The 72,089-nt window shown below is 34.0% G+C and overlaps 3 protein-coding genes across 4 annotated transcripts; 1 reads left to right on the top strand and 2 right to left on the bottom strand.

Annotated features, from left to right (window-relative positions):
• The first annotated feature begins 14,964 nt into the window (after positions 1-14,964).
• LOC126701412 (guanine nucleotide-binding protein subunit beta-like protein) lies at positions 14,965-17,083 on the top strand. Its single transcript, XM_050399499.1, has 2 exons — positions 14,965-15,944; positions 16,759-17,083. Exons 1-2 carry the CDS (start codon positions 15,063-15,065, stop codon positions 16,861-16,863), a joined length of 987 nt encoding a protein of 328 aa, XP_050255456.1. The 5' UTR covers positions 14,965-15,062; the 3' UTR covers positions 16,864-17,083.
• A 2,167-nt stretch (positions 17,084-19,250) lies between these two features.
• Positions 19,251-28,963, bottom strand: LOC126703696 (uncharacterized). Of its 2 annotated transcripts, XM_050402750.1 has the most exons (11): positions 28,467-28,538; positions 27,335-27,390; positions 26,873-27,249; positions 25,616-25,815; positions 23,857-24,027; positions 23,122-23,436; positions 22,217-22,375; positions 21,990-22,139; positions 21,650-21,856; positions 21,525-21,566; positions 19,251-21,332 (listed from the first exon to the last, which is right to left on the bottom strand). In XM_050402750.1, the coding sequence occupies exons 3-11, from the start codon at positions 27,146-27,148 to the stop codon at positions 20,105-20,107; spliced, it is 2,748 nt and encodes a 915-aa protein (XP_050258707.1). In that variant the 5' UTR covers positions 27,149-27,249; positions 27,335-27,390; positions 28,467-28,538; the 3' UTR covers positions 19,251-20,104. The 2 variants fall into 2 exon arrangements, with proteins under 2 accessions (XP_050258707.1, XP_050258706.1); XM_050402749.1 differs by having other exon boundaries at positions 26,873-27,390; positions 28,467-28,963.
• A 17,998-nt stretch (positions 28,964-46,961) lies between these two features.
• Positions 46,962-51,377, bottom strand: LOC126702445 (probable LRR receptor-like serine/threonine-protein kinase At3g47570). Its single transcript, XM_050401148.1, has 3 exons — positions 48,513-51,377; positions 47,835-48,248; positions 46,962-47,244 (listed from the first exon to the last, which is right to left on the bottom strand). Exons 1-3 carry the CDS (start codon positions 51,217-51,219, stop codon positions 47,228-47,230), a joined length of 3,138 nt encoding a protein of 1,045 aa, XP_050257105.1. The 5' UTR covers positions 51,220-51,377; the 3' UTR covers positions 46,962-47,227.
• Between the last annotated feature and the right edge of the window lie 20,712 nt (positions 51,378-72,089).

The following is a 72,089-nucleotide window of genomic DNA, read 5'->3' as shown; positions in this document are numbered from 1 at the left end:
GCTTAGAGTAGTGTTACCAGTTTATTACACGTGCTTTACTCTTGTTTCACACTTAGATAAGTTAGAGTAAAAGCTATTAAGCCGTAATTTAAAATTGGGGATCTAAACAAGCATTAATGTTTTCACACTAATTGAGCTTTCAATTGGTATCAAAGCAGGTACACTTTTTGGATTTCGTTTTTCTTGTGTGATCCTAGACCCCATTTGAGATGGATAGATCTCAATCCCTCAACGCACCTTTTTTCTTTTAATGGGAGTAACTAAGCGTTTTGGAAAGTACATATGCGTGCTTTTCTATGTGCTATTGATAAGACCGTTTGGGATTCGGTTGAGAATGGTTGGGTGAGACCAACAACACCCAAGGCCAAGTAGGACAAGACTACACTTGCTTTGGCAAATGCCTATAGCAAAGCTATTAATGCAATTTTTTTGTGGTGTTTCTGCTGAAGAATTTCATAGGATCTCTCATGTGAAGACCGCTAAAGAGGCGTGGACTATCCTCGAGACTACCTACAAGGGAACCAAGAAGGTTAAGGACACCAAATTGCAAATGCTCACTACCCGATTTGAGGAAGTGAAGATGAGTCATTTGACTCATTCTATGGGAGACTCAATGAGATTGTCATTGCCAAGCTCAATCTAGGAGAAAAGATTGAGGATGCCAAAGTTGTAAGGAAAGTCTTGAGATCCTTGCTCGAAAGCTTCCGAGCCAAAGTCACCGCCATTGAGAAGAGTAAAAATTTGGATGAGATCGAGATCTAAGGGCTTGTTGGGTCTCTTCAAACTTATGAGCTTGAATTATCGTCTCACAAGTCTAGCAAATCACTTACTCTCAAAATCATAAATAAGAGAACTGGTGATTCCTTGAATGAGGATGATGTTGAAAAAGATGTGGCATATCTTGCAAAGAACTTCTGAAAGTTCCTAAAGATGAAGAACGATGGGAAGTCGTTTGGCAAAGGAAAATTCTCATCCTCCAAGAATGACAAAATAGACTTCAAGAAGAAGGACGTAAAAGACCCATCACCATCCAAAGGGATTGTTTGCTATGAATGCAATGGTCATGGGCATTTGAAGAAGGAGTGTCCAAACCATTTGAGAGGAAAGGGTAAAGTGCTAATAGCTACCCTTAGTGACTCAGAGAGCTCAAATTCTAATTCGGAAGAAGAATGCGATGGTGATGATAATTATTTAGCATTTATGGCAATTACCTTGGTTGATTCCAAAGATGAATTGAGTGATTTGGTTGAAGAACTTGGTGTTCACTTTGAGGTTGAAGAAGATGAAGTTTCGGATAATGAGGATGTGTACCTCAATAAAGGTGATAAGAATCTTCAAGATGTGTATGACGCATTACTTGAGGATTGTGGCAAATATGCTAAAGTTGCTAAGAGTGCAGTCAAGAAAATAAAGAAAATTAAAGAAGAACACAAATCCACTCTTGCACAACTTAAAGATATTAAGTGTAAAGTTGAAGAGTTGAAAGAGGAGCTGCTGAATGCTTACTCAAAGATCAAGTTTCTCAAACTTGAAGTGATTCAAGCCAATGTTAAATTGGAGCGCATCACTACCAAGAAGCTTGATAGTGTACTTTCATCTCAAAAGCCTTCCACAGACAAAACCGTATTGAGCTACACCAGTGAAGGAAGTTCGAGTGGCGAACCAAGAAGGGAGATGAAGTTTGTATTGGCAAAGGATGTAGAGAAGCTCAAGATTGAGATCCCTATCGTTGAGAAGGACATTGGACCAAAATCAAAGGCAAAAGGGAAGTCATTGCCTAAGAATCAAAGGGGACCTCAAGTGAAGCATTTTTGTCACCATTATGGCATTCGAGGACACACAAGACCAAATTGCTTCAAGCTTTATGCTCTTAAAAGGGCTGATTCTTTGCATGCTCAAGAAAATACAAGAAGAATGCCAAAAGGAAAGTAAGCTAAGAGGGAAAATAATGGTCAACTCATTAGAGATGTCATGTAAATGCTTAAGAACATCTCATCTTGCCTAGCTAGCTTCACACTGAGGTTTGGGAGTTATGTCAGGCGTACTCATTCGTCTAAGGACCTCACCCAAAGCACCCGTGCGATGTGGGTGAAGAAGGGTACTCATGCATGATTATTCACTACGTCCATGCATTAATACTTCCAATGTATTAGGGTCATAGTTTCATGCATCATGTCATTTGTATTCTTCTTGCTTCAATGCTTCTTTCCTAGCATGTTTCTTTTATTGCCTTTTTCTTTATTTGCTTTGTTTGTTGATCTTACTTTATTACTTTGTTTTGTGTGAGTAAAAAATCCAAAAACTCATAAAAAGTATAAAATTTCAAAAAGTTTGATCACTTGTGTTATGTCATATTACATGTTGAGTTTGGCCTAGTACCTATGTACTAATGATGTAGTGCATTTACGAGCTTAGTTTGTTATGTATACATATCTTTAAGTGTGAGCAAAATCTAGAAATCTATGTTTGATTGTTGTAAATAGATCTTCAAGCTTATCATGAATGTCTAACTAATAGTCTTGTTTGATCTTAATACATGCGTAGACTTGATCCTATATATCTCTTCACATTTATTTTTATGTAAAAAAGCTCTTCAAATGTCAATCTCTAAAAAGAGAAAAAGCTTAAAAAAGTCTTGTTTTGAAAACTAGTTTGACTAGGAAAAGGTGGAGCAAAAATGTATTCAAAATGTATGAAGCCAAATCCAAAAGCTTATTCCTCAAATAAATATAAAAAATTTCATGGCATCGTTGTTCAAAAATTAAATTGTATTGATCAAAAAGTATGAAAAATGGAAGCCAAATGAAAAGTTTTCAATCAATGTAAACACTTTGGTGAGGGGTCATAAATGTTCATTTCTACTAGTGAGATAGATCACTTAACTTCATGCTATTTGTGTATGACTTGATTGAATTAATCATTGAAACTTCATACTAGACCATGGACTAGGTCATACAACACTCAAGTCTAAATGTTCACACACACAACACACAAGTCTAATGTTCAATGAATGCCTATTTCATTTATGTGATTGTACGTATTCAAATGTGATTTATGTATGCTCAATTGCTTGATGATCAAACCCAAAAAGATGTTTAAGTGTTTCATGTGTTTTTGGAAGTGATTTTTGTCACATTGGTTCATAAATTTTTTTCTCAAAATGTCAATTTTTTAGTGTTGAAAAACTTTGTTTTTGGCATTTTCGCGAGTGGCCCCCAGTCGTGAAATTCTTAAGAAATTTCAATTTCTTAAAAATTTCAGACAAAGAGTTTCGAGAGTGCTTCGCAACTCAGACTTGACTTATGAAAATCTACTCTGTGCATTTGCATATTTCACGAGTAGGCTCGTGAGTCACTGACCAAAAAGACAGTTTTTAAAGGGCTCGAAATGCCAGTTTTCAAAATCTTTATCTTTTTCCACTCTACGACTCCGCGACTCCCACACACAAAAACTCACACTTTCCTTCAAAACTCAACCAAACTTCATTGGATTTCATCTCTAAGACTTCATTAAGGTAATTTCTAACCTTTCTCATCTTTCAAATCCATTGATTTTGTCTTTGATTTCATAAAACCTAGGGTTGGGTTTATTTGTGTGTTTGGGTTGGGAAAACTTAATTTTTGCAAAGTTTTTCTAATTTGTTGATTGGGCTTAGTCCCATTTTGTTTGTTGTTGATTGTGTTGGCCCCATGTGGCATTTTAACAAGTATTTAGGCATGATTTTTCACATATTCATGCATTGTTCATCACATATGTGTAGGTGCATGTTAGGTGTGTGATAAAATGCCTTTATGGTATTTTTTTTCACTCTTTTGGACTTCGATGAGAACCAATTTTTGGGGTTTACCATATTTATACATGTTTAACATGTTTTGATCTTTGGTTGTGTGTTTTACACACTGCCTCCTGAGTGATTGTTCATGCATTGCACATGCACATTTGATGCACCCTTGATGCACACCCTATCACTTGACATGTTTTGCATACATTCATGCTAGTTAAGTCTTTTTAGACCTTTTGGCACATATAACATATTCATGTGTCTTTGTTATGATCATCTGATCCTATTTTAGGGATTTTTTTTTTCTATTTTTGCTTGTTTTTGGACTAACTTGTATCTAATCAAGTTTATTACCATTTTTGTGTATGGTTTGTGTGTTTGCTCATTTTTCTAGATGTCTCCTTGCAAGAAAACCACTGCCAAGAAACCTCTTAAGCATCAAAGATTTGAAGAGGATCGCTTCCGAAATAGAGATGCATTTGAGGCATTCTTGGAATTCTACAAGGACGATGTTGTTATTGTGGAGAGGTGGATCTTCCATCTCTTAAGAGCACCTTCATCGCCGATGTGTTTAGAGATCGCACATGGGCTCCACTTCTTTCAGGCTCAGTGGATGTGCACCATGTTTTAGTCAGGAGTTTTTCTTGAATGCGGTTGTGGAGGGAGATCACCTAAACTACTGGGTTAGAGGGAAGAAGTTCACAGTGTCTACTTTGTCAATTCAGAACTTCCTTCAAATCAGGTCGGTGATCCTAAAGTCTTCTCTTCCATATGATAAGAGGAAATTGCCAACTATTTCAGTTATAGCACCAGTTCTTAGGAGAGAATAATTAAAGAAGTGCTTCCTCACCACCAACTTCTCTCATGATATGAGAACATTGGAATAAATCATGATTTTCAACCTCTTCCAAGTGAGGAATCTGTTGTACCTCTCCCTTCCTTGAGCTTTGTTCCTTCATGATTTGTTCCTGAAGAAGGACATAGACATTTGTGCTCACATCTACCATTTGCTTGCAAAGTGTGTAAGCAAGAGGACGTCCCAAATGACTCTACCTTTCTCGAGATTGATCATGTCCATCATGCGACATGAAAGGGTCTAGATTCCCCACGGTTTTCCAGTGATGAAGAGGGAAGACCAAATCTCTGGTCAAACAATGACGAGGAGCAAAGCTTATCTTCGTGGTTCTAGAGAAGAAGAAGAGAAAGCAGAAGGTGAGGACACTGCTCCTGAGGGTAGTAACACCGATGAAGATATTAATAACTTCACCCTCGATCTTGAAGACATGGAAGCCTCACCTACTCAGCCTCAGCAACAGCCACAGGCTTAGCCTCAGGGACAGCCATATGCACCTCCTTATGCTCCCGATCATATTGACATGCTTGTTGACAGATTCGACAATTTCTAGTGTTCACAGGAGGCTATGCAATGGATGTTGGACAATCATTGTGCGTACACCACCACATAGATGACGTATTTTCAAGAGAAAATTACTGCTCTCTCCACTCAGATTAGAGACTTAGCGAGCATGGACTAGCACCTTTGGCCATTTCGGTCAAAAAAGGGGAGTAATAGTTCATTGAGGGGGAGTACAGCTGGAGGGGGAGCAGAATTTTGAGACTATGTGTACTGCTCTTATAGTTTATTTAGTTGCTTTATGCTTTATTTATAGTGCTTTATTTCAAAGCTTTCAGTACTCTAGTTTACTTTAGTTTAAAACTCAATTTTCTTTAGTACTATGTGTACCTTGGTTTTTATAGTTGTTTCCTGATGCATTTAGTTATCTATTGCTTCTTGCCTTAGTTTCTTTAATGCATCATGTGCTTGTTGGACATGCAATTAATTTTTGCACTACTCGTAATTGTTTGCGTGTCTGGATGACCATTTACTAGTTTAATGTTCATGGTGGTCATTTCTTAATGACTGTTCATGTTTGATCAAGTTATGCTATATGCTCTTATATCTTTTGTTTATCTTGATCGAATTTTACTTGTTCTTTATACGTGTCTTGTGTTCTACTTGTCTCGTGTTTAATGAAGTTATTTGTTATGTGCAAGTATTTCAGGATATAGGTGCATATGGTTCAAGTGCTTCACAAATTTTAGATTTAGGTGTGAGTGAGTTTTGCCTCTGTTCCCATGCTCACGTTTTAAGTCTAGAATCTGTTTAAGGGTTTTGTCACGGAATAGCCAAAATCGGAGATTGTAAAGTTGTAATTTACAACTATGTATTTTGTTGGCTTTAATTCCGTGTCAAATTTGATTGTAATTTTGTTCAATTATTTCCCTATATTTTTATGAGATTTAATATAAGGGTTGTGTGTAAGAGTTTGGTGAAGAATCTGTGATGAAGTGGTTTTCGTGGCTTGACTCGCGATTGCTAACCCATGAAATAAGCCACGTGAGAAGCACATGTTGGAATTTGAAGAGTCATCGACAGGTTAGTTTTCACAAGTAACTCGCGACTCAGGCCAAGTCGCGAGTGACTTGCGAAATCCACTGCCCGTTGCTTTTTGGAGTGTGACTTTTCCTATGCTTTACCAACACTATATAGACCCTCATTACCCACAAAATGTAAGAAGAAGGAGTATTTTCTGAAGAAACTTTTGAGAGAGAAACCTTAGCCAAACACTTGAGAGTTAGAGATTGTTTTACCCACAATCATTTACATCATTTCTCTAAAGTTTCCATATACTTCCACCTCTCCATCTACACATACTTAAGAGGTTCTTAGTCCAAACACTTACCTCACCCATTCTAAGTGTTGAGAGAAGTTTTGGTGCCTTTGGGAAGCATTGGAAGAAGCCATTGAGCGGCGGATGCAATCGGGCAGAATTGCGAGATCTAGATAACTAGTTAAGACAAGACTTCGAGAAATTCGTTGGTAGCAAGAGCTTGGAGGACTCAAGTACATTGGGTAGATTAGGCTTGGAGGGTCTTTTTGATATTCGTGTACTTCAATTTATTCACTAGTAGATCGATTTCGGTTTGGAGGGCCGCAGAGAGGTTTTTCACTGAGTACTTCAGTTTCCACTTCGATAACACGTCTCAATGTTATCTTGTGTTTGCATTTCTCTTCCCTACTCTTTAAGCTTTATATTTATTGCATATTGTACTTGCTTATGACTTAGAGTAGTGTTACCGGTTTATTACGAGTGCTTTACTCTTTTTCCGCACTTAGATAAGTTAAAGTAAAAGCTATTAAGCCGTAATTTAAAATTGGGGGTCTAAACAAGTACTAGTGTTTTCACACTAATTGAGCTTTCAATATCAAAGACAAAAGTTCAAGTTATATAAAATACAATTCTTCAATTGGCTCAAGAAATTTGTTGGTTTCGAAAGGGTGCACTAGTTGGTTCACACAAGGGGAGTTGCCATTTATACAATACATTTGGTACAAGTTTAGAAAGCTCTCTGCGTGTGCATGGTTGGTTTAGTCAAGTCTTTTGTGCACTAACAGTTAATAACTTCTTTATCTATTCATAATTTCAGAGAATAAGTTGCAACAAAAAAGCCAAATCAATCTGCAGAACAAGAAGAAGAAATCTCATCATAAGAAAATCTATGGTTTCCAAGTAATCTGGTGGCTCTACCATCTTTAAAATTTTTAAATTTTAACTGTTTTATATTTTATGTATTATATTTAACTACAACAAAAGTGGGCTATAGTGATGGAACTTTTCATCACAATATGTCCTTATTTTGTCACCGAAGACATATGGTGACGAAACCACATTTGTCACCTAAGCCCCGTCACCAAATGTTCTTGTGACGAAACTTTTTGGGCATTTTTGTCTTTTTTTAGGTTTAAGGGATATTTTGGTAAATTTAAAGGATTTTAGGAGTACTTTGGTCATTTTTAAGTTTTAAGGGACATTTTGATAATTTTAATTATTGGGTAATTGGGTGGGTTGGGGTTTACCCATAAAAATTGGGTTGGGTATGGGTTAGAAGTAATTAGTTAAATGGGCAATAAATGGGTAAATGAGTTTTAAAAAAAAAAAAACTAAGCACTTTGGTGCCCAAAATACATAACGCGCGCCCTAATTTTTTTACTAGCAGTGACGAAACCTTATTTTGTCACTAATGAAACCTAATTTTTTTTATCAATAGTGACGAAAACTTATTTCGTCACCAATGAAATCTAAATCTTATATATTGAGTGACAAAATTAGTATGTCGTTACCTTTTATCTGTATTTGGTGACGCAAACCTTTAGTCACCATAGATATCACTTTTGGTGATGAAATTGTTCGTCATCATACATAACAATACAACCCGTGCCAAAAAACAACCTAATGATGCCTTTTAATTTCGTGAGCTATAGTGACGAAAAACCTATTTTGTCACCAATATGAATATCTTTAGTGACGAAATACTGATTTCGTCACCATAGTACAATATTTTATCAAAATCGGTGACAAATTTTTGTTTTCCTCACCGAATTTTATTATTTAGTGACGAATTTTGTTTTCCTCACTAGATTTTGTCACCATAACCCACTTTTGTTATAGTGTTATTGGAAGTAATTTTACAGTTTTCACATAATATGCTCAAATTGCTTCTTTATCAACAGTGTTTACTTTTTGTAGGAGAACCGGTCGGAACGTTTGCGATGCAAGTTGGCATCAAATCTAGTGCTTTCAAAAGAAAATGAATAATGTTCCAAAATTATAGAAAATGCTAGAAAAATTCCACTACATGATTATTTTCGGTCACTCAAATGACATTGATTTGTATAAATTGATGATTGAATTTTCTGGAAAATGCTGCAATTTAGTGAATTTTCTTTTTTGTGAGAGGAAGATTGAATTTTTATCATTCATTATCACAAATGTATGTGTTGTGTGCACACATGCAATGTAGTTGATAATTAGATTTGTGAAGAATTGGAAAATTAAATTTGTTGTGGTGCTTTATGTGACACCATTCAAAGTAGTGGCATTTCAACCTTGCTATCTCTTGTGACCCCAGGGGATGACACTTATCATTATTGTCGAAATGATAAACAATGAAGGACAATTATTTTGATAAAAAAATTTTAAACTAATCAAAGTTTGACCAAGGCCACCATTTCTCATGGCTATCACACTTTCATATATAAGAATTCTTAGAGTTTATAAAACAACTTCATCAAGAAATACAAGAGATAGATTATGTCTGGAATGCTTCTTCTCAAGTGATCATTCACCGCATCATATTATTTATGATACTAATACATATGTCAATAATATGGTCATATGTGATATTTGTATTGCCCAATGTGACAATGGAACTGTCAAATGTGAGAAAAAAAAATAGGGTACCACCGAATGTGACAAAAATACGGTTAGAGGTGATGTTGGTACCACCCAATGTAATAATGGAACTGTCAAATGTGAGGAAAAAAATAGAGTACCACTGAATGTGACAAAAGTATAGTCAGATGTAATGTTAGTATTGCCTAATGTGACAATGAAACCATCAAATGTGAGAAAAAAATAAAGGAACCACTAAATGTGACAAAAGTAAAGTCACATGTGATATTGGTACTGCACAATGTGAGGATGAAACCATCAAATGTGAGGAAAAAAAAAAAAGGAACCACTAAATGTGACAAAAGTCCTGTCAAATGTGAATTTGGTACTACCGAATGTGACAATGGAACCATCAAATGTGAGGAAAAAAAAAGGAATCACCAAATGTGACAAAAGAATAGTCACATGTGATGTTGGAACTGCACAGTATGAAGATGGAACCGTCAAATGTTAAAAAAAAAAAAAAACCACCAAATGTGACAAAAGTACTATCAAATGTGATGTTGAAATTGCATAATGTGAGGATAGAAAGGTAAGAAAAGTAAGGGAACCACCGAATGTGACAAAAGAACTGTCACATATGATGTTGAAACTGCACAATGTAAGAATGGAACCGTTAAATGTGAGAAAAAAAAAAAAGAACTATCGAATATGACAAAAGAACTGACACATGTAATGTTGAAATTGTACAATGTAAGGATGAAACCGTTAAATGTGAGAAAAAAATAAGAGAACCATCGAATTTGACAAAAGAACTATCACATGTGATGTTGGAATTGCACAATGTGAGGATGAAACCGTCAAATGTGGTGATGATTTAGTATCCTAGTATAACAGGTTGCTTACTAGTGGGTACCATACCAAAAAAAAGGGTATGGTAGAATTACCTCTACACACACACACACACACACACACACACATAACTGTTAAATGTGAGGAAAAAAAAAAAGAACCATCAAATTTGACAAACGAACTATCACATGTGATGTTGGAACTGCACAATGTGAGGATGAAACTATTAAATGTGATGATTTAGTATCCTGGTATAGTAGGTTGCTTACTAGTGGGTACCATACCCAAAAAAAAAAAAAAAAAGGTACGATAGAATTACCTCTACACACACACACACACATGTGTGTGTGTGTGTGTATGTGCGTGTGCATGTATCTTTTGTTAGTCGCAAAATCTTAATCTTACGATCTTATTCAATGAATGAAGTTTTATAAATTCAAAAAATCACATATGTGTGTGTGTGTGCACGCGCACATATGTCTTTTGTCAGTCGCAAAATCTTAATCTTACAATCTTATTCAATGAATGAAGTTTTATAAATTCAAAAAATCACTTTTATGAATGGAAGAAGTCATCATATAATAGGAGGAGCCTAATTAGAGAGTTACCATGCACATTTTATGCTATAGGAACCATCCACCTATCCAAACCCACAAAATTATTATACTAGATCACCCTCGCTTTACTATCCATAAAAACAATCATTCACTATCAAGTCACTCTTGCATCTTCCCTTAAAAAAAAAAAAAAAAAAAAAAAAAAAAAAAAAAAAAAAAAAAAAAAAAAAAAAAAAAAAAAAAAAAGTCACTCTTGCATAAGCCACCATAAGTTCCTACCACTTAGTTTAAGATTTTCTAATAGATCATCATCAATACATCCAACACTACTAATGTTACAATTACTCCATCATAACCATAATGAAATTTTGTGAATCCAAATATGAGAGGAGGAATGCAGTGATCAAAGCTATGCTCGTGAGATCCTACGAATTGAAGTCTAAACCATCAATTAGCCTTGTGCCTTAACCTATTCAATCTGTCCAAACCATCTGATTCGATCCACCTTTTCCTTGCATGGATTCACATAAATATAATATTGATTTCAAGCGGGTGGCATCAACGATAACTCAACTAGTAAAGTTTTTGATGGTTAAATAAGAGATCTGGGGTTCAATCCCCGCTTACACAAAAAATCGATTAGTGTCTTGGTCTGATAATAAAGAGCTGTCATTAAAAGTGGACACCATAGATTGAAACTCTCTAAAAAATAACAATAATAATTATTATTGGTTAGTTTGAATTTTTTCCTAGTATAGACCTAATATAGGGGCATCAAATCATGATTGTTGCAATTTTTTTTTTCTTTATATATGAGTAGATTTATTTTCACATGTCATTTACTAATATTCATGCATCGTGTAAAAAATATGACAACATTCATTACATTACTTCAAGTGTTAGACCAAGTATAATGCATTTTTTATTTTCCTATTGCCTTGGATTAGGGTTCATGGTGCTTGAACATTTCAAATATGTAGATCAATGCATTTCAAATTATTATAAAATGTACTAATCATGAAATTTCTCACATAAAATGTCATTGTTCTTGCATCATCACTAAAAATTCTAGCATGTTACTTAATCTTGCATAACATGAGATAATGAAAACAAAACCAGAAATAATAAACTTTGTCAGACACTGTCCATGCCAATCATTTAGCAATAAATGTGATTGTGCCAGGCATGTAAATTCAATTAATGCGGAGGTAACTGCTACTTTATCAGGAAGCTCTATTATGGCTCCTCAAATGTTCCCATGTCTCTCTATGTTCTTCATCGAACGCTCCAAGGTCTACCCTATCCAAGGTTCATGGATGTTAAGATATCTTCTGCAGTCCAAGGCCCATCTCCCTATTAATGAGCTTGCCATCTCATTTTCTCAACAAGAAATAGGCCCATCTCCCTATCAGGCCCAATGTTTCCTACGTTTAAGGCCACTTCCCTGCAAATCTGAATAACACAATGAAACTAATGTAAAAACTAAGTGGCATTTTAATGTTATAGAAGTATAGAACCCATAAAAATATAACATATATGTTATAATGTGTTTATTTGTTAGGATTTTTAAATGTGAATAAGCCATGTTGTGATTTTTTAAGGATTAATTGAACTTTTTCCACCTGTAATTTGGCCTATTATAAAAGTGTCTGTACACGGTGTTGATGCTCATTTCAGTAGAAAAGCCCAATAGTAGGAAGAAGCCCAACAATATAGGCAGAAGAGAGTTAGTAAATTAAGAGAAAAACCATTAAACCCGAACGACATGGATAATGGATCATAGGCCTAGAAAATAATAAATGGGCCTCAAAGGAAGCAAGTGGATCTAAAAGAGCATAGAAAAAGAAGTAGTAAACCCATGGGCAATATGAAAGCAAGAATGGGCTGAAGCAGGCCCAAAGTGATGAAGTAAATGAGTAAGGGGTTGATGGAAAAGCCATGAACCCCAAAGGTAAAGGATATGGTAATTGGGTCGGGGAAACCCATAAGAGTTAGCAAAAGCCCATGAGAATGCAGATTTGGAATGGGCTAAGGGTGCCCAAGGAAAGAAAATGGGCCGAAGATGCCCAAGGAGAAAGAAATGGGCCAAGGAAGCCCGTAAGCAATGGAATGGGTCAAGAAGGCCCAAAGTAGCATGAATGTAGGCCCAATGACAATATTGGGTCATTGTAATTAAGTGAAAGAAAGCATACAGTAGGCCCAAATAGGCCCAACAAGCATGGATCAAATAACACCACAGTAGGAATAGCAAAGTCGCATGGTAGGAATGCTAGCAAGGTTACAGAATGAGCAAAGAGTGGGTTAAGGAGAGAAAAGCCCACAATCAAGCAAGGCCCAGCCCTTGAAGGAAGCAAGCAATAAAGAATGAAGGATCAAGAAACCAGTTTCCACCACAAGAGGTTAAGAATGAGCAGTAGAACACATAGATGAGCCTCTAGGCCATGGTAAACACATGAGCAACAAACAAGCTTTGGATACACACAGAAGTGGAGCATGCACAAGGCTTAGACACCACCAACCTGTACCCAGCCAATACAAAAATGGTGGGCCATGGGCCAAAGGTAAGAGAGGATATGGTCTGGCGGTGGGGAGAATGGGCAGCCTATTCTGGGGTTTCTGCTCAAGCTCTTTTGGGGGAAATATCTAGCTGGGATGACATACCACCCAAAAGAGAGAAAGATGAGTTGAAATCATTAAGTGCATGCCATGACGGGTAGTAAGAGAGAATGTCCACCTTATTCCGGATGGGAATGCCACAGTAAACAAGTAAACAAAATAGAATTTTTTGTTTGGTAATGGGATGTGACACGGCCAACACAAGTAAGTGATGGTAGCAGCTGACAAACCAGTGGGTGGTCTGGAAGAACACCCACACCTAGACAAAAGTGGTTAAAGGGTGAAATGGTAAAAAATCAGTCACGACAAGCAGTATATAAGGAGCCTTCGCCGTGCACAGTAGGATCATCAACACAACAACAATCATAACGAGAAAGTCACAACATTAAAACAATCACATCACAGCAACATCAGGAAAAACAACATCACACGAGCAAGAACTAAAAAAGAAAAGAGTGGGAAAAAGCAGAGTAACGAAATAGGGAGAAAGAAAAACAGAGAGTAGGTAAGAGCGTGCTCACAGGCATGCACAATAGGCTAATCCCTTCTCTCCCTCTAAAAGCCTACCCTCTATTAAGGATTAAAGATTTCTCAAGGCATAGGCCATTTAGGCCCATCTTCTCAAAGTGGGTAATTTCTATAGCAGGACCTTCCTGTGAGGTTAACCATATTAAGGAAGTGGTTCCCTCCTTGGTCTTAATTTCGTAATGCAATTAAGCACGGCAGACTAACCATTTCTTCTTTGATTTTATTGATTAAGTTTCAGTGTTATTTCTCTTTTATTCTTGCCATTTTATTCATAGTGTGTTTCTATTGTTATGCTATTCTTCTTGTTTATAATATTTGGAATTCTTTGCTTGTTTTGACTATAGAAAGCGCTTATTCTTTATTGTTGCTATATTATACTTGCTTGCCGTAACTCTTTTGTAACAGTTTCATCTGCCATGGGCATATGACAAAAGTTTCAACAAAGGGTTTTAGTTTGCACATAAGCTGGTTCAAGGTAAGTTGCAATTGGATCGGTCCTGACTCTCTTGCCTAGAACCTCTGGGCCGTAGTGTGACAGGAGGTAGCCCAACCCATAATCTCAAAAAAGGCCCACCACACACGGTTTGAAAAATGTCATTTAAACTGTAAAATCCAGTTTTTTATTTATTTATTTTTTTAGAAAAGTACCCAGCCACATGGTTTTAAGTTATTTTGATTAAATGAGCTTTTTAATTTTTTTTTTTTTTTTTTTTGCTTTTAAAAGATCAATTTAAATTTCCTATTTTAATCATTGTTTATATTTCATTTTTATGCAATTATTTAATTATATATATATATAATTAGATTTGCAAAAAAAAAAAAATTAAACTAAAAAAAAAAAAAAAAAAGTACCCAACCATGGTTTTGTAATGTTAAGTTATTTTGATCAAATAATAATATCTTTCTTTAATTTTTCACATTTATTTATGAGCTTTTAGTCTTTTACTTTTAAACTTGAAGTAAATAGTCAAAAGATCAATTCAAAATTCCTATTTTTAATATATTTTATATTTTATGCAATTATATATGTATATATAAGTCAATTATAATAGAATGGTTGAGCCACTATATTCATGATTCAGTATATGGTTCGATAATGATAACTATAGTCCTGAATGACCCACTAATTATTAATATAATTTCAATTAATTTATATATAATTATTTTTATTAAACCACGCATTGCAACAAAATAAATTTTTCCTCTCTTTGTTTTTATTGAATTGAACCTTTGGTTTTTCTATAAAATATTTATTTATTATTTTAAATCTGAGAAATTTGGTAAGGTAAATTTGGGTTAAGAATGGGAATAAACATAGAAACAAACACACCTCGACTCCCTTAGGTTATCACAAAACCCTAGTTTCATTCCGTATAAATAGCTCTCATTGTTACTTCATTTCTCTCTTCATTGCATTCTCTCGCATTTAGCACCCAAAAACCCTAAGCTTTCCAAGCGAGAGAGAGAGAGAGAAACACAGCCACAGCCACAGCCATGGCAGAAGGACTCGTTCTCCGCGGAACCATGAGGGCACACACCGACATGGTGACAGCCATAGCAACACCCATCGACAACAGCGACATCATCGTCACTGCCTCGCGCGACAAATCCATCATCCTCTGGAACCTCACCAAGGAAGACAAGACCTACGGTGTCCCTCGCCGTAGGCTAACGGGCCACTCCCACTTCGTCGAAGACGTGGTTCTCTCCTCCGACGGCCAGTTCGCTCTCTCCGGCTCCTGGGACGGCGAGCTCCGCCTCTGGGACCTCCAGGCCGGCGTCTCCGCCCGCCGCTTCGTCGGCCACACCAAAGACGTCCTCTCCGTCGCTTTCTCCATCGACAACCGTCAGATCGTCTCGGCTTCCCGCGACCGCACGATCAAGCTCTGGAACACCCTCGGAGAATGCAAGTTCACCATCTCCGACCTCGAGGCGCACCAGGACTGGGTCTCGTGCGTTCGTTTCAGCCCCAACACTCTCCAACCCACCATCGTTTCGGCCTCGTGGGATAAGACTGTGAAGGTTTGGAACTTGACCAACTGCAAGATTAAGAACACGTTGGCTGGACACACTGGGTATGTGAACACCGTCGCGGTTTCGCCAGATGGGTCGCTCTGTGCCAGTGGTGGGAAAGATGGGGTGATCCTGTTGTGGGATTTGGCTGAGGGGAAGAAGCTGTACTCGCTTGACGCGGGTGCGATTATTCATGCCCTCTGCTTCAGTCCTAATAGGTACTGGCTTTGCGCTGCCACGGAGCAGAGCATTAAGATCTGGGATTTGGAGAGTAAGAGCATTGTTGAGGATTTGAAGGTGGATCTCAAGACTGAGGCTGAGAAGGCCGATGACACCACCTCTTCCAATAGTACAAAGAAGAAGGTATAATTTGAGCTTTCTTTTGATTAATGTGTGTTTATTTGTTTATTGGTTATTGGATGTGGATATTGATAATTTGTTTAGTTTGAGTTTAGATCTCAGATGGGTCTTGTTATTTTGCTATTTAACCCTTGTTAAAATCATACTTTGTTATTTGTTTCATTTCTTAAGATTGGTATTCGATGATAATTAAATGTTTAGGATTGGATAGTATGGTAGTTTAAATTATCATGCGAACATTTTGTGCATCAACTTGCCCTGCTAGTGAGTTTCATAAAGTGATGGAATTTGTGGTGTTGACTTTGTTACATAGTATAATGTAGTTTGTATAACTTCTGTATCTGTCAATTCTCATGTTTTTTTTTTTCTTTTTCCAGTTTCTTGGTGTCAGGATTGATTTTGTTTTCGTATTGATTATTCTTTTCGTACTATTGACAGTTGCAAATATGTCATTGAAGTACTCTTCACCGAGCATTTTCTGTACCATTATAATTTGTTGTTATTTCTATGGAGTAATTTCATTCTTCAAACCCATTGTCTCTTCAAATATGCTAAGTAGGTTGTTTGGATGTATTGTTGCATTGGTCTTCTTGGAAGATGTTTTTTTTTATTTGCATATAATTTACATAGGTCTATGGTGATGGCTTTTTCTATTTATTTAGCTGCATAAAAATTTTAGAAAACTCTATAGTTCTCTTGAGGATGAGTTTGGATAGTCTCCTACTTTATTCGTTTTTATTTTTGGAGTTGCGTTTTTTTAATTTTTAATTTTTTTTTGTCAATGTAATTTATTTTAATTTTTTCCATTTAATCGCAGGTTATCTACTGCACAAGCTTGAACTGGAGTGCAGATGGAAGCACACTGTTCAGTGGGTATACCGATGGTGTTATCAGAGTGTGGGGCATTGGTCGCTACCAGTAAAGCTTCAGAAATTTGATATGCATTTCTATTTTGAGAGCAAACAAGTTACTTTTGATAACTGTAGCTGTTTGAAAGATTAAGGATTTTCTTGGTTACGCTGGAACTTTTGATCATTTTTATGTTGGACATGGCTTTGAGGCCAATGATGTTTTGTTTCTAGTTTTTATATTAGATTTTATATTCGCTTTTCATAATATGGATATGAAGTTAGTTTGCCTTCCTTTCTGGTTTGGTTGCATATATAATTATTTTTTCTTGATGTCTTTTTTCGGTGATGATATGGATCGTGGTTCAGTAATATGTGCTTAAATCCATAATTAGCTTGGATTCAGATCCTAGTTTTTTTTAATGCTCAAACCTTTGAATGCTGGAATTTCTTTGGTTTTTTACTAGATTCAGGATGCAGGATATTTTATTTATAGGTACTCCAATTAAACGTAACTATACTTGGTTCTGGGTAGGGGGTGAAGATCTTATGTACAGTGGTTTGATGGTTTGATCAGTACTGCGCATTCTTTTACCTCAGGTAGTTTTAATGGTTAGTTTGTTTGTTATGTTTATTCGGATATTTTTAATAATCATGGGAATGGATGGAGAAAAATACACCTATTGTAAGAAAAGTTATTGTGTAGTATTGGGCTCTTGTGTTCGCAGTTTGCACAATTACTGGGTAACAGGTGTCATTATTGATCAGTCATGATTTACAAATTGCTTTTTAATTTTTTTGGATAGAATTCAAATCAGGTTCCTAGATCCTTTGTTAGAATTCTTCTCATTGGGTGAGCATAGGGATACTGTTAAGAGTTTTGATATGAAGTTGGAAGATTCACTAGCCGCAGTGTTATGTTAAGCTCATGGGTTTGGAAGATTCAGATTGTGAGGAGAATACCAGGAAACCGATGCTTGTGTTGCTGAAAAAGGCTTTACCTTAAAAGTGAGAGGTGTATCAAAACAGTAATGCTGAACTAATTTAAGATTTTTTACCCTTAATTTATTAAAACAGTGAAGGCTATAAGGATGCTTATAATATGAACTAATTAAGATCTCTACCCGTTATTTATTAAAAAAAGGGGTGCTTATAATGCTGAAAAGGGTGAGGAAGAGTCTGGAATCTGGATGAATGTTCCACGATGTTTAATTATGAGTTAAGGGAAAAAAATCAACCAAGAAAGCTTACAACCCAGCTGGAACAAAATATTGAGCTTGGTGTGACGTTTTGTTTGGGATAAGATCCCTATTCCTTTGAATCCTCAAATAATTCTTCAATTTTGATTTAGATGCAAGACAATGATAGGGAATTGGAGGGGATTCTCGTTAATCTGAGGTAGATGTTTGAAAGCAGTCACTGGATGCGCTGCTTTAGGTGCTGCACTTTAAGGCTCTAATTTGTACACTTAAAAAATATGCAATGAGCGTGAGGGACAGCAGCAACTCTTGCGTGTTCAAGACTTATTACGTGCTTGGAAGAGATTTATTTGCATTTAAGTCTAACCAGTGGAGTAAATTTCCTCTTGTAGGTTGTTGGTCATGGGAAAAATAGAAGGATAAAGCTGGTTTTAGAAAGTGTAGAGATCAAAGCCAGCCATCTGAAGTTGAATATGCTGGTTATTCTTCCAGGTAATTTATACTACAATACTAGCTTTTAGGGACATACTCCACACAAGTGTTGGACGCCCTTCTCTTATTCTTCAATTTTTATTTTTTATTTCTTTTTAATGCATGTTGTGATTCATAGGATTTTAAATTTGCTAGGAAATATCTCTAAGTGGAGGATTCCTAGGGGAGAAATTTCAATTAAAAATAACCTTTTATCTTTACTTTTGTTGGGATGAGACAAGAAGTGGCAGGCTAATTACCAATTGATACTCCATATATTTTGCTAATGCTATAAATCAAATCCGTAAACCCTTTTCTTTTGAGGCGAATTGAGAGAGAGAGAGAGAGAGAGAGAGAGAGGTTTGGACAAAAAAATTACTATTCTTGGATTATAAGCCCTTTTGACATGTATACCAAATTTTCATATGGATTGGCTATTATTTATCACTCAATTTAAAAACTCATGTTCTCAGTTCTATGTATAATTTTAAAAATAAATAAAGCTTGAAAATTAAGCATTTCTACTGGAAAAAAAAAAAATGACAAGTTTAGCGTATGATCAAAAAAGTTTGATTTTGAATACATGTGGATAATGTTTTGAGACTAATTTGTTGTTATTTTCCTTGTTATCTCGTTTTACAATTATAAAATTATAAATGAAAGTGTAAATTATATTAGGAGTTTAGGGTTGTTTTCATTTTGATTCCTTGAATTTTAAGATTTTTCATTTCAGTCCACTAAGTTGGAATTTTTACAAAAAAAAAATACTACAAAATGTGTCAGAAACAGAATTTGCACCACAAAATACAAGAAATTCTTTCAAAATTTTCAATATCTCAACCAGGCAACCGAGACAAAAATAAAGGCAGATACAAAAAATACACCAATAATAAATGGTGAATGTTGCTCTATGAATGTAACACGGCAAAATTGCTCCCTTAACAAGAATATGCACCTCTTACTATACTAACTCAACTGGACAAGCATTTAGGACTCAATATGATATGCTGATTTAGTCCCAACACCGGAATCCCAATTTCCTCTCTCGCTTATACAAAACTAAATTTACAACTATATATGACCTCAAAACCCCAGGGGGAGGAGACACCAGTGTATGGGGCTTATCACATCCTCATGAATATGCTTCCTAGTTATTCACCTTACAAGAAGAGATATGATGTCGCCTTTCACAAAATCTATCTACTAGGATTCTCACCAGCTATGACGATGATTGGTATATCATTTGAATGATTTAACATCATACTTGCAAGATGACAAAAAGGCATTCTCGGAGGAGTTATAATCTTGAAGTTGATCAATCCTTTTTGGCTACCACTTCTGTTAGCCTGAAGCCGACTGTTCAACTTATTTCACAAAAAGCAAGCAAGACTCATCATTAGCCTTAGCCATGAGGGTTTAGTATATCCTCATGAAAAGCAAGCCAGACTCGTAAGGACGTTCCAGATTGATGTTCAAAGATTCTCCGAACCGGTTCATGTAGAGCAACAGTCAGTGATTTGACTGTATCCAGCTGACCAGACTCATCATTAGTCATGAAGGTAAGCATATCCTCAGAATGACCAAACAGCAGGCAGCAAGGTGACAAATGTACAGGAGATTCATCATTACGGCATGTCTGAGATTCCTAACCTTGCATGTTGGATGGATTTCCATCATTATGTCTATTTACTCTAGAAATCAATTTGGATCCTTTCTTCTTTTTCAATTTATTTCGCAGAAGGCAAGCTAGAGTAATATCACCATCCTCTTCACAATCACCTTCTGGACTGAAGCTCACTGGGTCATGAGCAGCATGCTGCCCTTGGACAAGATCTCTTCTATCAGGTCCATTGTCACTATCTATTATGGTTGGCATATCCACCAAATGACTAGACTGCAGCTTGCAAGGTAACAACTCATCAGGATTTCCACCCAGACAGCATGCCTGAGATTCCTTATCTTGCGTGGTAGATAAATTTTGATTTCCATACTTAAGTTTATCTGAGACATTGGAAAGTGACTCGACACCCTTTTTTGGACTAGATGAAGAGCAGGCCTGGCTGGTATTTTTGGCCACTTCAAGCCTTCTCTTCTTTGGTTTATTATGAAGAAAGCAAGCAAGAGTAACGTCATCTCCATTGGTTGCCCCTAAAATCTGCTTAGAAGAAATGTTTCTATGTTTTGAGACTTCCAACGTATCTTGTTGGAACAGAACAGATACATCCTGGCATTTCTCCAATGGCTCATTTCTTATTTTCCTTCTTTTTTGTTGCTTTACAGCCCCTTTTCCCATATCCAAAATGCTGCTTTCCACACCTTCACCATCAGTTTTCCCGAACTCCCCACTTTCGGGATGTGATGAGAAACTGTGGCTATCCTCAGCCAATTCCATACACTTTTTCCTTTTTGATTGCAGTTTAGTCGGTCTCTCCTTCCCTGCCCGCACATGCTCATTCATTGAATCAACCACTTCACAATTGGTTACAGGTAACAATGTTGAATCCAGACAAGATACATGATCAAGTGTAAGTTCATCATTAGTAATTCCTGACAACATTGACTTTGCAGAAGACAACATAGCATTCTGGTTTCCCCCCAAATCTGTAGTGCATTTGATCCTCCTAGAACAATGCTTGGATGTCTTCTTGTTTGATGTAGAATTATTATCAATAGCAGCCTCTACACATTCACCATTAGTTGTCCCTGATTCCAAACTTTCAGGCAGTAACACAATACTCTGGTTGTCTGCAACTGGTTTGATGCATTTCTTTCTCTTTGAACATGGTTTGGGATGCTTTTTCTTCTCTATAGTACCAGAACAAACTTGAGATTGTTGTTCACACTTCTTGAATCTGATCTTCCTTGGAACATTGCTGCATTCATAGGGGGAAAAAATCTCATTGAGTAAAGCAGAGTCAACCTTTATAGATAGTACGAAACAATATTAAAGGGGCATAGCTTATCCACCATTGTAATTCAAAGAAAAGAAAAATATTAAGAAATCCTAGAAAGCTTCTATGACAACTGTAAATGGAGCATCAAACTAGACAAGTAGACAAACTTACCATGAAGCTGCATTCTTCTTCTCCTTGGATGTTGCCTTACCTCTGTGCATTGAGGGAGCACCAAGTCAGAAACAGTACAGAATGCAATAAAAAAAAAAATGGAGACAAGTGTCTGAACATTATACCTTAATCTTCCCTTCTGTTTACTGCAAGAATTTTCGTTTTCTGGTTCTGATATTGAACCAATCATTGGTAATGGATGAAAATCACTAGGACCAAGGGCAGGACGTTCCACCTCCCGATCTACAAAGTTGGATATGAGAGCAGCTTTCTGTATTCTTCTAGCTTCTTTAAGCATGGGCACTTCATGTGGAAGTAACACCTTCCATCTCCTGGTTTTAAAGAAAGAAGATGCAATTGAAGAAGGTTAAAAAAAACTATATATAGTCGCTAAAAAATAGATGTAAAACATTTTGACATAATGAGATCTAGCTGTCCATCCCATAAAATCCAAAAACTTCATACCTTCGGCACTGATTATCTGTACGTGGAGGCACACATGCAGCAACTTTAGCCCAGCAATATCCATGTTCTGCTATTGCTGCTTTCAACTTGGAATCCTCTTCTTCAGTCCATTCACTCCAACTTAGCGAAGGATCTAAACTATTGACCCATCTGTCATAAGAATCAAAAGAATTAGCAATTTTCTCAAACCACAGCATCTAGATTGAATTAAAATTATTCCATAGTACCTTTCTCTACATTGCACTTGAGTTCGACCAGGCACAAATTGAGCTATCTTATTCCAATTTTTTGGCCCAAAAAGCATCACAGCAACTTTCAGGCGTTTGTCTTCATCTTCAATCCACCTCCCCACTCTTTCCCTGGCAGGATGAAGAGATTTTTTCCATCTGCATGTCATAAAATGTGATGATGAAATTAATTAATTTCCAGTGAGCAGACACAACCAAGTCCTAAAAATGTCATCTTCAGAATACAACATTATCCAAAGCATATAATCAATGGTTGCAAGAAGGAAACCAGAAAAATGTGTCAAAGAGAAAAATCTGGAAATAAACGATTGATTAAAGCAAAGCCAGATTTTTTTCCTTTTTCTTTTTTTGGTTGTATATATGTTTTTAGAACTTAAAAATGGCATATGGCAACATCAGCAAAATTCTTTGCAAAAAGAAATCAGATATTTAGTAACCTTGAACTCAGGTCAAATAATGGCAAGATATATAATTCATTTGACTACATGGAAAAAGATGACCATAAGTACTATATCAATCACATAAATATGCCACGGTATTGTATTTTTGGGATAATGACTTGATAGACAAAAGGGAATAGAAAATATATGCACCTTGCTTAGGTTAGAAAAGGCCCAATATTGGTAAAATGAAGAGACTCCAGATACAGAAATAATTATATAAGATGAGGTGGCTTATTACAAGGCACAAGTTGAAAGAGGATGGTCAACATGCCATCAAAAGAAAGAGTGCAGCAACAGAGCACAACCAGTCCTCAAAAGATTTAAAAGAAAATGACCAAAAGCAAAAAAATGATGTGGAATGATAGGGCTCAAAGAAATGCGAACAAAGCCAGTTTTGAAATAAACACAAACTCAAATAATCTTTTAAGATAGCAAACTAACCTATTAGAACATTGGGTACCAGCCCGTCCTTCCAAAGTAGATGCTACAGACTGCCAATCGCTCTCACCAAAGACCTCTACAGCCGCACAAAGTTGAGCATCCTCATCCTTAGTCCACGCCCCTTTTAGTATGGAAGCATTCAAACTCCTTTGATAACGTGCCAAGCACTGAAATGGGGTCCTGTTTGTCCCCAGCGATACTGCAATATCAAACCAGTTAATGATCCCCTTCTCTTGGACAAGTAACAAAAGATTTTTATCTTCCATAGTCGTCCATGGATTGTGGTTGATCAAGGGATCTTCATAGTTCAACCACCTAAAGGAATTAACAAACGTACATATTTAGCCATTAGAAAATAAACAAAGCAATCAATTTTTAAATAGTGACTGTGGTTCCAAAGACACAAGGAAATGAGAGCGTCACAGACGTCTGTGATGACAGCCATCACAGACGCATTTAGCAAGACTGTTTTGAGTAAAGCACACATCATGTATGGATCCCACCTATATGATCTATGATGACCTCGCACTTTTATTCAAGCCCAAGTATGCTATATGTGTCTGTGATGGTGATTATCATAGACATCTGCAAAGTTCGCTTCATTGGACACATATGCTTCATAGGAAATCAATAAACATGAAAACAATAGTCAAGAACTGCACAACTCGAAACAGAAAATTTGAAGACAAAGAAGTTTTATATAACATAAGATCTAACCATTAAGAAAACACATACCTTACTTCACATTCAGCACCGGAGCGACCTACAACATACATCGAAGCCAATTGCTCCCAATTCACCTTGGGTAGAAACTCTCTGAGATTTTCTGGCGTAACTTCAAGATCTTTGATTGATACGAGAATCTTGTCGAAATCATTTGAATCTCCACAAGATCCATCTAAATCACTATCAAAAAGACATTTGTCAGGGAAGCATGCCTATGAAACAATGTTACCAAATAAGAAAGTCGAATGTCCACAAACAATGTTACCCAAATAAGGGCAATATTCTCAATATACGTAGAAATGTCTATGAAAACAAGAAGGAAGAAGATCCAGTAACACAAACTTGGTACCCTACTAGTATTATGCCTTTTTCTTTATTTTTTAGTTTATTTTTTCTCCTTCTGAGCACCATATACATGGATTTGGAATCTGTGTATGAAATCATCTAATAGTGATATAACTAGGTCCTTTAATTCTACATTGTCTCAACTATACATGGGGACTAATTTGCAAAGTCTGAGGCCTGAAAAAGACAGAATTTACATGGTCTCAAAATCTAAGATCATAATGACAGAAGGCTTTTTCCTCAAGCTTATGCTTTTGGTGATGCCTGGTAAAAAAAAATTACATTATAGTTTTTTATAAGGGGTCATTCTGAATGTTTCATTAATTAGTCATATTCTGAATGTTACTCTCTAAACAATTACTTTCATAACATAACTTATGCTGTAGCAATAGGCTGGTTGGAAAAGAGTATCATCGAGGAAGCCCAAAACTCATTTTATGTGCCCTATTCAATTATAGAAGTCTTTTTGGTCCAATTAAGTGTCCATGGTAGTCAGTATTTATTCAGTAGGTATTTTTAATTAGGGTTTTAATATAGGGCCATGGTGTATTTAATAATATGGGCTGAAGTTTATTTTTCTTTATATGTTTTCTGCAGCATTACATAAGAGTTGTAAATTGCAATTATCACGTTGGAGAGCATGGTAGATTATTGAAAATTGACAACTTAGAGCGTTGTTCAACCCCCTTGGTACATCTCTCTTGTTTCTAGTTTCCTATTTCTTTCTCATTCAGTCAATGAGTTCTGGCTCATGGCACCTCCTCCTCCTCCCATGAGTGTGAGCGGAGGATGAGATTGTGGGTTCCAAACCCTCCAAGGGCATGTGTACCTTATCAATAAAAAAAATTTCTCATTCATCTTCTACTTGCCTCATTAATCTTTTCTCTTCTCTCTTTACTTTTCTCTGATTGATCTAAAGATTATGACTTAAAAAAAAAAAAAAGGGTCTAAAGATTAAATGAAATCGGACGTGAACATATCTTAGTCTATTAAATCTCAAACCTAATTCTCAATACTTTCTGCGTTTAAACTCCAATCAACCCATAATTTCTATATCAAACCAAAACCCAATTTCCAATTAATTAAAGCTGAAAGTCAGCCACTGTCAGACATCAGTTACTGAAGCACAAGAATGTTCTGCTAGTCATGTATTCTTTATCAAATGTAAAAAAATGGACTTCAGGCATGTTCTGCTAATCATTTATCCTTTATCAAATAATCCAGACCACATGGTTCAGTATAAGAGAATGGAGCTTTATAGCATAAAGTTCAACATCAGATGCAAGTAGCTAAGAACTTGAGTTATCAAACACAGCATGATTTTTTAGGGCACAACAACAACAGCAACAACCAAGCTTCTGTCCAAAATTTAAGGGCACAACACTAACACACACACACACACACACAAAACCCCTGTTTATACCTGAATTGATCCACAGAAATTTGAAGCACCATTTCTTGAAATTGTTGCCTTATTCCCTTTCCAAGATTTTCCCTTTCTGCCTTTGACCATTTTTTCTGATCTAATGAAAGTGGGAAGGTAGTCAATGCCATTCTATAATTAGTAACATGAGAATTCTCTGCTGGACCATAATACATGGCATGAACCCGCTTATCATTAACCTACAGAAACAAGAAAGAGATGTCAACATGAGAAAAACAGACAAGTAAATTATATAAAGCAAGTTGAAAACTTCTGCAATTCTATATAAGAAAAGAAAAATAAGAAATTATGACTAGCAATCACAAAAAAAAAAAAAAAAAAAAAAAAAAAAAAAAAAAAAAAAAAAATCTTAACAGTTATTTGCTCTCTCTCCCTTCTCACCCAAATTTGGTTGAGCCTTTAGAACTAATCCTAAATGATTTAGTCCAGCCAGCCAGTTTTCATTTATTTCCTTTAATTTTTTTAAGTATTAAACTTTTATTGAGAAAGACGCAATACTTCATGAACACAAAGCATACACAAATTTTTTTTTTATCAGTAAGAAAATAACTTTATTGAAATAGAGAAGAAAAAAGAAAGGCCAAGGCCAAAGTACACAGGGAGTGTACTAGTGACACTCAAAAGAAAGAGAAAAGATAAGAATGCATCAAAAAACAATCAGCACAAAAAGGTAAAAGACAAACTGTCCAAGAAGGCCAGAAAGTCTAAACCTGAACCGAAATCAGAGCAATACACCTGCTGCAACTCAAACAGTGTACCCAAAATCTGAGATTTAATTTAAGTTGAATAGTCAAGCGTTCTTTCCCTTAAGGTGTACACAAAATACTCTTAAAGAATACAAACACCAATCATTACATACAAAGAGAGTAAATCAATGGAATTTAAAAGAGAACAGGTTCAATTGGTCCTCTTGCTTCTTTGTTTTTGGTTTTCTGTTTAAGGAGTGCAATCCAGTCTTAGATTACTAGGTACTAACTCTTTATTATGTGCATAGATCAGATTCTCAAAAACTGATTTCTTAACATACATGACTTTTTTTTTTTAGGTTCTTGGGGTGGGTAATGAATATTACACTTATTTAGAAAAAAAAAAAGGTCAAGTATTATCAGTATTTAAGCTGCAAATGGCAAAACATATATAGAACTGGTCTCAGTATTAAAAATAATAATAATAATAATAAATAAAAAATAAAAAAACATTTGAGAAAGCCAAATGAAAAGATAAATATCAACCAACCTTTGAATCCTTAGAAACCAAGGATTTTTTCACCGAAATAAGCTGGACACGAGGATCCTTTCTCTGTGATAATGCTCGCCCGGTTCTTTTTTTGCAAGAAGCCTGGAAATCTTTAAGGATTTTAACACGCTCCTTGAGCTTTTTGTTTTCCTCAATTCTTGCTTCTAAGTTAACCAACTGACTCCGAATGAACTTCTGGGAGGATCTATTCTTTTTAATGGCATCCATAAGCAACAGAGCAGACTTTGGGAAGGATGACTTCTTAAGTGGCAACATAGGTGACTTAGAAGCACCCAGTTGATGGTTCTCAACAAAACTAGATGGCTGGATTCCCAAATTTTCACTGAGTGGACGCGTGTTACAAAAATCTTCAGAATCTGTAAATCCTTCACTAGAATTAGTTCTATGAACAATCAAATTATTGCTAGTTTCCTTCTCCAAGGATAGACTAGAGGCATCAACCTGCTGCTGAGGTTTACTTAGTGAACCCCCAAACCCAATTCCTTGTTTCAAAGTATCTGCAAATATAACCACACGCACCAGCTCTTTTAGACAGGACCAAAACACGAAGACATAAATTTACAGAAAAAAAAAAAAAAAAAAGTGTTACAATGAATCTCAATCAGTGCTAACACAACAATAAAGCATAATGGTCAGTGGCGGAACTAAGAAGGGACTAGGGAGCACATGCTCCCCGCCCATCCCCGGATAAATTTTTTTTTTTAATACTATTTTTTTTTTTTTTTTGATAGCTACAATGGGGGAGGGGGGAAATTGAACCAGGATGTCTTTGTTGAAAACTCTAGAAGGTACCAATTGAGCTACAAAGCTCTTGGATTTTTTAATTCTATATATTAATAGGTAATATTTGAGTCTTGAGAGTTTTGTTCAAAAAATTCATACCTGGCCCCTTAAAATTGAAATTTGACCTCAAAAACTCATAAATTAAAGTGGCCACTTAGTCCATATTAGTCGCGAGTGGTGCCATTCAAATTCACAAACAAAAATTGGATGTGAGGGAACGACTTATGTATTATAACTATGTGCTTGGTATGACACTTTTGTTGTTTGCTTATTTGTGATCAAAATTAAAAGTTTAGGACCTCAATATTTGGATAGCGTCGTGCTGTCTAACTCCACATAAAGAATTGTTCAGGCTTCGTCATCATCAAGGTGACTTTACAATTGAGCATCCTTATCAATTAAATAATTTCTATGTTGTAATAAATTCTTAATCAAAAGCATTAAATCATTTGAACACATACTGAAGATATTTGTTTGTTAATAAACAAATTTTTATCCACAAGAATTCACAAATCATGAAAAACTAAGTTTGAAGATGGAACTTCACCATTATGAGCGTAATGTAGTTCAACGTCTAGATTTCACTAAATTATTCAACCTATCAATTTGTTTATTATAGAAATGTTGTAACCAACATTTTCAGTTATACTTACTCTTCCAAATTCTACTACTACAACTATGGAACCAACATTTTCAACCACAAATCTTATCAACAACCAAACAAAAAGGTTTCGCAGCAAATTAGAAAATGATAATCCAACAAAACAACGAGATTATTAGGAGCAGTTACCGGAATCGTAGGCCGCAAATCGCTGCTGAATAGCGCGGAGAGTTTCGAAATCGTCCTCGTCGTCGTCGGAAGCTATCGGCGGGAGAGAACGGAGAGGCTTTAAGGAGAGAGTGTCGGAGTTGGAGTTGGAGAATCGGTTCTGAATGTTTCGGACCAATTCGAGGTCATCATCGGAGTCGTCGTCGCCGGCGGCGGCGGAAAACAGAGACGGAGAGGGATTGTTATTGTTGTTGTTGTTGATGAGGTCGTTAGGGTTTTCTCCGGTGATCATGCAGGCTCGCCTTAGGGCTTCGATGTCATCGTCCAAAACGTCGTCGTCGTCGTCATCGTCATCGTCTGTGAACTCTGCTTTTTCTTGATCGGTGCGAGGAGTCATTGCTGTGTTAGGGTTTAGAGTGAGAGAAAGCGGTTGGGTTTTAGAGAATTACAAATACAAATTTACAAATACAGATAGAAGCTTGCTTCGATAGTTTATTATATATTACCCTTTGTTTTTCACTGGGGGAGACAAAAAGAAGCAGGAACGGTTTTATTTTGCTAATTGAACAAGAATTTTACTATAATAATATATCATTTTTAGAAATAGTTTTATTAGGTATTGAAAAAATTTTGACAATTTTTTTGATTTTCAATAAAAATTTTCTAGAAAGGGATTTGTAAATGTATGTCCTAAATGTATACATTAACCGGACTCATTGAACAAACACTTCTGCTTTTGTTTTCAACTTGGGCAGTGCACAAGTCTTAAGATGTCGTTGGGCTTGGTTTGGGCTTAGTTTTGTGTAATATTGTTTCATCGGAAATACTTTTTTTTCCCTTAAATTTTGGTATCATTCTCATTTTGGTCCCTACTTTTTCATTTTACCATTTTTAAGTCTCCAAAATAAAGAATGTAATCTATTTTGGTTTTTACCATTATCTCACTAACGAAAAATAACCTATATGGAAAATGGAGTACACAGTTGGCACACAGAACGCCTACATGGCCATTAAAATAATAATAAAATTTGTTATTTGGCATTTAAATAATGCCATGTCAGCATTTTAAATATTAAAAAAAGCCACAAAATTCTAAACTTATGATTTTAAAAAAATTAAAATAAAGTTTTCTTTTCCTTTAATTATTTTGTTGGAAGAACATGAATTCACCATAACATGATTATTCTCAAAAACAAAAAATAAAATTTTACTTTTTTAGTTTTAAAGATTAATTTTGTAGCAAATTTCTTCACTTTTCTTTAAAAAAATTGGCAACCAAACACAAAATCACATTGTCACGTCTTCCCTAAACTCTCTCTCACTTTCCCTAAATTTTACTTTCTCAGTTTACCGCAAACCTCAAGGATTATATCATGAGATTCACAATCCTTCCAAAGCATGTAAGAAAGGAATATGGTATTATCTCTCAAACTGCTCTCTCTCTCTCTCTGTGGAGATTTCAAATCATTAGGTTTCGCTAATCACTTATTGATGGGTTTCGAATTTGGGATTTGGGTTTGGTGGTTTCGGATTTAGGGTTAGTGGTGGGTTTTGTGTTTGGTTTCTCAGATTTTGTGTTGGTTTCTCATAAAGGTGAGAAAATATGGGTTTGAGTTGTGATTTTGTGTTGGTTTCAAAGAATAATAAAATCTTGTTGAATGTCTTTGTGTTTTGTAAATCTAAATGATTTTATGGGATTGGTTGCAAAGAAAATACAAGTTGTATAGGTTAAAATCCAGGTGGCCCAAAAGGATATTGGGTCTGGACCAAAGCCCGCAACAATTAATTTATAGAGATGTGTTCCTTGACCAACAGTTGAACTTTAAACAACAACTCATCACCAAGGATTGATATCAAAGTTTGATAATAACTGATAATAAGACAAAGTTTGCTTTGTTCTATCTTCCTTGGAACGGCTAAGGAGCCTTTACACTCAATGAAATACAATATCGAACTTTTGTTTACAGTGTTCTCTTTTTCTCTTGTCTATTTTCAGGATCTTATCATTGTACATGTGGGTTCCCCTCCTTTTGTTAGTCCCACTACTTCAATCCTGGCCCTCCACGTGGATGGTGGGTGGTCTCTCTCTTGGATATTTGTCACATCCTTCTCCTTTCCCCCTTTTGAGGCTATGTTGGGTAGGTAACAGGTTGTGAGACACTATTCAAGTGTCATTTGACCATTAATACAACACGCTTAGTTGGTGCAGTGCATTTAATGCGAATGTGATGGTAACTTCATCAGGAAGTTTCCCTTTAACTCTTATTTGCGTTGGTTACTGTTACCTCTCTTGGATCAACATTCTTGGTTTGGTTCACAAATCTTCCTAGCTTCCTCAAACTGTCCTTCTTTGAGTACCTTCCTCAGATCAATTGCTTCTTCGGTCAACTCCCTTTTTCGGTCTACCTAGGCCCACTTGAATTATATGGATTGGTGGTTGGGCCCTCTATGTTCCTCGGTTCTAGCCTAATGGGATCAAGTTTTCTGGCCTCCCACACAAATAAAGAAAAGAAAATCTTGATTTTTTAATTTTATGGGTAACCAAACATGTTAGTTGGGGAAGAAAATGAAGAACATGACTTGACTGACTTGGGAAATAAAATGAAGAATTGGGAAGAACATCAACAATCACGTTTTGAATCCTTCATGTTCTTCCAAATGAAGAACTGGGAAGAACATGACTTTACAATCACGTGTGTGCACTGGTGTAATAACAGTGGTGCTTGTAAAGTTTTCGAAAATCTCTTTGTTTAGTATTTTGTTCAACAACTTGCATGCATGGGCTCAAGCTTTCTGTTACATCCCAAATTTTACAATGGTCTGGATCATATTGCTGCCTTAAATATTGATGCAACTAGCCAATTCTACAAAAATATCAAATTCATAAGAGCTCACAGATTACGTAATTTCATAAGTTTATGATTTGTGTGTATTTGACATTAGATTATAAGTTAGCCTTTTTTTTTTTTCCTATTGTTTGTGAGTTCCATGTGGGTCCTGTAATAAATGACTTATTTATTTATTATTATTTTTTAGGTCCCACTATTATGTTTTTGTTCAAAAAGTCATTACAATTAAGTGAATTCTCAAAAAAAGAAAAAAAAAAATACAATTAAGTGCATGCAGATTCACACTATATATGGTTTTTCTCAAAATGTCAAGTACTTTTTGCTTATTACAACTTATGAGTCCCATTTTATTTTATTTCATTTTTTGTTGCTATAATACTTTTAGCAAACAATCAATTGGCTAATTTTATTTACCTTTTAGCTTTTATTTACAATATTTTCATTAAAAAGTTTTTAACAAAAAGCTAGATAAATTATTCCTAAACAGATACTTATATAGTCCATCCATATTAATGGAAATAAAATATCTATTCGAATTATGTCATTATCATGTCAAATAAGTAATGGTTTTTATCAATTATTACAATTTACAATCTTCAAACTCTAGATTAAATCTTTATCCATTCCATTATTAAGAAATATGTGTCTTCTAAAAAAAAAAAGATATATGTGAAATGATCTACTATGAAATACACATAAATAATAAAATAGTAAGCACCACAACACAAAAATTAACGTGGTTGGGTTAACTGCAAATCTAAATCCACAGGAAACACCAACAAAAAATCACTATTAAATAATAGGAATTACAATCACACAAACTCTCATAAGAAACTTTCAAATATAAACTAACCCTAATACACCTAAAGGGCCTCTCACACTAACTCACTAGGAAAAGCTAGCTTTTACATCTCTCATGAGACAAGGCTTTTGATGTAGGATACGAAAACGTCAAGAAGTAGAACACGTCCATTTCTAAAAAACAAGAAATAAAATACGTTTGTTTTTGAAAATAACCTCGAATCCACAAGGAAAAAGGGTTTTGGAATCCACAAGAGAAATAATAGACAAAATCTAAATTTTATTAATTAAATAATTGTTTTAAGAAATGTTTACAAACTTAGGGGCCTATTTAAGAGCTCCATAAAACTTGACAGATAAGAAAATATATTCTAAAATAACCCCTAATTAATACCTAACTGAAACAAGAACCAATTTTGACCTAAAAAGCATTAAAAGTACCTAAAACAACGAAATAAATGCCCTAAGCCAAAAATAACGAAAATTACATAAAAATACTAGTTATAACAAATTACAGAAATTAATTTGAATATTTTGTCTTACATCAGACCTCTCCACTTGAAACAAACTCGTCCTCGAGTTGATGGTTGAAATCTAAAACCTTCCATTCCAAGAGAACAAATACTTTGAATAATTCATCTTCTTTGTATTCTTACCAAACTTGAAAGTCACCAATTGGGCCACTTGAACTTCTTTTCCCTTGGTCTTCATGCAATTGAAAATATTCACCAAATAAGAGTCAGCGATCAAATCAAATCTTTCCACCCCAATAAAATCAATAAATTTTGTTTCGGTGTCTCCCACCAAAATAATAGGAGCTTGAACGTTGCAATCATCTAACTTGACTACATAGAGATCATGACAACTTCCTCTATAATTTCTTCTTTAATGGTCTCTACTATCCCGACCTCAAGATCTTTCTCTATAATAGGGTCTTCATTAATTTCCTCCACAATCTTTATTTTAGGTTCTTCTTCTATAATAAGATCTTCATGAACTTCCTCATAAACTTCTATATTTTCTTAAAGAAAAATGTGTTGTTTAGCACACAATGCTTCTCTTAACGGTGGAATTTATGGTTCTCTAAAATAATTCAAGTGTGAACTTCTTGGCCAAAAATAATCTTGTTTTGTATATGACAAAAGTTCATCAATATTCAAAGGATAAAATTTGATAGCAAGCATTTTTTTCATTCTTGGCTATGAACGAATTTTGTCTTTACCTTGTCGGATTCTATCAGTCTGTACTCGTTCCCACCAATGTAAGGCATACTCTCTAAGTTTATACAAAGCAAGTTTAACTTTTCTCTCATCACAAATATTTTCATAGTCAAATAAATCCTCTAGATCAAGTAACCAATCAAGAAAATCTATTTTATAAAAATAACCATTAAAACTTGCAATTCTCTTATAAGGCCTATATGAAATTTGCATACCAATAGGTTGCTCGTGAGTTATGTCTTTGCGACAGTTATCCCTATTGTTTCCATGATCCAACAATGGCATCCTAGCAAAGATATTTGTGAGTGCTAACTGTACGTCACATAATATACTTGCTAAGTTTTCTGTCACCCGAATTGCTACTGTCTCATACGTTAGCCACCAGACTAGGATAAGTCAAGGCTTTGATACCAACTGATGCGGAATGCAGAAGTGTCAAGAAGCAGAACACGTTTACTTCTAGACAACAAGAAACAAAACATGCTTGCTTCTGAAAATAATCTCAATTCGACGAGGGTTTCTTGAATTCACAAGAAAAAAGAGTTTCGAAATCCACCAGAGAAATAATTGGCAAAAGTTTGAATTTTATTGATTGAATAATTGTTTTAAAAAAATGTTTACAAACTTAGGGGCCTATTTAAGGGCTCCGTAAAACTTGACATGCAAGAAAATATATTTTAAAATAACCCTAATTAATACCTAACCATAACAAGAACCAAATTTGACCTAAAAAGCATTAAAAGCACCTAAAACAAGGAAATAAATACCCTAAACCTAAAATAACGAAAATTACATAAAAATACCAAGTATAACAAATTACAGAAATTAATTTGAAGATTCTGTCCTACGTCAGCTTTGCTCCTAACTCTCACACACACAACAACCTACACCACCACTATGGGATCCTCACTTCTTTAATCTTATTTCAATGTGAGACTGACTCTTGCACCTCCTTATTATTCGTTTAACCAATATGAGATTTCAAAACCAATAATGAATTTTCTAACCTTATCCTATCATTGGTTGAACTCAACATGATCTATGGAAAATAGGGATGAGCCAATAAGCCATTGAACATAACCCAACCATCTGATCCAAGCCAATCTGAAGCATTTTAGACAGTTGTGACCACTGCTTTAGTCAGCATTGAGTTTTCTAGCGTAAAACCTAATTATTTTAGTCGGATATTAGTTCATGGGATGTCAAACCCCCCACTGCCTTCTCTCTTTGATGAACATTGACATCTGTAGTTACGAGAGGTCATTCAACATTAGCAAGGTTGAGATATGGTAGTAGAGATTCAAGATTTGGCCATGGAGACCACAATATGGCAATAACGGCCATCCCCTATCGACTTTTGATACCTTGTCATCATTGTTGTCTCGCTCATGTAACTATACCTTGCTGTTGCAGTTGACTCGCCACCCTAGAATCCAACAAATCATACCATAAAATTAGTCATTTTAATTCTAAAATTAAGAAATAAAACTCTTTAAGAATAAATAATTTATGACACATGACGCAAAATCGGAACTCTAATTTGGAATTTTAATTTGAGTTTCTCTCAACTTCACATATTATTATATATAGATATAGACTGGCTTGTAACCTCATGCATATGTATGGATACACTTAAAGATATACAATAAGATGCATAATATATTATTAAGTATAAAATATAAATTGTTTATGTTTATTTTTAAAAAAAAATTATTGTGAAGCACTTTTTTTTTTTTTTTTTTTTAACGATTCATTTATTTTAGACTCTTTGGTTTTTGTACTTAATAACTCACTTAGATGAATATTTATGATGTAGTCTCACATTTGATTCTAAAATTAAGAAATAAAACCCTTTAAGAATAAATAATTTAGGACACATAGCACAAAATTGAAATTCTAATTTGGAATTTTAATTTGAGTTTCTCTCAGCTTTACCTATTATTATTATTATTATTATTATTTAGATTAAAAGATTTAAAAAATAATTATGTCAATTAATAGTTTTTATTAACTCTAGCCTTTAAGCTGTTTTAAAATATAAGAATTCCCTTAATACTTTTTAGTGAAATTGTCAAACGTGTGACCATTTATTCTACAAGCCTTAAACCTATTTTATGGAAAAACCCTCAATGCTCTATTTCATTACAAGAATTGGATATGAACCAATAGAAATCTGAAATTTTAATTTTGAGAAATAAACAGTCTTTTTTTTTTCCTTCTCTTATTTGGTCATGCAAAAAATATGCTTCAAAGTTCAAGCTTGTATGTTTTAAATTCTATCATAGATATTAAATAGTCAATACCACTCATATATTGAATTCAAGAGTAGAAGCATAAGAGAGTTTTATCATAAAACTTTGACAAATGTTATATCCACAACATTTTCACAACAATTTTTAGGTGGTAAGTTACTGTAGGTTTTAATTGAATTCATGATTGAAATAAATTGTTCGTCCACTAACAATAGCCAATAACAACCTAGATGCCTTATGAAAATGTTTACAACATAGCATTTCTATATAAAAAAAAAAGTATTCACATTGAGAAAATATGCATGAGGTTTAATGTGATGGGAATTTGGAACTGCTTTAATTAATCGACAAGTATTTTAAATTGTTTCAAGTTTCAGCAAGTCGGCCTAGAGTTGAGACCATGCACAGTTGCATGCATGAATATTCTTAGGGGATGTGGTGAGACCATTTGAGTATTGATTTTCTAAACCACACCAAAAATGATTATGAATTCATATTTGGTATACATGCAACTGCTTTTGCAAATAAGGGTAATAATTTATTAGGAAAAATATTGGGGAACCAACCATCATCATCCTCAACCAAGCCCTAAAGCAGGGGATGTATGTGATGGGTTGGAGTTTCTAAGTTGTACAAAAGGAAGCCTATTGATCGAGTGTCAAGACATTGATGGTTTTTTCTATTTCTTTTTTAAGTTTTAAATTCAAGAAATGCAAAGATGTTTTATTTATATACATTCTTCTCACTTCCAAGGTACCATATTTTGTGTTTTTCTTGAATTGAAAATTGATCAAATTCTTCATTAAGATTAAGGTTGCGTTTGTCATTGGTTGAAAAAAAGCAGTTTTTTAACTATTTAACTTATTTTTGCTATTATTCATCTTATTTTTGTTACTATTCATGAGTTTTATTACACTTTTTGGTACAATTCATGAGTCCTCCTATACTATTTCAGCTAGCTTTTAGTTTTATCTACTGTACATTCAGCAAAAAGTTTTTAGTTTTAGCTAAATAAGTTATTCTCAAACAGACTCTAAATATTACAAATTTAAATATGTATTTAGTGTTGCATTATTTAAAATTTAAAATAACATTATAGTTTGTGTAGGGTCACGATTTACAGCCCAAGCCCAAAACGTATGAGATATTGGCCCAATAAGCCCAATACAATAAATTTGTAGAGAGTGGGTTGAAGAACTAGGCCCAAATGACTTTGATAACGGCTAGTATGGATTTGAAAGATGAACAAGCAAGAGCAAAGAAAATAAAGTTGAATCACTAAACTGTCCGAGGAGGTCACACTTATATAAATTGATCACGATTGAATACAAGAAAAATTTAGATTGCTACAGTATTCTCTCTCTATTTTTCTGATCCCCTTCCTCATGGAAGGTCTCTCACATTATATAGCTCCATTTGGATCATTTTGACCCTACACTTATTGATCACTTGAGCCCTCACTTGAGTACCTGTCCCATCAGACATCCTCTTTGGCTTTGTGAGAGTGCTTTTTCTCTAGCACTCAAGCCCAAGGATCCTGGGCCAAATAGTTGTAGTTTGGTGGATTGGGCTTTGATTCACCGCAGCTAAATGGCTGTTTAAGAATCAAGTGGTGCACAAGGCATACTTCCTATAATACACATAAACTAACAAACAAGGATATTTGTATTGAACAACAATTAAAACAGCAAAGTAATGTAAAAGCAAACAGTAAAAGCACAAAGTAATGATTAGGGATCCTCAAATCAATAGGGAATATTTCATTAAACTTTCTTTATTATGATTACAGTGTGTTCACTAAGACGTGATACAAGATTCAAGCAAGCTCAAAAATTACAGTCTTAGATGGTTATTCAAACCTCTAAGACTTGCAAAATTTGATTCTTTTTTAATCTGAGTATGTGCTATCATGGCTTTTTCTAGGATACCGGGAAGTAATTTTACTAGTTTCTCTGAGTTTTCTTCTCGACAGAACTTTCTCAATGATTCTGTTACAAATTTTCTATATGCCATCTTCGCAATCCTTCCCCCCTTTTTATAGTGTTATTCTGAAGTCCCAGGGGAACTATTGATTCCCTTGTTTTGCCCTCTAGGTACCAGAGCCTGTGTTGTGCCCATCGCCCAAAACGTTTAGTTTCCCTGTTCTTCATTCTTTCCTTCCTTTTAGTGTTGTTTCTTTGAAAGTCCATGACTGACTACCTATTTCAGAGTACGCTAAGGTCACGTTCTTCACGGTCTAGCTTTTGACCGTCCTTCTTCTTTATCTTTTTTTCTCAAATGGGCGGAATCCCACTTTGCCGGTTTGAAAGTCTTTCGTTGCTACTCCCATTTTTATACTTCTTCATTCTGGTTCCTCGAGGTGCCACCCACATGTGCTATGAGAAGTCGCTCCAAGTTTTTTTCTTCTTTTTCTTGTTGGGTCATTTGATACGTGAGAAGGACGTGCCCATCCTCTGTTTCTTGTGTTCCTTTTTGGCTTTTTCTTTTGAGCCGTCTTAATCCTTTCTTAACTGTATTTACACGCCTCAAGGATCCCAAGCCTTTTGGCAGTCTCTGAGGATCCCAGCTTAGCTTTCTTCTTCAATCTTCTGATCTGGGCTTCTTTTCTTTTTCTTTCTTCTTTTCTCATAAACTTCCGGGCTTGCCTTTTTTTCTTCTTGAAGTTTTTTGGGCTTCAAGCCTTTTGGGCTTTCTTCTCTTTTTCCGTGGCCCCTTGTGCTTATTTCTTTGGGCTTGGGTGCTATGACTTTTTGGACCTCAACAGGCTTTCTATGAGTTGTGGTAGCCAGAAAAGTAGCTGCAATGCATTTAATGCGGTGGCAGCAGCTTTTCTTTAGATATTTTTTGGGGTTTCCTTCCTTCTCGTATGTTCATGAGGCACGTCCCTATCATTGGAGCTTTCTGGAGGGCCATTCTAATTGCTAGAACACATACTTGAGCTGCATTCGTCATATCCGAGGAGGAGTTCCTCCTCGGATCACCTTCCATTCGCTCCTTACTCACGAAACTTTAAATTGGAACCCTAATAACTATTTGCCCCTCCTCAGACCATTCAGCGTCCTCGGACAGAGCCCAAGGCCCAATACATTATTCTGGGCCTTTATCCCTATAGTTTGTATATAGTTAAATTCATAAAATAAAATCCAAATTAATTATGAAATAGACCATATTTATTTACTTCAAGTAAACTTCAAAAGATATTATTTGGCAAAAAAAAAAAAAATCCTGTTAAGCATAAAAAGACTCTCATTCTAAGATCTACAAGAAACTATTCAGTGCTTAGCAATAACCCTAATGGTATGATCTTGAAGTACATATCGCTTTTTTTTGTACATAATCATCAAATTATGGGTGACAAACATCTTTATAGTGCTAATAATTTGCAGTGACAAAGGAACTAATAACTACTGAACTAGAAACCTTGTTGGCTACTGGTGCTAACCAAGGCTTGAAGCTGTAAAATTCCTTTGTGAAAAATGAAGGCAAACAAAAGAAGGAAGACAACAATTTTAACGTGGTTCGGTTATAAAAGCCTACATCCATAGAGTCTCTATTATTCTTTAAAAGCAATATTACAGCCACAAATTATTCCACGGATATTAAAAAAAAAAAACTATGACAAATACAAGATAAACTAATAAGTGAGTGTTAAAATAAACAAAAGGAGGTGCTATAAATCTGATTATTTTATTCCAACATTATACAAACTCAAAACCTCATCAAGTCATGATGCCTTCCAATAGGGTCATTGGCCCTCTGTACCTGTATTCAAGGAGGAAAATTATCCCTCTAAATCACTGAATTAAGGGAACTCATTTCTATGTATAGGAAGAAGTTTTGGTTTTCAAAATAGTAAAGGGGATTCATAGTAATGCAAGAAGGATCAATTTTCGAATCCTAAACTCATTAAATGTTTTATGGAAATGGTTATCCTGGTACTTGAGAGATAGTTAAGATTATAAACAACTAAATCATTTCTAGTAAATTAGTTAAACTTCTTACCCATTAAAATTTCATACCTAGAGTAATTTAAACCTATGTCTACATCAAAGTCATCAAACGCATCTCTATAAAAAGTACTGAGTGTAAGTACAATACCAATAATCACTAATGGTACAAATCACCAAATCGAAAATAGCTTAAACGTCATTTTGATTTATGTATTTGTAAAAAAAAAAACACATATTTATAAGAAGGTAGTGAAAAAACAAACTTTCTGGAAACTTTCAAGAGCCATGTAGTGCACATGTATCTAATCCACTACAAAATTAAGGAGTGATCACTCAACTTGGGATTAGGGCGTAGTGTTAATCAACCTGCCTAAGCACATGAAATATTCCCCAAGGGTATTCATCGTTTTTGAAAGAATTTATTACTAGTTCATCGTGGACAAATGTTGGACAAATGTTTTCTTCAAACTCTTCTTATATATTTTTTTTAATTGAATGTGAATTATGATAAATTTACCAATAGATTTAATATTTTTTATTACATCCTCCATGCTTGTAAAATTTAAAGAAAATCAAAGATAATAGCTCAATGAAATATCTAAATTTCATGTTTTTGTAGTCTTAAATTATGCATAAAAAATAAATTTATGGATCATATAGTAAATAATATCCAATTTGAATGAATTTGACATGCGTGTTAAGAACATAAATAACATGTAATCTAATTGTTAGATTTTCAAAATATCTAAACTAGTTTGGAAAGAAACTTTGTCCGTCATTATTTTTAAAGCTTTTAACACTACTCAATTTTAGAAGTCAAATGTACCAAATACTATGTTCACACTCAATTTTCTTTTAGCAAGTTCACATTCAATTTTATAATTTTTTGAAGTGGGAGATTATAAATTGTAGAAAAAAAGTCATTCATATAAAAAGTGATGGATCACTTATAGCAAATCATTTCATCATATGGTAAAATTGTGTGAAATTGCAACTTGGGTGTTTCTTAAATTTAATGAAAAATAGAGTTACGGGACATATAATTTCTTTGGTTTTTATATGTAAGAGTTTTTTTTTCTTTGCTAATTAAGAGAAGGTGGAATATCGGGAACAATTCACTTTTCATTTTGACGAGTTAAAGTTTTACTCTTCATAACCTTGTCAATCCCTGTATTAATGCTTTCTGCACGACTCGAATCCAAACGCTAAGATGCGACGGATGAAGTGCTTGACCACTTAACTCTCATCCATCCAATAAATAAAATAAAATAGAAGTGAAATCTTGGAAGCAAGTAAGTTTCCGTGTAAGAGAGTTATGGTTGAATTGCAAGATTGATGAACTTCTGACCAGCCCTTGTTAGATTACATGGGTCACCTTTAAGAATGAATAAAGGCAATTTGTTGCTCACATAGACACATCTAGTTCGAATTCTACAAGACGTGCATGATGGTTAATGGGTCTCCAATCTTTACATGACCACATTCATTTTTTCTAAATTTCCATTGCCAACGATATTCCAATCCATCGTATTCCTATGAAGAAATTTCTAACATAGCTGAAAAAAAAATTCAATGCTTCGATTGATTATTATTAGCAGGGACAATTTTTTTTTTTTTTTTTTTGAGATTAATAAATTCGTGGTCTTCATCCAAAACCCATGTTGTTGTTTAAGAATATTAGCATTGATAAGGTTTTAATTTTGAATTGTCGAACGCTGTTTGAGGGATGTATGAGATGAGAGGGAAACAACTAGAATTTTTTTAAAAAAATTAATAATTTAATAAAATAAAAAATATAATAGATATTATTATGTGAATGTTTTTGAAAATGGCCTAAAAAGAAATAAATTTTTATATTAAAATAAATGAACATTTTGCATGGGATATATTTATTTGACTTTTATATCTGAATTAAAAGATTGCTAGACTTCGTAATCAAGGTCCACACTCCACATGTAGTTGGCCCTTGTCACTATCAAGAACGGCCCAATACAATTACTTGGAAAAGCATAATGAGTATGTATGAGAATATGTGGGTCCTACTTTAAGTGTATATGAGTGTTTCTTTAATTAAATGTATATGTATTTAAAATTCCTTCCTAGAGACTTGAACTCCTATCTTTATACTTGTGAAGTGACCATCGTGATAAGGGTGCGCAGTGATTTACTTCAAAATTGAGTCTCATTTGTTCGGTGCATAATAATTTTTCCACCAATAAGGGATTTTAGCTTTTTAAAAATTTTGTAGTCAATCCATCACTCATGTAAAGGTGTTAAAATTCAATCAGTAATTGACGCAAAAACATACTAGATTTAGGTGTGGGAAAAGGCGTTCTGTTAGCATTAACTAGAGTTAGGAATATAAATTTTTTCCAAAATAATAAAGAACAGTTTTCCTTTGTCGCTTACATAGTCACAGATCTAAGTATCTAATTAAAAATGGTCCCGCAGTCGGGGTTTTGTTCTACATGGCCACATTCAATGTTCCTTTGTGATGTGCTTGATGGATTGACGGGTCTTGCAAGTCACACATGGCCACATTCATTATTCAATCCATCTTATTCCTATGAAGAAATTTTTAACAAAGTTGGAAAAAAAAAATCAACGCTCAAATTGAATATTAACAATTTTTGTTTTTGCTAAATGGTACAATTGGGTGTTTTTTGTTTTTGATTTCACTGCTTAGGCACTAAGGAAAAAGCACATATTTATAATAAGGTAGGCAAGAACAAACTGACTAAAAGGACTTAAGGGATTATAGAAATATCTTTTTCCTTTTTTCTTTTTTTCCCCTCCACTTAATAAGGGACATTTGACAATAAAACAAAGGGGAGGAAACTTCCCCTATCGACCTCATTCAATATTAGACAAATGTTTTTTTTTTTCTTCAGACTCTTCCTTTTTTTTAAATTTATTTATTGAAAGTGAATTATGATAAATTTACCATTAAATTGAATTTTCTTATTATATCCTCTATGTTTAAAAAATTTTAAGAAAATCAAATATCGATAGCTATGTCATCAAGCAAATATCTAAAATAATGTTTTTGTAGTTTTAAATTATGTATAAAAAATAAGTTTATGAATCAAATAATAAATAATATTAAATGTGTAGAACATTTAATAAGTTTATGAATCAAATTTGACATGAACGTTAAGAACATAAAAAACATTTAATCTAATTGTTAGATTTTCAAAATATGCAGTCATGTTAATTTTTTTGTGAGAGTTTAAAGCATTTTTCTCTAAACTAGTTTGAAAAGAAACTTTGTGCATCAATATTTTCCAAAACATGTAATCCTACTCAATTTTAGAACTTAGAAGTCAAATGTACAAAATACTATGTTCCACTGAATTTTCTTTTAGCAAGTAATTTTATAATTTGCTGAAGTGGGGGATGAAAAATTATAGAAAATCCGTGGTCATTCATCTTAAATGTTTTAAAAAGTGATGGATCACTTATAGTAGATCATTTCATCATGTGGTAAAATTGTGTAAGATTGCAAATTGGGTGGGTCTTAAATTTATTGAAAAATATAGTTATTGTACATATGATTTATTTGGTTTTTATGTGTAAGTGAGTTATTTATTTATTTATTTTCTCTCTACTGATTAAGAAAAGGTGGAATAGTGGGAACAATTCACTTTCTACCAAGAGGAGTTAAACTCCTGCTCTAAATAACCTTGTTAACTCTTGCACTAATATTTTTCACATCTCGAATCCAACTGCTAAGATTAGACGAACGAGTTGCTTGATCGCTTAACACTTATAAATAATAAATAAATAAAAGTGAAATCTTGGAAGCAAGTAAAAGTTTCCATATAGGAGAGATTTGGTTGAATTGCAATTTGCAAGAGATTGATGGACTTCTGACCAGCCCTTGTCAAATTACATAGGTCACTGTCAAGGTATAGACAACCCAAAACAATTTGTCGCTCACAGAGTCACTGTTGAAAATAGTCCCACTTATAATGAGTCGTGTTCTAATTCCACAAGACATGCACGACAGACTGAAGGGTCTCCTATATCCACATGAGCACATATTCATTTTTCTAAATTTTCATTACCAATGATATTCCAATGAAATTGTGTATGAAATTGACGTGTCTTAGATTTATAGAAATAGTTATGGGAGATATATATTTATTTGGCTTTTATGTGTAAGAGTAATCTGATTCGCCATTGTCAGATTACATGAAGCAAAGTCCACAGCTAACCCTTGTGACTAAAAATGGTCCCATGTACAAGGGGTCGTGTTCTAATTCTACAAGATGGATTGATGGGTCTCTCAAGTCCCACATTGATTATTCTACATTTTCATTGCCTACAATATTCCAATCCATTGTATTTCTAGGAAGAAATTTCAAACATAGGAGGAGAGATATTTATGCTCCAATTGATTATTATCAGCATGTAGTGGTGAAATTAGGAATTTTTGCTTGTGGGGACAACTTCTATTTTTAAATTTTAAATCTTAAAAAAAATGTTTAATAGCTATAAATATTAAAATATTTTTAAAAAATTATGTCAATTAATAGTTTTTATTAACTTTAGCCTTTAAGCTGTTTTAAAATATAAGAATTCCCTTAATACTTTTCAGTGAAATTGTCAAATGTGTGACCATTTATTCTACAAGCCTTAAACCTATTTTATGGAAAAACCCTCAATGCTCTATTTTATTACAAGAATTTGATATGAACCAATAGAAATCTGAAATTTTAATTTTGAGAAATAAACTGTCTTTCTTTTTCCTTCTCTTATGCAAAGGATATGTTTTAAAGTTCAAGCTTGTATGTCTTAAATTCTATCACAGATATTGAATAGTCAATACAACACAGATATTGAATTCAAAAGTAGAAGCATAAAAGAGTTTTATAATAAAACTTTGACAAGTTCTATGTCTACAACATTTTCACAACAATTCTTAAGTGGTATGTTGCTGTTGGTTCTTGATGGACCGAATAATTACCCTCATCTAGGAAAGCCAACCTGGACAAGGATAGAGCGTGATGAAAGCTAACATTCAATGCCTCGGCGGTTACATATCAGCAAGAAGACCTTTGGAACCCCCATAAAGGATTGAATTGAAGACCTGGGACCTTACCTAAGCAATCTTTAATCCACCACTTAAGGAGAGCAACGGCTACTAAGGAAAGCCTATATATATAGGCTTACCCAACCCAAGGAGGGTACATACATTCTACTCATTATTACTACCATCACTAAGCTCTTATTATTTCCTAATTTCTATTCACTGACTTTGTCATCGGAGGCTCCATGGCTGGCACTACATCAGTGACCACCCTGAGAGAATTTCCACTCCTTTCTAAATCTTGTAGGAACTTGTACGAGCTCATGCCAATCCATCTAGACGAACCTACTAATTGACGATTTCCACCTCATCAGTTCTAATTGAACTCACCATTGAAATTAATTGTTTGTCCACTAACAATAGCCAATAACAACCTGGATGCCTTATGAAAATATTTACAACATAGCATTTCTATAAAAAGTGTTCACATTGAGAAAATATGCACGAGGTTTAATGTGATGGGAATTTGGAGCTGCTTTAAGTAATCGAGTAGTATATTTTAAATTGTCTCTACTTAAAAGATATGCATAAGGTTTAATGTGATGGGAATTTGGAGCTGCTATAATTAATCGACTAGTATTTTAAATTGTTTCAAGTTTTAGCAAGTTGGCTCTAGACTTGAGACCATGCACAGTTGCATGCATGAGTATTCTTAGGGGATGCATTGGCATGGTGAGACCATATGAGTATTGATTTTGTAAGTTTTTAAACCCCTTAAAACACAAGTTGTTTAACCTAGTTATTTACCCAAGTGATTACTTAGATAAATTATTAAGATCTAGGTTAACACATTCAAATCATATCATGTAAGTAATGCAGAAATATAAAGAACACACGATATGATAACCCAGGAAAACCAAACCGGTAAAAAACCTGGAGAGGATTTAACCTAGTTATCCTCAAGGTAAAACAGATCCACTATGAAAGAATTAAAGTCTGTACAATAAGACTTAGACTACTAACATCCTATTGCTATCTCTAGTAGAAAACTTACTACCATGACCACGTGATAGCTCCAAGTCCACAGACTACTTCTTTCCTTGATCCACTGCAACCACAAGTACTCCCACTTGTGATTTTGAGACTCCACTCAAAGGTTTCAGATCTTCTTTAAGTTCTTTAAGCAGCAACTAAAGTGATCACCAAGTTCTTAACATGAATCTTGATCTTAATAACCCTATGTGTGTATGAAGGTAAACACCTCTAGATCTCACAAGCAATCACTCAATTCCAACTTTACAAAATAAACACTCTTTGAGCAAGTCTAAACCTAGACTCTATATTTTGATTATGGTTTGCCAACATAATACATAATAAAGTTCTAATACATTTAGTTCCTAAAGTCTTAGAACCTAACAAATTTTCTAAACCACACCAGAAATGATTATGAATTCATATTTGGTATGCATGCAACTGCTTTCGCAAATAAGGATAATAATCTATTAGGAACAATATAGAGGAACCAACTATCATCATCCTCAACCAAGGCCCAAAGTAGGGGATGTATGTGATGGGTTGGAGTTTCCAAGTTGTACAAAAGGAAGCCTATCAAATGTCAAGACATTGATTGTTTTTTCTATTTCTTTTTTAAGTTTTAAATTCGAGAAATGCAATGATGTTTTATTTATATACATTCTTCTCACTTCGGACAATATTTTTTGTTTTTCTTGAATTGAAAAATGATCAAATTCTTCGTTAAGATTAAGATTGCGTTTGACATTGGCTGAAAAATGCATTTTTTTTTTTTTACTATTTAGCTTATTTTTACTTCTATTTATGCGTCATATTGCACTTTTTAGTACTATTTATGGGTTTCCATATATTATTTCAGCTGGCTTTTAGCTTTATCTATTGTATTTTCAGCAAAAAGTTTTTAATATTAGTTAAATAAGTTGTTTCTAAATATACTCTAAATATTACAAATTTAAATATGTATTTAGTGTTGCATTATTTAAAATTTAAAATAACATTATAGTTTGTATATAGCTAAATTCATAAAATAAAATCTAAATTAATTATGAAATATATCATCTTTATTTATTTCAAGTAAACTTCAAAAAATATTATTTGGAAAAAAAAAATTCTTGTTAAGCATAAAAAGACTCATTATAAGATCTACAAGAAACTATTCGGTGCTTAGCATAACCCTAATGGTATGATCTTGAAATATAAATTGCTTTTTCTTGTACGTAATCATCAAATTATGGGTCACAAACATCTTTATATTGCTAATAATTTGCAGTGACAAAGGAACTAATAACTACCAAACTAGAAGCCTTGTTGGCTACTGGTGCTATCTAAGGCTTGAAGCTGTAAAGTTCATTTGTGAAAAATGAAGGCAAACAAAAGAAGGAAGACAACAATTTTAATGTGGTTCGGCCATAAAAACCTACATCCACAGAGTGTCTATTATTTTTTGAAAGCAATATTACACCCACAAATTATTCCATGGATATTTAAAATAAAAACAAAAAACAAAAAAAAAACTATGACAAATACAAGATAAACTAATAAGTGAGTGTTAAAAGAAACAAAAGGAGGTGCTACAAATCTGATTATTTTGTTCCAACATTATACAAAATCAAAACCTCATCAAGTCATGCTGCCTTCCAATAGGGTCACTGGCCCTCTTTACCTGCATTCAAGGAGGACAATTATCCCTCTAAATCATTGAATTAAGAGAAATCATTTCTATGTATAGGAAAAAGTTTTTGTTTTCAAAATAGTAAGGGGATTCATAATAATGCAAGAAGGTTCAATTTTCAAATCCTAAACTCATTAAATGTTTTATGGAAATGTTTATCCTGGTACTTGAGATATAGTTAAGATTATGAACAACTAAATCATTCCCAATAAATTAGTTAAACTTCTCTATAAAAAGCACCGAGTGTAAATACAATACCAAAAATCACTAATGGTAGAAATCACCAAATCGAAAATAGCTTAAACGTCATTTTGATTTATGTATTTTTCAACAAAAATTTTGAGAGGCGATGGGACAAAAAAGAGCATATTTTGAATCATAGAAAGCAAATTAGATGAATCTTAATCATATGAATAGTACCATCATGTATTCAAATTTCAAATGGCATCAATATTATCAATTTTGCTAGAAAAAAAGAAAGTACCGTAACAAGCACATGGCATTGTGTTGGATATATGATCTCTCTGTAAAGGTTTGGAGTGGGTGTTAGAGCAACAAGTACTATGTCATAAAATATTTACCTATAAGCCGAAGTCTTTCTTGCCGTATTCTAGGTCTGAGGAGCTTTTCTCTGATCAAATTTAGCTGAGCTACAACATCACTAATGTTCATCCTGTCCCTTGGGAGTTCCATAGAACAAGAAACTCCAATATCAAATATCAAAATCAAGCACTCTAGAATTTTGGGACTTCCAATTTGATCTTGATTGTGAGTATCATTTGTCCTTGTTTCCATATCTTCTTTTTCCAAACAAAGAGTAGGATCCACAATGTCAGCCACTCGTTCTGGTAATACTCCTTTTACAAAATCATGAAGGTTCATGTTATCTTTGAACATGTTATCTGTAGGTCTTTTTCCTGTGAATGTCTCCAACAAGAGTATACCATAACTATAGATATCACCATTGGTTGACACCTCATTTCCCATACCATATTCTGCAATTACACACAACATTTAAAATGTGATTGATCTAGCTTCACATTAAAAAAGGGGGAAAATATAATCTCACAAGTTGCGAAGGAGCTCTTAGTGGAGGCATATAACAAGAAAATGTTTATGCAAAGCGGAAAGTTTTTTCAAGACATGCTCTATCTTCTACATGACATTCTTCTTTGAGCTATATTTCATCCTTGAAAATACATTAAGATATATTGTGAAAAGATCAAAATTTAAAGTTAATAAATGATAAAGTTATTTACCTGGAGGAGCATAACCAATTGTCCCTCTTAATCCGATAGAGCTTGATTGATTAGTGAAACACTCTTGGGTGGCCTTAAGAAGGAACCTTGCCAAGCCAAAGTCCCCCACATGTCCGATCATTTCATCATCGAGAAGAACATTGCTAGGCTTGAGGTCACAATGAACAATTGGTGTATGGCAACGATGATGAAGATATTCCAATGCATTTGCAACATCAATGACAATATTAATTCTTTGAAGAAGATTCAAATTCCTTTGTTCCATAGGAGACTCATTTGTTCTTGCAATTGGATGCAACCACTCATCTAGGTTGCCATTACTCATGAACTCATATACCAATGCTTTGAAATCGTGACCTTGATAGTCAACACTTGAACATGCTGTGAGTACCTTTACAAGATTTCGATGTCTAATATTTCGCAAAGCCTCACATTCAGCAATGAAACTCTTAGAAGCTCCATGGTGCAAAAGATTGAGCACCTTGACAGCAACTATACGTCTATCTTGATCAAGAATTCCTCTATACACAGATCCAAAACTTCCCACACCAATCAAATTAGTGGGGGAGAATGCATCTGTAGCTTTTAGTAGACTTTGGTAAGATACATTCAAAAGTAAATTTTGTGAATTATTTAAAGTACTTTCTCTTCTCTTTCTTTTGAAAGAGAAGAGAAGTAGAAATGAAATCACCAAAGTTACTCCAAAAATTCCAGAAAGTATAGAGATTATTAGTTTCAAGGAATGAGTCAACTTCCTTTTCTTGGATTTATTGTATTTGCATATAAAAAGCTTGAGCTTTGGCACTCCTCCACATAGCTCAGTATTTCCCTTAATTGAAGTTGCACTTGTATTCCTGAAAACTCCCTCTGTTGGTACCTCACCCTCAAATTGATTATAAGACAAATTCAATAACTGCAAGAAGTGAAAGCGCTCCAAAAATGCTGGAATGTTGCCAGATAAATTGTTGCTAGAAAGGTCTAAAATTTCAAGGCCTTTTAATGATTCCAAAGATGAAGGAATGACCCCTTGGAAGAAGTTTCTTCCCATGTATAGAATTTCTAGTTTTACACAACTACCAAGACTGGTAGGAATTTTACCAAATAACATGTTTTCAGAAATATCCAAGATTTCAAGATTTTTGAAATTTCCTACTTCCGTAGGAAGTACACCAGTAAATTTGTTGGTTGACAAGACTAGACGAATTGTTGAGAATGAGAGACCAACAATGATTTCAGGTGATATAGTGCCACTGAGATTATTTTCACTAAGAAGGAAATAATTCATATTCTGACACTTGGCTAGACTTAAAGGGATACTTCCTTGAAGATTGTTCTTGTTTAAATTCAATCTTGTCAAAATTGTTAAATTTCCAAGGGAGTATGGAATATTCCCTGAGATATTGTTTTGAGATAAATCCAAATTTTGTAACTTGGAAAGCTTCCCTATTTCAGAGGGAATAGTACCTGATAATTTGTTGTTCCACATATGGAGTATCTCCAATTTGATCAGATTTCCTATGCCAATAGGAATATTTCCAAATATTTTATTATTATCCATAAGCAACAGAGTAAGAGTTGTTGAGAAATTGCCAATGCACTCGGGCAACTTTCCCACAAAATTGTTGACATTTATAGCCAAAAAAATCAAATCAGTGGCATTTGTCAAAGAACAGAGAAAACTCAAGTCATTTGCCCCTTCATTTCCAAGATTATTGAAGGCAATACTAAAATATTCAATTCTATTTAGCTTCTCAAAAGAGGGAACTTTTCCACTTAGTTCATTTTTACCCAAATGAAAATAATATGAATTTGTAACATTAGATACTGAAACAGGGATAGATCCAGTGAATTGGTTTTTTCCAATTGAAAAGAATTCGATATTTGATAAAGTGCTACCTATGTTTGATGGAAGACTCCCTTGGATTTGGTTGTCTCCTATATCAAAGCGTAGTAATGAAGACATATTGAAGATCGAGGGAGGAATTGTACCAGACAATCTATTTGAACCCACTAAAAAATATCTAAGCTCAGTCAGTTGGCCAAAAGAAGTAGGGATAATCCCACTCAAGTTGTTATAAATTATGGAAAACGCCACAAGAGAGGACAAGTTCCCGAAAGATGGTGGGATACTTCCTATAAGATTGTTATTGTGAATAAAAAAGGATTGGAGCTTTGACAAGGTACCAAGTGTTGCAGGGATTTTTCCACTGAGAAGGTTGTAACTGAAATGAAGGTCTTTAAGGTTGGTGAAACTGGATAAATTGCTTGGAATTTTGCCACTAAGTGAGTTATTTTGCAATTTTAAGAACTGTAATTTATGCAAACGGCCAATTTCTGGAGGAATTTCATTATGAAAACTATTGTTTTGGAGGGTTAGATTCCTCAAAAAACTTAAATTTCCAACATGGGGTGATATGGAACCTACCAGTTTCAGAGATTGCAAGTCCAATGCTATGACCCTCTGATGTTTATGACCACAAGTAACGCCTTGCCATTGGCAAAAGTGGATGCTATTATTCCAAGAGCTTGAAATTCCAAGAGGATCTTGAGTGATCTTGGCTTTGAACTCGAGCAAAGCTAAACGGTCTGTCTCATTATTCCCGCCCACCACAGAGGTGACTAACAAGCCACACCACCAGAGAAGGATAAAAGCATGCATGCAGAAAGAAGAGGAGGGTGGAGCTGAACTCCAGTGAGAAATCCCCATACGAACTTTTTCTTTTTGGCTAAGAGGTTTAATTGGGTGAAGTTTTGTCAACAAAGAGGGTTTGATTTCACTGCATAGGTGCTCAGGGAAAAGCACAAATTTATAAGACGAATAGAGAAGAACAAGCTGACAACGAGGACTTGAGTGATTATCGAGACATCTTTTTTATTTTTTATTTATCGACCTCATTCAATATTTTCCAAAGCTTGTAAAATACTACGTTCACACTCAGTTTATACATTTTTTTATTATGAAGTTCACTCTCAACTTTATAATTTATAATTTATTGAAGTGGTAGGTTGTAAAAAAAAAAAAAAAAGGAGTAGTGAATGCACGTAATAATTGGACATAAAGTGTCTTTCACTTATACTGTAGATTATTTCATCATACCTTGGTTAAAATGGACACCTGTCCTTTTTTCACAAACTTTTTAGTAAAATGTCATCTTTTTCAAACTAATAAGGAAAATATCCCTATTTTGAAACTCGATTTTCTAAAAATTGAGTTTCAATTTAAAACTCGATTTTTGGATAATCGAGTTATAGTGAATTGAAAATTTAAAAAAAAAAAAATTTGAAACTTGAATTCATGGAACTCGAGTTCCAAAAAAAAAAAATTCTTAGTTCATGTCCGCTATAACTCGTTTTTCAAAAAATCGAGTTTCAAAACAGGGACATTTCCCTAAATAGTTTCAGACATAGGGCATTTTATTGGAAAATTTGTGAGAAATGAGTAAAAGCCCATTTTGACCATCATACCTTTATATATTTGTATTGTACTTGCGGTGCAAATTTGTATAGTAGACACACAACAAAAGGCAAATTTAAGCTTACCTTGCCATTACAATGTAAACATAAAATTTTATTTCATCATGTTGTAAAATTGTAAATTGGGCATATCTTAAATTTATTGAAATAGTTGGAGCACTTGCATTGGTCTAAGCAAAATGACCTAAATGCAAAATTTTGGCCAATCAATCTTAAAAATCATTCACATTAATCGATTTAAAATTATGCATATATAGTCCATTTTTTTTCTTTTTTTTTTTTTCTTTTTTCGAACGAAGGAAAAAATAGATGGTAATTATGATGTATGAGATGGGAGAGAAACAATAAAAAAAAATTTAAAAATTAAAAATTTAATAAAAAAATATAATAGATATTATTATGTGAATGTTTTTTTAAAAGTGGTCTAAAAATAAATAAATTTTTATACTAAAAATAAACCGAAATTTTTGGGTGGAATATATTTATTTGAGTTTTATGGCCAAGATAGATATTCACTGAATTAAAAGATTGCTGGACTTCCGACTTCATGTCCATCGTCACTGTCAAGCATGTGACCCATGTCTCACTACCAGACATTAGTCTAGTGCATAAAAAGCTTTTCGGTCCACAAGTTATTTTAGTTATAGCTTTTTTTTAAGTCACAGCTCTCCTTTCTGACGTGTTTGACAAGTAATCCCAGGACACCAAATTTGATATAATTTTGTGTCACTGTCAAGCATGTGACCCATGTCTCACTATCAGACATTAGTCTAGTGCATAAAAAGCTTTTCGGTCCACAAGTGATTTTAGTTATAGCTTTTTTTTAAGTCATAGCTTTCCTTTCTGACGTGTTTGACAAGTAATCTCAGGACACCAAATTTGATATAATTTTGTGCCATAACCTGTTAGTAAGCTATATAAAGACATATTTTTACCAACTATTCCGTGCCTGACGGGTCTCCCAAGTCACACGAGGTCACATTCATTCTTCAATCCATCGTATGAAGAAATATCTAACATAGCAGGAAAAAAAAAATCAAGGGGTTTTGTTCTACATGGCCACATTCAACGTTTCCTTGTGCCGTACTTGATTCAAGTCCCACATATCCAATCCATCGTATTCCTATGAAGAAATATCGAACATAGCAGGAAAAAAAAAATCATTGCTTCAATTGATTATTATTATTATTATTACTTTATTATTATTATTATTATCAGGGACAATTTTTTTTTCAAAATGAACAAATTCATAGTGTTCATCCAAAACTCACATCATCTATATACTATATAATAAAAAATGAGCTTAGAAACTACGGTTGTGCTAAATGAGTACCATAAATTGCAAAAAACTTATTAAATTTCTTTTAAAAAAAATTAAATTTAGTTAATTGATGGCATACACATACTATATCTAAGAGAGACCAAATTAGTTTTAATAACAAAAACTAAAATTGTTCATCTATATCTTTTCTAATTTAACTTTTGGTAAAGTCTAAGGATCAAAATATTATTTTACCCTTTTTTTTTAAATGTGAATTTTGACAGATTCAACATTAGATTGTATTTTCTTATTATTTCTTCTATGCATTATAAAATTTTAAGAATTAAAATCAAAGATTAATAGTTATGTCATTAATCAAATATTTAAATTACAAGTTTGTATAGTCTTAAATTATGTATAAAAAATAAGTTTATGAATTCGAATGGTAAATAATATCCGATTTGAATAACATTTGACATGCATGTTAAGAACAAAATGAGCATACAATCCAATGATTAAATTTAATTTCAAAATATATAATCATTTTAGTTTTTTAGAAGGAGCTTGTAACTGAAGTTTGTCATTTTCATATACCTTCACCCTTCAAGTACACACCATACAACAGCCATTAACATTTCAACTCATATTTTCTTTCTTTCTCATCTCCTCAATCAGATAATTAAAAATCACAACCATCTGTGCATAGATTGCAGCCTTCACTGCCAATAAAGGAGACAAGTATCATTAACTAATCTAACAATTAAAAAAAGACTCGCACTTGCAAATGTTAAAGACTTTATAGACAAGGGGAAAAAAAAGTTTGTGAAAACTTTATAGTCCGAAGTTTGACCGCAATTACACTTTTAAGCTCACCTGGCATTTTAGACAATTGCCCTAAATTTTATTTGATGATGCTGATATTTTATCCACATCATTATTCTTCCTCCCTTTTCTTAGTATTCGTGTATATAAGTAAGAAATCTTACCTTTTGTATAAAAAATAAAATATTAAAAAACAAATATTATTTAAATGATATTCCTGTATAAAAAAGTTTATTTGTTTTATCTTGACTTTACTCCTCCAAGCTAAAGTGAGCTTATTTTCTCAGCGTCATTGTTTTTTCTTTTTTTGATACAAGATAGCTCAGCGTCATTGTTAGTGATCTATTTGATAATGTATTTTTTTATTTTTTTGAATATTATGTACAATGCTTTTGGACAATCTTTATTAGATTAATCAAATAATTAAAAGGACATGAACTTCGAATACAAAAATGGAAAAATGGCGTTCATTCAAAAGGTAAAAGAGTAAAGACTACGTTATTTCTATATTAAAAAAAGAGTTGCGTTAATGGGTACTGCACGATGCCCGTTAAGTACATCTTTTTTCGAAAAAAATTGTATATTCTTTCTCAATTTATGTTATCTTTTCAGTTTACAAGTATTATTTTAAGATATTTTTTACTTTTTCTGACAAATATTTTTGTTTTTTCTATCCTTAACTAGCGCAGGATGCCCATTAAATACACATTTTTTTTCGAAAAAAATTATATCTTCTTTCTCAATTTATGTAACCTTTTCAATTTACCAGTATTATTTTAAGATATTTTTTACTTTTTCTGTCCAATATTTTTGTTTTTTCGGCCCTTAACCAGCACCAAGTGGTGCCGGTTAACATTCTCCTAAAAAAATAAACAATAAAAAAAAAATACACTTTCAGAGTCAGTGATTTGTGAGAGAGAGTTCCTACTTTCTTCGTAGAAAGCGATTGTGATGTGTTGGTGGAAAATTGGAAATAAAGCCTCACTTATATATAGCCACTTGCTAGACATGTGTCGCGTATCTAACATGTCCAATAGCTACTGGCCTAAAGCTGAGTCCTAGCCACTTTTATCAAACAGCTGTTCTTGGTGGAAAATTGGAAATAAAGCCTCACTCATATATAGCCACTTTTATCATACAGCTGTACAAAGTTGTACTACAGCTGTATTCATTCATATTCAGCCTCTTTGTCATTCATGAAGCGTGTGCCAAATTGTCATCATCATGCTCAAATTAAATTTTAAAAAAGGAAAAAAATAAATAAATAAAGGACATCAATTATAGATGTTTGATAATGATGGGATGTATTACTATTAATTAAGAATGATCAATTTAATTAGTTCATGGTATTCATTCAAAAAATAAATAAAACTTTAGTTCATGGTTCTTTTTCTTTCCTAAGGTTATGACTTTAGAATATTAAACATTTTTGTTCCTTTAATTGGAAAAGGGTGTTGTTTTAAACTTTTAAAAAACATATTCCGTCCTACCAAAAAAAGAATTATATTCTGAAGTATGATAGATTCAATTTTCCTTTACCAATATCTATTGAATAATTATTACCTTTTTTTTTTATTAGAAACCAATTATTACCTATTAAAAGCGTAATGAGCAAGTATATGAGACATATGAGTCTCGTTCGTCAACAAGTTATTTAAGTTTTAGCTTTTTTATTCACAGCTTTCCTTTGTATGGTGCTTGGCGGATTGACTGGTCCCGCAAGTCACACGTGACCACATTCGTTATTCAATCCATCGGACTCCTATAAAAAAAATAAAGGCAAAAATATATAATTAATCCTCTAATTTTCAGTTTTTTTTCATTTCAGTTATTTAATTTTCAATTTTGTCATTTCAATCCTCTAACTTTTAATTTTTGTCAATGCAGGATTCCGTTAGAGCTTAGCGGCTGCCGTTATGGATACTGAAATGACGTCGTTTTGCCTTTTTTTTTTAAAAAAAAATCAAAATTAAAAGAAAAAAAAAAATCTGTATTAAAAAAAAAAAAAAATTGTTCCCCTTACCTGAAATAAAAAACAAAGAAACATTGAGAGATCCAAATCCCTAACGTAGAGAATTTGGGGAAAAGGAAGACCCAAATCCTCTCTCTCTTTCAAATCGACTCACTCTCTCTCTCTCAAACTGACCCATTATCCCCAAATTTACACGATTAGGGATTTGGGTGTTCTTCACTTCTTTGTTTTGAACCATTATCCCCATTAAATGTTTTTTTTTTTTTCCAGATTTTTCTTATTTCCTTTTAATTCTTAAAAAAAAAAATGGCATCATTTCAGTACCCTTAACGGCAGCCCCTAACTGAGCTCTAACGGAATCCTACTTTGACAAAAATTGAAAGTTAGAGGATTGAAATGACAAAACTGAAAGTTAGAGGATTGAAATGAAAAAAAAAAAAAAAAAAAAAAAAAAAAAAAAAAAAAAAAAAAAAACTGAAAGTTAGAGGGTTAGTTTTGGATTTTTGCCAAATATCTAACGTAGTTGGAAAAAAAAAAATTAGTGCTCCAATTGATTATTATTAGGGACAATTTTTTTTCAAGATTAACAAATTCATAGTGTTCATCCAAAACTGTCGTCGTAGCTAAAGAACGGTAAAATTAATAGTTTTTATTAAACTATTTGATGATGCAGAAAATCGTTAGTTGAACTCCTCGTTAATACAGATGGACAACGTTAAATCAATGGCTGCAAAATCCTGCAAAAATGGATAAGTAGGCTTGGAATACACCGGTGTGGTGTGTCCCAAGGAGCCTCCATCGAGTTAGTCAGTAAGATCAAAGCTCAATTGTACAGAGAAATTGCTTATTTGGATAGAGTTGTTGTGCATATGTTGCATACCTTTTTTGTGATTCTTTGTGCCTTTTTATAGGTATTTGTCCCTCAAGATGGGTGTCAATGCCTCTCTTTATGATTATGGATCCATTGGTAATGAATGCAGGGGCATTATAGATTTCAATGGTCTTTTGCTTGTTGGTCCATCGGTTATGCTTTTGCCTGTCTGGTGTGTTAACCGTTACTTATGTCATTTATAGAGAACTCAGTTAATGTCTACTGTAGTCGTCCATAACATGGACAATGTTGGTTTTTATCTTCTTTTGCTATACAACGGATGAGGGTGATTTTTCTCCTCTTTAGTTGCCCCTTTATTCCTGCCGTCATATTTACAAACACGGTTGGAATATTTGGTCTCATCATGACATATGTCGGTCTATGATTACTTGGATGTGTTGGAGTCGTTTCTTGGGTTTCCCTAGACATGGCAAAACAAGCCAAAATTTGTTAACCCAGCCCGAATTTGCCTGTTTTATCCTGAATTAAAAATGAGCTAACCTGCAACCCACTCGTTTTTTGCAGGCCAACTCGACCCGATTTGACTAACTTGCCGACCCTTTTTTATTTTATTTTTTTTCTAAAAATAATTTAGACTACATACCAAGGTGCTAGGTGTATAGACATAAATGCATAAAGCACTGCACATACACTATTTAGCCATTTAGTAGTCATCAGTGGCAGTGGCCATTCCCCCATTTATTAAAAAAAAAATTAATTAAAAGAAAATAAATACAAAGGCCAAAGCATCTACACTACTAAATGTCTAACACAAAGTTAAATACTAAGTAGTAGATGAAAAAAATACAAAAGACAAAAGCAATTACAACTACACGTCTACAATACTAAACGTCTAACACTAAGTTAAATACTAAGTAGTAGAGGAAAAAAATACAAAATGAAAAATCATTTACAACTACCCGTCTACATTGCCTCTAACACTAAGTTAAATACTAAGTAGTAGAGTTAAACACTAGGACTAAGTAACAAACACTAAGTCTAACTAGCACAATACAAAACTAAAGTAAAAGAAAAAGTCTAAAAGTCCATATCATTAGTGAACTTTGAATTAGAAGTGTGTAAACTTAATATATACTTTTTGTGCTCCTTAAAATCTATCTCTTTCTCAAGTTGTAAATTTGTAATTATAAGCATTATGCCTGTGAGTTATTAACATAGAAGATATTGTTGTTATGAGTGTAAAGAATTTTAGTTAGGCACAAAACAATTAGAATTGGAAAGATACGGAAAGTTTTATGTTTATTGGTTTGTTTGTTTTTTTCGCTTTACATGTATACTAATAACACAAAAAGTCTAATAATAGCAGGTGCCCACTTAATGGGAAAAAAAAAGTGTATTATGTACAATTTGTTTCTTTGATTGATTTGATTTATTCTCTCTAAAAATTTGACATTTATTTTTTTAAGTTTTTTCTTTTCTTTTCTTTTTTTAATGTGAAAATACGGGTCGGCCCGAACCCACCCGCAACCCGATTGGCCTGACCTATTTTCAACCCGTTTAAAATGGCCCATAACCCAGCAAGTTTAGCCCGCAACTCGATTAACCTGACCCGACCCTACCGTTTGCCATGTTTCCTACACATTATTTTTTGGGGTTTTTATTTATTTCCTCCAAGTGTTTCTTCTTGGTTTTCCTCTGCTTGGTGCCTTAGTTCCTGGTAAGTCTTCTTAGCTCTTTCTTTGTTTCTTGCCTGTATCATTGTGTGTGAATGATGATAGTTCGTATCATGTATTAATGATACTTTTTTTAATGATTCATCATGTATGAACGATGATAGTTTGTATCGTGTATCAACGATAATTTTTTAATGATTCATTGTGTATGAATGATGATAGTTTGTATCGTGTATCAACGATACTTTTCATGATTCATCGTGTATGAAGGATGATAGTTTGTATCGTGTATCAACGATACTTTTTAATATTCATTGTGTATGAACGATGATAGTTTGTCTCGTGTATCAATGATACTTTTTAATGATTCATCGCGTATGAACTATGATAGTTTGTATCGTGTATCAACGATACTTTTTTAATGATTCACTGTGTATGAACGATGATAGTTTGTATCTTTTAAGTTATGGTTTTTCACATAATATTTATGTTGGCTTTAGTCCATGACAAAAACTGTTGTAATTACATTAATTTATTTCCTTGTGTTTTGTAGGATTTAATTGTAATGGGTTTAGTATTAAGTTGGTGAAAATTTGATCAAGACAGTTGAAGGTCACAGGAGGAACACATGCCGAAAGCTGAAGAGTCAGTGTATCTAGCGACTTCTCTCGCGATTAGACCAACTTGTGAGATGACCTGCGAGATGCACTAATAGCTGGGAATTTAAGTGTGAATCTTATACCCTTCACCCATACTATATATATCCTCATTACCCACAAAATTGTAAGGAGGCTATTCAAAAGAAAACCCTGGAAAGGTTTCTACAACACCCATCTTGTTAGAGAGAGCTACTCATCCTCAAGAGAGAAATCATTGTAGTCTCTTCTCCTCCCATCTCCCATTGTTATACCTTGAAAGAAGATTTGTACATAAACACAACCCACGTCCATTCAAAGTGTAGAGGGTGTTTTGGAGCTTGGGAAGCATTGGGTGTTTCCCAAAATAAGCCTGTGAGGCTTGGCAATGTAATCGGACAGTATTACGGGATCTAGGAAGCTAGTGAAGACAAGACTCTGAGAAGTCCGTTGGTAGCTAAAGCTTGAAGGCCTCAAATACATTAGGTAGATTAGGCTTTAGTTATTACATAAATAGTAATAAAATTAGTCATAAGTTTTTTTTTTTTTTTTTTTTTTTGAGGCTGAGTCATATTTTGAATATGTTCCAAATCTATATATTATATAATAATAGATGAAACTAAGAGGAACTCAAATTATAATTCCAAATTAGAGTTCCAATTTTGTGTCATGTGTCCTAAATTATTTATTCTTAAAGAGTTTTATTTCTTAATTTTAGAATCTAATGTGGGACTACATCATAAATATTCATTCAAGTGAGTTATTAAGTACAAAAACCAAAAAGTCTAGAATAAATGAATCGTACAAAAAAAAAAAAAAAAGTGCTTCACAATAATTTTTTTTTTTTTTTTTTAAATATGGACAATTTACATTTTATGTCTAATAATATCCTTATAAATTTTTTTTAAAGAGTTAAAAAAATATAAAAATGACTATCAATAATATTTAAATTATATATATGAATTATATTATGCATCTTATTATATATCTTTAAGTGTATCCATGCATATGCATGGGGTTATAAGCTAGTTTATGTAATATACCATGACTATGTACGGTCCATTACTAACTAAGTTATATATATAAATATTAAACCATAGTTTATAGAAAATTCAATTAGAATCAAAATTGGATTTTGCTTTTGTTAGCTTTCCACATAAATTAAATTGTTTAGAATTTTGTTATTATTTTTTCTTTGAACTAATGAACATATTTTTTATACAGCTTATATTAAGATATTACGTAACAAACTATAATTGAGCTGAACGATCTCATACACCTATCCTCATTCAATTTAAGAGATATTATTTGACCAATTTATTATTTTATTTTGTGTTGTATTTAGTAGAATTTCATAGGAAATAATGGTGAATTGATATTGTATAAATAGATTCAATAGTGATTTTCAAAATTATATATGTAATAGCAATGTAATGAGAAACTTGGCGTAACTAATATCATGAAAATTGCAAAAAAAAACTATTTTAGTACCTCCAAATGTACTTTGTCCTATATGTTTAATAACTCAAGCTAATATCAATAGCACCACTACAATTATTCATTCTCGTGCGTAAGCATGGGTTACATACTAGTTTATAATAAATACTGTATACATTTTATTTTATATACGTATGAATACAACTATTTTAATAAATTTATAAAGTGTTTGTATATATTATAATACACTAAATTGTTGATAATCTCAGAGTGTTTTTTCTTATTCATTTATTAGTCTTTCATGTCGTAAGTAAATTGCTTGTGTTTGTTATTTTACTCTACTTTGCTTTATTTGGTGATTTGTTTGCTGACTACTTAATTGGAAACCAATTGAACTTCATAATTGGTTAATTCAATAAAATTGATCTAATTCCGCTATAATCAACCAAAGGAGTCCAAATTGTTCCGTTCAAAGATAATATAAGTAAGTATATTCCTAAATAAGAATATAAGAGAAGAAGGAATCTATTAAATCAAGGCGAAAAACCCATTTTTGTCCCTACATTTTCACGCGATTCCCACTTTGGTCCCTAACTTTTTTTTCCACCGCTTTTAGTCCCTATTTAGAAAAACACGTATTGTTTTAGTCCCTACTGTCAGTGCCCTAACGGTAAAGTCTTAGATGGCAGACGGAACACCCTATTAACTAATGTGGTGCTGATGTGGCGATTAAGTGACATTTTTATATGCCACCTCAGCATTTTAAAATAAAATAAAATTTTAGTTATTATTTAATTATTTAAATAATAATTAATAATTAACATAAAAATTTTCTTTTCTTTTCATTATTTTGTTGGAAGATCATCTTTGTGTTCTTCGTGTTCTTATAGTTCATATTCTTCATGTTTTTAGTAAATTAATTCCTAGTTTCTTGTCTTTTCTTTTCTTTGCTTTTCCAGTACTTTCTTTGCCTTTCCAGTACTTTCTTTATAACCAAACAAATTGAAGTTCAGAACTTAGATCAAACAATAATCAACATACACCAACCAAAATCCAGAAATCAACATACACCCACTAAAATTGAAAACCCAAAAATCAACATACACCAACAATCAAACCCAGAAACAGATTTGCATATTCAAAAATTTTAACCCAACATACACCCACTAAAATCAAAAGACCTGCATCCTCTTTGTTCACAAAATCAACACCAATCTCCAAGTTGGAAACCTACCAATCCATCGAAACACAAAATCAAATCCAACTTGGAAAGCCACCGATCTCCACCATCCTCCAAATCCCACCATTCTCTCAAACCTAGCCTTTGAATCATAACCCACAAATGCGCCACATATTAGTGTACCAATCCACCACAAACCCAGAACAACAAATCTCACAAACCCACGAACCCACAAATCCATCACAGATCAGTGCACCAATCTGCCACAAATCCACAAACCCAAATCAGCAAAACTCACAAACTCACAACCTACAAACCCAGATCTACACCACTGAGCTGAGAGATAGAGAGATGAAAGAGAGAAACTTGCCTATCTAGGAGAGAGAGACAACGATTCGTGAGAGTGGGTCGGTCACAGGTGGTTAGAGAGAGACTTGAGCGAATCGTGAGAGTGGGTCGGTCAGATGTGGTGAGGCGATGAACCACCGTCGGTTTTAGTGGCGACAACGGTGGAGATGAGCAGAGAGGCCGGCAATGGAGTTAGAAAGAGTTGTGAGAGTTTTGGAAGAGAGAGAGGAAGGTTTGAAAATATTAAGGTAGTTCGGTTTGAGTTTTGTGTTTGGTTTTTGTGTTTTCTTTTTGTGTTTGGTTTCAAAGCATAAGTTTTGGTTTTCTGGGCAAGCATAAGAATTAAGTAATTTTCTGGGCAAGCTTAAGTTTTGATTTTTAATTTATTTTCTTTTTTGGTTTAAATTTTTTGATGTCGCTTTTTATAAAAAAATTAAAATGTTGACGTGGCATATAAAAATGCCACTTAATCGCCACATCAGCTAATAAGGTGTTTCGTCTGCCACATAGGACTTTGCCGTTAGGGCATTGACGGTAGGGACTAAAACAGAATGTGTTTTTCTAAATAGGGACTAAAAGCGGTGGAAAAAAAAGTTAGGGACCAAAGTGGGAATCGCGTGAAAATGTAGGGACAAAAATGGGTTTTTCGCCTTAAATCAATTATATTGTGTTCTTCTAGTTTCAAATTTTCATTCGAATCTATAACACACTTACCCATATTTGGGTTACAGTTAGCTCAACTGGTAAGGTCTCTAATGGTTGAATAAGAAATCTGGGGTTCAATTCCCATCTATACCAAAAACTGATTGGTGTCTTGGTCTGATGATAAAGAGCTATCATCAAGCGCGGATGCCATAGGTTGAAACTCTCTAAAAAAAAAATTTTAAAAAAAATTACCCATATTTCTTTGGACATTTTTCATTAAAACTTAACTTTAATGAGATGTCCCATTATTAATGGAAATGGTATGACACGTATGCATGTTCCTATGATATATATTATGAGTTTTGAATTTATTATATTTACATATTGTTGAGGGTCATTTGTGAGAATCTGGGTAGAAAGAAGAAAAGCCCAACAATAAGGGCAGCAAAGAATTAGCAAGCAGATGGCAAAACCATTAGGCCCAAGCGGCAGGAATAATAGATCACAGGCCCATGAAATAAACAAATGGGTCTCGAAAAGGCAAAGTGGGCTTAAAAAAGCCCGGAAAGAGAGAAATAATATCCCATGGGCAGTATATGATGTAGAAAAGTGAGAAAATGCCGTCGTAGGTCCAAAGTAATGTAAACAAAGAAAGTAAGGGGTTTATGGCAAGCTCATGAACCCCAAGGATGAGAATGAGGTAATTGGGCCAGCGAAACCCAATGAAGTTAGTAAAAGCCCATGGGAATGTGTTGACACCCTATTTTGCAACCCGTATTTAACCTCACATGAAGGGTAAAAGGGTAATTTCACATTGGAAATATGCATCTTGATTCTGGTCATTAGATCCTTAATCTCATTTCACCAAAATTATCTTGATGTTGTAATGATCAAATCGACTGGTCATGAGTCCTAATCGGACCATTAGATTGAAAGTTATCATCAAATTAAGTTTTAATGGCTGAGATGCATTATCACAAATTGAGTTCGACTATATGTGATTATGAACAATTGATTTCAATTGGTTATAAGTATAATCAATTTGAAATCGATGATGTGTCATAATTTGATTGGTTAGGACTACATTTTATGGTAGGGTTACACACACTTAATTAACTAGATAGTTAAACATTAATTATTCAATGAGTAATTTGTGCAATTATCTTTTAATTAGGATAAATTTGGAACCAATTAAGTCTAAAATGGGAGTGATTGGAGCCATTTAATGTTAATTGGGAGCTAATTTGGAACCTATTAATGTTAATTGTCCTGAAACCATTTTCTAACAAATGATCTCTGCTCACCATTTCATCGATATCTCTCAGAATATTTTGAATCTATGAATGAGGTTAATTTTCCTAGAAACTAGACATCCGGGGTTTCAATTTGAGCACAAGAACGAGACAATTCCAATCAGAATTGTGTCAGATATGATTATTCGAAATTGGCTCTACAGGCTGTTACAGCAGCTACAGGAAAACCGAATTTTGGCTTGCTCCTCACTCCCACCAATCTTTCCATTTAATGCATCAGATTTCCCCCAAGGCTAAAATGAGGTCTAGGTTCATGATTCTTTGTCAACCCTCATTAAATGGGCTTCCATTCATATTTCCTCCACCACTACTATATAAACCCCCCATCTGTTTCATTTCAAAGGACACAAAAAACCCCCATCTCTTCTCTTCTCTTCTCTTGAATTCTAGTGAAGTTGAGTAGTCTTGTCATATCTTGGTCTTCCTGAGACTCAAGGTATTGAGTAAAACTCACTCTCCCTCTCCTAACTCTTCTTTTCCTCCACCCTTAGAACCTCCATCAAGAGTCCCCTCCTTCATCATATGGATCTTGCATCAAGGTATAATCCCCTTCCCTAACTGTTTGTTTATGTTGCCATGATGAGAATTTAAGATTAAAACATGATAATTCTCTTGAATATGTTTGAATATTTTTAATTGTTCTTATGTGTTCTTCACATGTTCTTGGTTGTTCATGACATGTTCATGCATATCACTAGATTTAATCTTAAATCCACATCAAAAATATGAAAAACATGTTTGTTTAGTAATTCTTTCAAATTCTTGAATCTAGGTTATCACTATCCACACACATTCACTTGAGTTTATTTTTCAATCCAAATGTCATGCTTAATAAATTGAATTAGGGTTTATCATATGCACATACATTAAGTTCAACATGTAAATTGATTGACATATTGGATGATGTGATATGAATGTTGGCCACCATAGTCTAGAAGACCGGTTTCACCAGGCAAGGTGGGTGCCTAACACCTTCCCACCTTGTAACATAGCCTCCGAGCTTAGATCAAGGGTCAGTAGATCAAATGTTTATCCATGTAATTTTTTATTTTTAGATTATAACTAGGAAATAAAGCCATGTACTTTATCTTAGATTGTATCTAGGACCAAAGTCATGTAATTTTCCTGTGATCAATGTAAATTCAATTTCAAATTAATAAAATGAGAAATTTTTCAATAATGGTTTTCTTATTTTTCCAATAATTAAATAAGTGGCGACTCCATTGTAAAACCCTTAATCTAAAGGGGAAAATATAACTAGTTGAACCTCCATTTTGAGAGGCAATAACACGACTCCACCCATTCACGTGGGTTTGGCCCAACATTCCTATAAAAACAGGCCGAGGGCGCGGTCTCTCACAAAATGCAGAGTTAGTAAAAGGGCCAAGGAAACCCAAAGAAAGCAAGTGGGCCAAGGATGCTCAAGAGAAAGACAAAAGGGACACATAAGCCCATAAGTAAGAAAACCAGTGGCCATAACAAGCCACTGGGGGAAAGAGTAAGCGGCTCGCTTAAAGAAGGCCCAGCAGGATTGAGTCATTACAGCAAGAATAACAGAACAATATGGCAGAAAATGAGAAAAATCAAAAAGTGGGCCAAAGAAATATAAGGTCCATCATCAAATAAGGCACAGCTCCTAAGAGGAGCGGGAAATCGAAAGGCAGCCCATATAAAAGGTCAAAGAAAACGAACGGCAAACAAGCAAACAAAATACCTTTCTTTGTCTGGTGATGGGGGGGGTGGCACACAGATGGAACAATGATGGTCGGCTAGTACACCCAGACCAGACAAAGGAGGTTAAGGGCTAAAACAGTAAAATTCGGTCACGGCAGGCACTATAAAAAGAGGATCTTGCCGTGAACAGACAAAACAGAGCAACAATGGGAACCTTAACTAAGAAATAGGAATTTGAAAAGAGAAACCACGAAATAGAAAAAGAAAACGAGTGAGAAAGAAAGAAAGAAAACAACTAGAAAGAAAATAAAGTGAGGATCAGAACGACAGGCATGTACCGGTAGATTGATTCCCTCTCTCCCTCATGAAATCTTGCTCTCTGTGAAAATCACAAGGAGCCTCTATGCATAAACCACTCAGGTCTGTTTCCCTCAGGGCAGTTAATCTCCACAGTAGGACTTTTCCTGAGAGATTAATTGCGTTGAGAAAGAACGTTCTTTCCTCTCCGACTTTGCTTCTACAAACCAAACTTTAGTTGATTTCCAAATATTCTGATTAACCCATACATATTAATACTTGTTCACTTCTGTTCTGTTCTTTTCCTTCTGTAAAAATGATTATTATTGCTACTATAATTGTGTTTGAAGGTTGTTTGGTCATTTCCCACTGAGTGGCTAGATATTTTATTTATTTTATCATTATTATGTCTGTCTGCCACAACTTGTCTAAAATAGTTCTACCTGCCGTAAGCACGTTCCTGGCAAACCTGGCCTAGTTTGCGCACAAGTCGAACCAACTTGAATTGTAGCTGGACCGGTCCCAATTCCCTTATCCAGAAAACTTGGGCCTAATGCCACAGGAAGCAACCCAACACCACTAGCATAGCCCACCACTTTACACATATAAAACCATTATTGGAGATTTTTTCGTGGTTGATCCATGTTTAACTGTTATTATATGTACATAAAAACTAAAAGCTAAAAGTTAAAAGTTGAGCTTATAAACTGATGCAAGGGTTAACGTTTTGTGTACTTAACTATAGTTAAATTTGTGTTAAGTGATTTGTTTTTAAATGAGGTGATATGTTTAGACCCTTAGATCTATTTGGACTAAATCTTCACCTCTAAATAGAAACTCTCCATTTCATTAAAGCATTAGCATTAGGGGTTGTAAGACCCCTAATACAAGCATTACCCCAATTGTTAATTCTAAAATTTTTTGCAACTTAGCTACAGTAAGATTGTACATTTAGAAGCTACTGTAGAAGGTTGTAAAATTATTTATATTATATTTTATTATTCTCCTCTCTCTCTCTTGTCCAAGTCTTTATCCTCTCAGCTCAGCCTCCCTCCCTTTCTCTCTGTCATCTCAGGCCCCCCTCTCTCTCTCAAATCGGCATGGAACCGACGTTTGTGGTGGAAGCGTAGAGATCATGGTGGAGCCGTGGTTGTGCCTAGGATTCGGGTTTTGGTCCCAGTGTGGTGGTGGGTTTTTTAGCAGCGGTTGTAGTGGGGTTTTGTGGGTTTTGTTGGTGGAGGTGGTGGTGGGTTTTATGGGTTTTGTTCCCAGTGGTAGGGGTGGTTTTTTTTTTTTTTTTTTTTTTTTTTTTTTTTTTTTTTGTGTGTGTGTGCAAAGGTGGTGGTGGGTTTTGTGGATTCCTTTTTTGTTGTGGTGTGGTGGGTTATGTTTGGATTGGTGGCGATGGCAGTGGGTTATTTTTGGGTGATTTGGTGGATTGGCTTGGTGGCAGTGGGTTGGTTTGTGTTTGGATTGGTGGTGGTGGCATATGGGTTGTGTGGTTAATTTGGTGGGTTGTGGGTTTTATGTGTGGTGATGATGGGTGGTTGAAAGAGAGAGATATTGAGGAAAAGATAAACAAAGATATGGGGAAGAAAAGAGAGAGACAGATTGGATTATAATATTTTATTAGGTAGTATATATTATTTTAATGAATTGTATGATAAATAAAAACTAGTATAATGGATATATTATAAAGTGGGATGGTATAATAGATAAAGTAGGTTTTTAGATAGTAAAATAAGATTTAGTTGCAATTCCTGATACTAATGCTTTTAAAAAATAGAGAGGATGCGAAGAGTCTTTTGTTCGAATATTGTTAAATCCGGAGTTTGTTTGCATTATAGGTACTGTTCCAAGTTATTTAGGAAATTGAGGAAAGAGAGTGAATTTCGGCAACAGTGTTGCCGAAATTCAACAAAAGTATGAGAGAGAAAGAGAAAAGTGGGAGAGAGAAAAATTTGAATTTCGGTAATCACATTACCGAAATTCCTGCTGACCGAAAACCAATTGTGGCAATGCCATTGCCGAAAATGGAAGAAAAAAAAAATAATGGTTGCCGAAATCTGGGGAGAAATTAAAAAAAAAAATGTTACGTCCACAATATTTTTACAACAAATCATAGGTGATTAGTTATTATTAATTCAAATTTGAATTTAACACTGAGATTACTTTTTTAATCCAATAATAACAACCTGCCACTTAAAATTTGTTGTAAAAATTGTGTGTACGTATCATTTCTTAAAAAAAAAAAAGATGGAATGGATTTGTGGCAATGGCATTGCCGAAATAGGATGGGAAAAAAATCCCTCCTATTTCGGCAATGCCATTGCCATAAATCCATTCATTTTTTTTTTTTAAGAAATGATACGTGCACACAATTTTTACAATATTTTTACAACAAATTTTAAGTGACAAGTTGTTATTGTTGGATTAAAAAAGTAATCTCAGTATTAAATTCAAATTTGAACTAATAATAACTAATCACCTATGATTTGTTGTGAAAATGTTGTAAAAATATTGTGGACGTAGCATTTTTTTTTTTAATTTCTCCCAAGATTTCGGCAACCATTATTATTATTATTATTATTATTTTCCTCCCATTTTCGACAATGGCATTGCCACCATTGCCACAAAATTTTTTTTTCCCTATTTCGGCAATGGCATTGCCACAATTGGTTTTCGGTCAACAGGTTTGGGCAGCAGGAATTTTGGTACTGTGATTACTGAAATTCAAAATTTTCTCTCTTCCACTTTTTCTCTCTCTCTCATACTTTTGTTGAATTTCGGCAACGGTGTTGCCGAAATTCACTCTCTTTCCTCAATTCCCTAAATAACTTGAAACAGTGTCTATAACGCAAATAAACTCCGAATTTAACAATATTAGGCCAAAAGACTCGGATGCGGATCCCAAAACACGATCCCTCCAATTTGGAGAGAAAGAAAAGAGAACACGTGCAGGAAAGGGAACTAATGGAAGTACAAAATTATCCCCGAAGTATTGCTGTAGTAGCACCATGCCACTACACCAGTGGTGCACTGTTTTTTTTTTTTTTTTTTTTTTTTTTTTTTTTTTTTTTTTAAGATTTGCTTTTGTTTTGTTTCCACCAATGCGCTGCGCACTAGTGAGTAGTGACTATGAATTCCACTTTCATAAAATATAATAAAATAAAATAAAAACTTTTTTTTTTCTTTTCTTTCCTTTTTATTTATATAAGTTGTGAGCTGAATGAAGTGCACAGTAATAATTTTATATATATAAATATGCTGTCATTTAAATATAATATAATTTTATATAAATGTATTGATCTAACATTATTAATTTCTATTATTAAGATTTTTTTTTAATTAAAAAATGTCATTAGCCCATTATAATTGTGTATTTATCCCAACAAAAAAAATTATGTTAATATATCATAGGAGAATGAGAGTAAATTCATACAAACTAATTCTTTTTACCATCTCATTTTTCTCCTCAATCAAACAAATTAGTTTTATATCCTTTCATTTTTCCTTCCTCTCAACCAAATACATAGTGAAAAGATAAAATCTTTTCTATCCCTCACTTTTTTGTCTCCCGCTATTTTCTATCCCCCACTTCTAATTTCCATCACTCCAACCAAATTAAGCCTTAGATTTGAATTGACCCCAAATCTGAGCAAACTAAAGATACCAGCATAGAACCCTTCCACAATTAAAGACTGCAAAAGCCCGACACAATTGAGGTTCTTTGTAATTGTTTATGAGCCTAGATCATCCTAGCATATATCTAATATAACTCACCACAAATCTACATAACACACTCAACTAATTCAATTCAATATACAATCAATTTGGAGTATCACAATCTCTCCTACTTGAATCCATGAGATTCTCATCATGACCAATGTTGTTGGGCAATGTCTCCAAGACTAAACGGGATTATCAGGTTGGCAAATTGATTCAATCAATCTAGGGTAGAAGGACGAGAAGCTAGTGAACTATGTTCATGTGTCATGGTCATTAAGAAATTGAAACAAAGAAAATATTCATAACCATTGTCCTAATAACACAAATTAAAGGATCAAATTAAGTTTTTATTTCCATATATAATGATTTTAAAATGGAATACATGTCTGATCCTTCATATGGTAAGGGTAAGTGACTCATGATAAATCATTAATAGAAATGATAAGATATATAAACGCCAAAAATGAGGGGACTTTTATTGGACCTCAGATGTCTGAATGAACTAGGTGAAGAACTACAACATGACTCACATCCTCATGTCTAGGCACAAAAATGGTGCTTACTCAACAGACAAGCTTTACACTACAAGAACACAACTTGATGGCATGATGAAACTAGCAAGTTCAAGATCTGAAGAAAGAGACTGATAAAGGCAACAATGGTGTTGAAATTCTTATAGTGCCTGAATAATCATGTTATGCATATGCAGTCAACCCTGCACCCTCAAAATGGAAGAAGAAACACACAAACACAAGGGAATTAAATGGATTAAATATGGGGCCAGTGGAAGAAGCCTCCTATCAAAGACGTATACCCTCTTAACAGGCCTACTAACAAAAAAAATTTAGGAAGAGCAATAGAAAGGAAACTTCTGCAATCTTAAATAATTCAACTAATAGCTGGGAACAGAGTTCACAAGGAACTTTTAAAACAGAGTTCACAAAGAAGCATCATTAACATTGTGCATATGAAAGAGAGGGCACAGTCCAAGTTAAACAATGTTATCAAATAGGCAGCATTAGCAACAAAAACTTCAGCATAGAAAAGTAAGGAGCAAATATATATATCTGATGGCAATAGATTTAGGATATTACCCTGAATAGAGAAGCTGCATCGAGTTGCGTGATCCACAAACCAAAAGAACTAATTCTACATAGAATTCCATTTTATAGATTACAAATTATCTGAACTTCAATTTTATGGTTTGAACTTTGAAGGAGTCGTGATTTGTACAAGGTACTTTGATGACAAATAGAGCCAAATGTAACATTGATGGTTATCAAAACTTTAGTTTATCTAAAACATAAAACCAATTAAAGAATCCTTCCAGAACTTTCACTATTTTTTCCCCTCGTAGAAAGAAATCAAGTGCGAACGTTTGGCAAGCATTCTCCAATCTAGTTTTCACAACTTTTCCATAATAAAAATTAGTTGAATAGTAGGAGCATTCACGTCCGTTTAGGCGGAATTTAGGCAAATTATAGCATAAGAAACTATTTTTCCTATTTTGACCTTGAAAATTTCAGACAGAATTACACTATTGTTAGATCATTTGATCATTCTAATTCTTATAATGCCCAGCTAATCAGATTATGAGTATGCAGTCAACCCTGCAACCTCAAAGCTTTCTTTCTTCTTCCAGACTGCTTGGCAAAGACAACTATATCGAAGAAGAGTAATAACTAATAAGATACAGAAAATTCCATCAGCATGACATTGGAAACCTCCATTCAAAACCAGTCTTCAATCTGACATCTAATACTACTAATAAAGAAACAAAAATGAGGAAGAAACACACAAACACAAGGGACTAAATGGGGGAAATATGGGTCAGTGGAAGAAGCCTGAAGCCTCTTGACAAAATACCCTCTTAATAGACCAACCAAGAAATCTAGAGGAGCTACGGGAAGGAAACTTGTGCAATCCTAAATTATTCAACCAATAGATGAGAACAGGAGTTAGATTTCACCAAGGAACTTTTAAAACACAGTTAGCAATGAAGCATCATTAACATTGTGCAGTCCAACTATCCAAGTCAGACAATGCTATCAAAAGGCAGCACAAGCCTCATGAACCTCATTCTTCATCCGAAGGATAGGGTCTAGTCCAAGTTAGACAATGTTATCAATAGGCAGCATGAGCAAAAACTTAAACATACAAAATATAAAGGACACATAAATTTAATATATGATGGGGATAGCTTCAGAATATAACACTGCATATGCTGCATCAAGTTCAAGTGCTTACTTGATGGATACTTGGATCCACAAAGCAAAGAATCAATT

This window comes from Quercus robur, chromosome 10 (genome assembly GCF_932294415.1).
Source record: "Quercus robur chromosome 10, dhQueRobu3.1, whole genome shotgun sequence".
Taxonomy (NCBI): Eukaryota; Viridiplantae; Streptophyta; class Magnoliopsida; order Fagales; family Fagaceae; genus Quercus; species Quercus robur.
This window is presented reverse-complemented; position numbering and strand designations above follow the sequence as displayed.

Coding starts and splice junctions, on each gene's coding strand:
- LOC126701412 (XM_050399499.1), top strand. CDS start 15,063: ATGGCAGAAGGACTCGTTCTCCGCGGAACCATGAGGGCACACACCGAC. Junction 15,945..16,758: donor CCAATAGTACAAAGAAGAAG/GTATAATTTGAG, acceptor ATTTAATCGCAG/GTTATCTACTGCACAAGCTT.
- LOC126703696 (XM_050402749.1), bottom strand. CDS start 28,842: ATGACTCCTCGCACCGATCAAGAAAAAGCAGAGTTCACAGACGATGAC. Junction 25,816..26,872: donor TGGTTTCTAAGGATTCAAAG/GTTGGTTGATAT, acceptor TTGTTTCTGTAG/GTTAATGATAAGCGGGTTCA. Junction 21,857..21,989: donor ACAGATAATCAGTGCCGAAG/GTATGAAGTTTT, acceptor CTTTAAAACCAG/GAGATGGAAGGTGTTACTTC.
- LOC126702445 (XM_050401148.1), bottom strand. CDS start 51,219: ATGGGGATTTCTCACTGGAGTTCAGCTCCACCCTCCTCTTCTTTCTGC. Junction 48,249..48,512: donor AATTGGTTATGCTCCTCCAG/GTAAATAACTTT, acceptor GTGTAATTGCAG/AATATGGTATGGGAAATGAG.